Genomic DNA, 60,948 nt, shown 5'->3' with positions numbered 1-60,948 from the left:
ACTCATCCTCTCCCTCGCTCCCCCTTTCCCCTCACTCACCCTTTTCCCTCGCTCATCCTTTACCCATCACCCCCTTTCCCCTCACTCACCCTTTTCCCCTCAGTCATCCTCTCTCCCCTCTCCCCTCACTCATGTCTCTCCCGTCCCCGCCCCTCTCCCGTTTCCCCGTCCCCCTCAGGCCCAGCCCGCGGCCCGCTCCCGCCGCCGCCCGGGGCGGTCCCGCGCAGGCGCAGCGGCCCCATCGCCCGTTCCCGGAGCGGGGCGGGGGCGGCGCCTGCCGCCGTTCGCGGGCCGGGCTGAGCGGCCGCCGGAGACGGGCGGCACCGGCACCGGCACCGGCACCGACCGGCTGGGCTCCGGGCCTCGGCCCCGCCGCCGTCCGCCTGCCCGGGGCCTGTTTCCATCCAGCCAGGTACCGTCTCGCGGGGTGTGGGATGCCCGTCGCGCTCCGCTCTGCCGCGCTCGCTGCGGACCGGCCGCGCCCGTGCCCCCCGCGGGGGTCGCGTCCGCCGGTGCCGCACGGCCCCGGCACGGCCATAGAGCCCTGGCCATCAGAGCCCCGGCACGGCCATAGAGCCCCGGCACGGCCATAGAGCCCTGGCCATCACAGCCCCGGCACGGCCATCGAGCCCTGCACAGAGCCCCGGCACGGCCATCGAGCCCTGCACAGAGCCCCGGCACGGCCATAGAGCCCTGCACAGAGCCCCGGCACGGCCATAGAGCCCTGCACAGAGCCCCGGCCACAGAGCCCTGCACAGAGCCCCGGCCATAGAGCCCTGCACAGAGCCCCGGCACGGCCATAGAGCCCTGGCCATCACAGCCCCGGCCATCAGAGCCTCGGCCCCGCAGCTCTCGGTGCTGCCCACAGCCCCCCACAGCCCCCCACAGCCCCCCGGCCATCAGAGCCCCTTGGCCATCACAGCCCCAGCACGGCCATAGAGCCCTGCACAGAGCCTCAGCCCGCGGCTCTCGGTGCTGCCCAGAGCCCATCACAGCCCCTTGGCCATCAGAGCCCCGGCACGGCCATCACAGCCCCTCGGCCTCTCAGAGCCCTCTCGCAGCGCTCATGGCCATCTCAACCCCATCACGGCTTCCCCTCTAGCTCTCAGTGCCCCCCAAAACCCAACCCAGGCAGCCCCATGGCCGTCAGAGCCCCCCAGAGCCTCCCCTTGGTTCTCAGCGCCCCCCGTGAGCCTGCAGCCGCTGTAACCCTATAACCATCCGTGCCCGGAGACTCCCCCGAGCCCCTCACGGTGGCTTTCCGCAGGTTTTTTCCGGAGCGCTGAGGGCGCGGGCCGTGGCCCCACAGCCGGCGGAGGGCCCGTTCCCCTCGCTGAGACACCCGGATGTCTCCGCAAACTCAAATTATTGTCTGCCACCCGCTCACGGCCGCCGCCTCTTTGCCTCCTTCCCAGCGCGGGTTGTCTCTTCTTTCCCCTCTGCACAATGAAATGAACTTTTCGCGGGTTTGTGTCTCTTCTGCCGCGTATCTTTCCTGGGGTTTGGGGTTTGTTTTTTGGTAGGCTTTAGATTTAGTGGTTGTGGGGATAGGCTGAGTGCTTTGCAGCTGCTCTTCCCCCTTTCAAACAAACTGTGGTTTTATTTCCTCGCCTGAGGTTTTTTCCCAGCTCCTCATGTTTGGAAAGGAACCGATATTTTTTGGGCGAACCATCTCCTTAATTCTCATCCTTTTGAGCCAGTGTTTTGCTTGGCCAGTGGAATTCCTAGAACTCCTCGGTGGTGCATCCTCAGAGCTCCTGGACTTTGGGATATCTCTGGGAACACACTGTTCCCTTCCTGGGAGATCTCCTTGGAAATCCTGCCCTTACCCCACAGGCTCCTGTGGGTTTGAGGAGCGGGAACCCACGCGAGGAGCATTTTTGGAGCTGGCACATGGGTGGGAATGGGATTCCTTGGCAGCTCCACAGTGAATTTCCCCAGGGCCAAGCGCCTTCAGCAGAGAGCTGCCTGCAGGCGTGGATTTGGAGTCTGGAAAAGTGTGTTCTGTTCACTCACAGCTCTTCCTAAGGGCTGGTCGTGTGTTTTCTTAACTCAGGTGGAAGTTGAAAATCTACATCTTGCAGATAGAGGACCAAAATAATGGTAAAAAAGCCAAACAAGCAACAACAACAAAACAGGATGCGTTTTTAAAGAAATTTAGAGAAACCCCAACAAAACAGAATGCGTTTTTAAAGAAATTTACAGAAATCCCAATGAAATAGAATGTATATTTAAATAAATTTACAGAAATCCCAATGAAACAGAATGTATGTTTAAAGAAATTTACAGAAATCCCAATGAAATAGAATGTATATTTAAAGAAATGTACAGAAATCCCAATAAAACAGAATGCATTTTTAAAGAAATTAACCCAGCTATTGCTGTTACAAGTGCCTGAATAACAGAGAGATGCTGAGCTGCCTATGGGGGAGTCTCTGTTTTTAACCTTGCTTTGTGTGACACGAGTTTTTGTGGTTTCCTTTGCCCACTGGCACTCAGATGACGTTTTGAGGCAGAAAAGGGGAGGGGGAAGAACATCCACAGCCCCAAAATGTCAGGGTTTGATTGCAGTTGTAACAAGTGCATCAGGTTTTAAACTCTGAATTGGCCGTGTTGACTCACTCCCTCTTCTCTCAGTCTCCCTTCTGCAAAGCAGAGAGGATTTCTGACTTTTAACCCGATTTTCTGCTTCGTGGGCTGTTAATTGAGGGGTTTTCAGTCTTAGGGGTTTTCAGTGCAGAGTCAGTCTGGAAATGAATGTGCCCAGAGAAACTGAGAACTCACGTAAATCTAGCAGAGGGAAAAAGCAATGTTTGCTCCTGTTGTAAAACCAGTGTGAAACACACTTTATGGTTTTTTGACTTAGTGGAATATGTAATCCTAAACTGGGATTTTTTTTTTTTTTTTCTGTTTGGAGCCCTCTCTTTTCACTTGCTACAGGAAAATAGATTATTTAAGCTGATTTTCATGTAGCACGGTAACTGCACTTCCTGTTGTTACTTCGGTATAAGGTGATACAGAAATTTTTCCAAGTTCTTTCTGCTTCTCCAGGATAAACCTGGTGAGGAACAAAGGATGTTTTCACCATTTTCTTGACGCTGTTGTTGTCTGACGTGAGCACCTTGTTAACGACGTTTCCTGACTTCCCTCCATCGGTGCTTTTCTCAAGTATTTTGTTGGTAAACAGGTGGAAACCGAACTATTGTGGGGGATTAAATCAGCTTCCTTTTACTGAACTCATTGCTGGCAGTAACAGGTGCTGTTCAAAAAGCAGAATTTGTCGGCTTTGCAGTGTTCAACCCGAATTTCTGTCGTTCTTGGGTTAGGATGAAATTCAGGCCCCTTCCACCCCAGTGTGATTAGATAAAAGGCAGAATTTTTCACATCTAATTCCTGTTTGCCTGTGTGAAAAACGAGTTCCACTCTTTTTAAAAAATTTGTAAGTTTAATTTAAAAAAATTAAGAAAATGGACAAATTAGGAGACAGAATAAGCAAAGCCTCTTGGCCGAGGGGGTTTAGCACAAGGTCTGCTCATAGCCCCTCTCATCCTTTTAGGATTTCTGTCTTTAAGGAACACTGTGCTGAATATTCAATAGGTGTTCATCCAACATTCTTCTTTTCATCAGTTTTAAGCATTTCCAATCTAATCTAATAGATTATTAGATCTAATATTCTTATCGAATAGATTTATTTTGTGAGTGACTCCACTCAGTCTGGTTACACGGGTGTAAATTTTCTTCTGAGGTTCTCTGTTTTTTTTTTTTTTTTTTTCATTTGGATGAGAAAACAGAAAGTTAAAAATTAGGGTTTTTTTTAGGAAGATCACAAGGTTACCTCCCCTCCCATAACTTCTGGCTTGGTGGTTTAGACATTACAAAGGGGAGATTAAAAAAAAAACCACACCTCAGTCTTAACTCTGTGGTATAATCAGAAAATACGCATTCGTTACCCTTGTAATGAAATACAATACAGTGTAATTATACGTACAGTAGTCATATTGATATTTGTGAGAAGCTGACTGTCTAACACACGTTTTTAACAGTGCCCCGTGTCCCCTGGTGTGTCTGTGCCTTGCAGAGGCTGTCCCCGAGGATGGTGGTGCCCGGGAATTCGCCGCTGATCCAGCAGGAGCCCGCCCTGGAGCCGGCGCTGGGCAGAGCCGCCCCCGAGCCCTCGGCCATGGGCCCCGAGCCCCCCGAGGACGTGGGCCCCGAGGTGAGGAAGCTGCGGGAGCTGGTCAGGAGGCTGGAGCTGGACACGCAGCACGCCAGGAGCAGGAGCAGCAGGAGCCTGCTGGGGACCGACGTGCCGGGGGACATCCAGGAGCCCGGCCTCAAAGGGATGGAGATCACCAAGAGCATCAGCGCCGTGGCCGAGCAGCAGGAGCTGCGGCTGATGGCGGATCTGCGCAGCCAGCTGAGCAAAATGAGGCAGGAGGAGGGAGAGAAGGACTTGAGGAGAGGTGTGGATGCTCCGGTGCGGTACGGCTGTAACAGTGCCCCGCAGGAGGTGTCTCCCGACGGGGAGCAGGGCCGCGGCAATGAGCGGTGTCCTTCCCCCGTGGGTACAAGTGACAGCTCCGAGCTCCTGGGCAGCCTGCTCATGGCAGGGATCCGCGGACACAGTCCCGGTGAAAAGGGGGCGGACCTGGAGGGGCTGCCGAGCCACGCCGACCTGGATGAAGTCAAAGTGTTAGAACTGGAAAACTGCCCCGAGGAGGAGGATTGCTGGTAGGTATCCCCAGGCCTGGGGGACAGGGACGTGCTGTGCTGAGCTGAGCTATCCTTTTAAAGCTGTAAACTGATTTCTGTACAGGACTTGGGAGTTTTAGCAGCAAGGATGCTGTTCTCATTTGTGACAGTTCTTGTTTTTAAGTCCATTGTGCCAGACCATTATTTTTTAAAAAATAAGTTTACCTGTAAGTGCTGTTTTTCCCCTTTCCTTCCAGCCACTGCTGCTGCTTCCTTTCCCTCTATGTTTAGTTATATGTAGCACATGCAGATGAATGAATAATGGAGCTTTTAAACCTTGTATACAGCTGTCAAATACCATATTTAAATAAGAATTTTGTCAGTTAGAATCCCTAGACCATCTGGAATTTGTGGCTTTTGCTAGGAGCTGAGGAGACAAACCATCCCCAGCTCCTGAAGGCTGTTTCTTTCCAGTTAAGCACCTCTTTTGTTCAGAGACATGAACTGAACCAGATCAATGATGTAATCCTTAACTGACCCGACTCTCTGGGACTCTCCCCTCCACCACCAGCCTTGTTTAGGGCTTGTTTTATAAATCAGCAGATTAACAACCTTTTGGAAGGGCCAGGGAAATGTTAGGTTTGAGGCTGATCCCAGCTCCTGCAATAACTGGGACTTGAGATTTTACCTGGAGTCGTTAATTTGTAAGAGTTGGGAGGAAAAGCCTCAGGGCTCTGCAAATTGGGTTTCAAATTTGTGTGGCCAGATTAATCTGGCAGCAAGGACAGGGCTGCTGAACACAAACCAAACCTTCAGCTCCAAACATTCATTAGCTGTGAGAAGGGAAGGTAAAGTTTTTGTTAATGGAGTGGAGCTCAATGAGGTCATGGCATCAGCTCCAGCCTGAATTTGAGGTTATATTTAAAACACGATTTTTTTTTTCTTGGCAAGTGTACTTTTAAAACCCAAATACTGGTTCTAATTCGACCACTAGAGCTCTTCCATACACCCGAACAGCATTTTGAGCAGATTTCTTATAAATAAATGAGGGAATATATTTAACAAGTTGCATGTGGAAGACTGGCTCTATTATTTCCATGGTAATGGAAGCAGCCGAGTTTATATTTACATTTACAGAGCCTGTGGCAGGGGAGAGTCTTCAAATTCTGTTGAGTCTCAGAGGCTGAGGTTTACCCTGGCAGGGGATGCTGCCTAGTGAAATCAGGATTCTGTGCCCAGGAGGTTTGTTCTTTGACCTCTCCTTCAGCTGGTGACACCCTTTTCCCCAGGTGCCCTTCACTCTGCACCTTGTAGGATCCTTGTTGGTTTGTTTCCTCTGGTTTGTGGCCGGATTTGGTTGGAAGAGGGTAGCCTGTGACAAAGAGGCCCCTGAGGAGCTGGAGAAGGGTGCTGATCCAGAGCCCTTGTGCAAGTGCTGTTTCCATAAATTATCTCTGATTGTGCTGCATCACTTCCATCTGTTCCCTTCTCCTTTTGTCAAACAAACCTGCTGAAACAGGAAGCTGCTTTCAGTGGTGGCTTCTTGTTCTGAGGGCAGGGAATGAGCCCCGTGTACAATCAATAGTGCCTGTGCTTATTGCCAAACATCCCAAACTGTTTGTGCTTTCCCACAGCAGGAACCACAAAACTGCTTGGAGAGGAGAGAGGGTTTTCTTAGAGCAAACAAAAACCCCAACAAACGCCCCTTAATTCTCTGTGAGTTTAGGATCAGCTCTGGCAAGGGGGTTTTGCTGACAGGGGGGATTTGGTGCTGCCTGGATTGAGCAAACCCAGAGGGAATAGCTGAGTGTGTCGTGGATTTGCAATCCTTTTTAAAATGTTGTACATCCTTCCTGGAAGAAGGATGGAGCGGTGAGAGGGTTTCTCGCTGTTCTCTGCAGGTGGAGTCTCAACCCCTGCTCTGTTTTGAAATTATTCTCTATTTCCAGCTGGGGCTTGCAGGAGTTTCTGTGCAGCTGCCCTGCTTCAGCAGCTCTGAGGCTGTGTTTTGGAGCTGGGTGAAACCCGAGGCAGTGCCCACTCCCAGCTGCTGTAACTCTGCCCTGGGCTGCCTGGCCTCTGAGTGCTCCCTCAGCTCCCTTTCTCAAATAGCTGCTCAAAATTGTAAATACCCTGGAGGCCAGGCCCGTGGAGATGGGCTCTGGCACTGAGGAGCTCAGTGATGCTCCTGGGCTCCAGCACGAGGGCAGCTCCTGAGCTCTTTTGGGAAGGCTTTGATCCCAATTCCCTCTTACTCAGGGAGCAAACCACGTCTGCTGCTGATGGCATTACCCTGGGTTTGTTCCCCAGTGTTTGTCCTTCTGGGTTTTTCCACGGGGGGAGGAGAAGAAGGAATCCCTGGCACTCAGGTGAATCCCGGAGTTGCTCTCATTTCCAGAAGTCTGTCTCTGGACTGGAACTGGGTCGTGCTGTCTCCACCTCAGTGCTGTGCTGTCTCCTTGCCTGGCTCCGTGCTCAGCACAGCCACTGGGGTGTCCTTGGATTGGTGTCTGCAGGCAGCAGGAGCGTGGTTTGCTCTCAGCACAAACAGTGTAGGAGTTGTCTGCAAATGTGGTTTTTCAGCCTTAGCTCTGTGTCCACCTTCTATACTCACAGTTAAGACTTTTAATTCAGTGTACTGGAGGAAATCATTGCTGCTTTTGTACCATCAGGGGTAGGGAGAGAAATTCTGGATAGGTTCCACCAAGTGAGAGTACAATTCTGCACAAAATCCAGCAAAATCCTTGTGCCTCTGGCTTGGGGGAGAACTTTACTTACAGACTGTCTCTGTGTAATCCATTTTTACCCTTCACAGGCTGTACTGCAGTTCCCCTGTGATCTCCCCTTGTCACTGGCTGCTGCTGACAAGATCTGCATGACTTAGAAACAGCAAATTGCAAGCTTTTGTTTTCACAGTCGTTTTATGAGGTGTTTTTACCCCTGTTGTAGTAAATAATGCGCAGGTCACTTCTCCAAACCTGTCCTGGTTTGAGGAGAGTGTCACCTGTTTGTGCTGACTGCAGGGTGGCCACGGGCTGGGTGACACCTGCCCTGCTGGGACAGTCCCTGGGCACAGGAGCTGCTGCAGAACTGTCACTGTTAGGGACACAAAACAACGAGGAAGGCAGCAGGGGTTCAGCAGGAAAGCTCTGTTTTATTTTTTTTTTTTTACTTTATATATATACACTTTATTAAAAGGTAAAAGATTGGCTACACAGGTTGCCACCTCTTCGATTTCATAGGTGAATATTACTATTATAATATTATATATATATATAATAACTATTATAATATCTAAAATATATATTTTATATATATACTATTATAATATTATAAGTCCTAAAATACAAGACTCCTCCCAGAGGAGAAATATGTAAACAATGGAGATGATTTTAAATATTCACATGAAGCTGTGTGAGGATCTCGACTACAAAGATTCAAATAATCAGAAGCAAGAAAGCTTAGGGTGCCACAGAGCCCCAGAGCTGAGGCAGAGCCTGCCTGCTGCTGCACAGCTCAGCTGGGAGGGGGAATTGCTTCTGGTGGCAGAGCCTGCCACTGGCTGAGCCTTGGGAAGTGCTCCAGGCGTGGCTCCTGCTCCTTACACTTCAGATAGGGGCTGGGCAGGGAAATCCCTCCGTGGAGGTGGGGACCTGCTGCTGCAGGAGCTGGCATCACTGTGTGGGCTGTTGGCTGGGGCAGGAGATTCATTTAACGTGAGCTTTAGAGCTGCTCTGACTCGGGGACTGAGTTTTGGTGTTTTGTTCAGCGGGATTAGTCCCCAAATAGACATGAAAAAGTGTCTTTGCGGTGTCGTTTTTCCTTCTCTTTGCGAGTTCTTAGGAATAAAGCTCAGAGCTCTCCTTGGGCTGACAGCAGAATGGTTTTCTGTGGAGTGTTCTCCACAGGATTTTTCCCATTTTTTTTTTCCTTTTATGTTTCTGCCATTTCAGAACCTGGATAATATTGTTTCTACCCCAGTCTTGTCTGTGTTAGTATTTCTGTTCAGCAGGAGTGTTTAGATTTGAGATTAGCATAGAATAACCAGAGTACTAAATCTGAAAATCAGCTCTCTGAAGTCTGATATGGAAAGGAAAGGAAAATGAATGTATTACCTGTTTGAAATCCATGCTTTGGAGAGGAATTCAGCTGCCTTTTAGCACTTGAAGGAGGGGTATCTCATAAACCTGAATTGTTCTAAACACTTTCAGCTACTTGAGGCCTCCTTGCTCTGTTGTGTATCACTCAAAGGTCTGAAAATCAGTGCAGTGTTTGCCATTTTTGGAGCTGCTGCAGACCCTGGTGCCAAGTGCTGTGGAAGATGGATAATAACCCAGGCTGTGTCTTCAGGAATGGGCTTTGCTTTACGCTCAGTTTAATTTCCTAATGCACTGCTTCTAGAGCCTTCTGCAGCCTGAATTCTGCCCTTATGATTTATAGATCTCTGCTGCAAATACTCTGCTTGAGCAGGATGTAAAATTCTCAGGCCTGGACTCTTAGAACTGCTCTGATCTGTTAGTGAGTTGTGAGGATGCTTTTTCTCGGTGCATTGTGCAAGTTGAAGAAGTTGTGTTTCCTGCATTTTTGGGGTTTGGGGTTTTTTTAAAGCAGGGATTTCAAAACTCAACAGCAGTGGCCATTAACTCCTGTGAATCCTTCTGTGACATTGATTCCATCAGGGAAGTCGTGTCTCTGGAATGGTCCTTGGTTTTAGTGCCCTGGATTATGTCAGAAAAAAGTGCAGAGAGTATCACAGATTTTTTTATGAATGGCTGCAAGTTAATGGAAGAAAAATCCCTGTGGCACTGGGTCCTTAGCAGAGATGTTTGTCCCAAAATGTTCTGTTTTACAGGGTAAACACAAACATTAGCAGAGCAGAAACTAAAGATCCTTCATTATCGAAGGGTTTCCTCTCAGAAGCTGAAGAAAACCTCATTTGTATTTAATAATTCATTCAACAAACGCCCAATACATCAAACTGGGAATACTTGCCCAAATGTTTACTTTGTGCATTTTGTATGAGGCCTTGTAAGTATCTAAATAAGCGATTTTAATTTGCAGTTTGACAAAAGAAAACATTCAGAGGCGTTTAGAGAGAACACCCAAACTGCTGAGCTGCAGAACAAACTGCAGGGTAAGGCTTGTTCCTGAGCAGGGCTTTGTCCAGCTCTGCCTGACTCTGGGGTGGTTCCTGCTTTCCCAGTGCTGCTGGGATTCAGTCAATCTGGCAAAATCAAGCGGCCTCGGAGGCTCAAAGTACCAGAAAGAAAAATTCCCAGTGTTTTTAAACAAAGCCAAGAGTTTTTAGCTTTTTCACACCCCACTTTTTCTGAGGTAAAGCTGTTTTAGCTCCCTGGATGTGAGGCTGTGTGAAGTCAGCCTCTGCTGGGTGCCACTGCTCACTGGACTTTCCTGAGCCTAGGGAAAGGTGACTTCTGGCTCTTGATATGTCCAGAGAAATATCCACATTGACGTATTTGAGGAGCTGGTGTTTTCAGTTCAGTGCTGTGCCAGCATCCTTGGCAAAGTCAGGGTGCTGAGCCCTTCCCAAAGCTCCTGCAGAGGGAAAACGGGAACCCTGCTGCTGGGAAATCAAACCAGAATTCCATTTTTGTATTTTTTTTGTTGTAAGTTGCCTGTCAGTGCTCTGAAGGATTGAGCTGTGCTCACTTAATTGGGTTTGGGGAAATCGTGAGAGCTTCACTTGCCAATGGACTTATCAGCAGGAAAAAAATCAGAGTCCAGAGGATTCCACAGCTCTGCTCCATGTGGGAATGGCTCTGCCAAAAAACAAGGGCTGCCATCCTCAGCTGGGATAGCCCTGGCTGGAAACAGGGGGAGGAGTATGGAATTGTCTCCCTTCACCTGGAATATGTGCAGAGCAGCCTGACCTGCCCTGAGGAGGCTGTTGGCCTCTTTTTTGTGTGATGGTTTTACTGCTCCTTTTGTGGTCTGAGCTGTACAATAAATCCAGGGAGAGGGAGCACTTTGTTTCCTGGCTCTGATTGGATTTGAGTGCTTGTAATGCTCATTTATCCGTGCAGAAACGCAGCAGGATTTGCTGGGGGGGTCTGCCCTGAGAGGTGCCTTTGGAGAGTCAGGAATATTTGCCTTCATTCCTCGGCATTTATTTTGTCAATAACAAATTAGCCTTTGGATTTTATTTTTTTTTTATTTGCATGTGGATTTGTGTGGGGGAAGAGCTTCCGTGTGAGTTGTGACTAAAGAGGCCGAGTCTGTTCCCTGAAAAAAAAATGGTTCTGGCCAGAGGCAGGGCTGGGAAGTCAGGAGTGGTGTTCAGGAGGCAGAAAATAGGGAATGATGTCCTTCTCCAGGTAACAAATGGCATTCTGAGAGCTGCTGCACGCAGAGATGCTCCATCTCCCAGCCCCCAAGTCTGGGGAGTGTTACTTTCTGCATTCCACGTTATCCCAGCCTGGATCCAGGGCAGGAGGTCAGGCAGACCTGAACAATACTGGAAATATCCCAGCTGCTGATGTTCTTGCTACAACCAGGACACCTGGCAGCTGAGAGCCCCACAGTGCTTCTGTGCATTTTAAACCCGGGTTTTCAGGAATGAGTGGGATAACCACTGACATTCCTGCCGATTTTCATCAGTTTTGTTGTGGAAATCAGTAACTGTATGGGCTGGATCTGAGCTGGCTGGGACTGGGCGAGTAACTGGAGCAGAAAGGCTCCTTGCTGCAGGAGTGGCAGAAGTTGGGAGAGAGAGGAGGAGACGCTGAAGCACAAGGAGGGTTCTTTGTCACCTGGGAGCAGTTCCTGAGGTGAAGGAGCACCGGGACAGGGAGGTGCTGGCGGGAGAGCAGCAGTTGTGTGGGTGTGTGCACGGAGGAGCTCCCACTGGGGACTTGGTGGTGCAGAGGGAGCAGCTGAAGGCTGTGCCAGCAGCTCAGCAGAGCCTCGGGAGAGGGGGAGCCTGAGAGCCAAACCCAGTGCCCACAAATCACAAAATCCCAGAAGGATTTGGGCTGGGAGGGACCTTAAAGACCATCAGCTTCCAGGTCTAGGTTGAGGTCTCACTGCCTTCTGCACCAGGGTGTTCTCCAAGTGATGTGCAAGAATTAAAAGCAGTTTCACTTTGGGATGTACAAAGGACTTATTTTTCTTTCCCCTTACAAGTTTTGAATGTGTAGCTGATTAAAATACAAATGTGGGATGTGTAAATAAAATACCCGAGTTGCTTTTGTAGCAAAGGGTTCTTCCAGCTTTGGCCTTTCTTCAGAGGAATGTCCTGCTTTGGAAATCTGGTGAAGATGCTGCTTTACACCCAATCCCTTGTAAATAATCCAGGAGTTTAAGATGATTAAATCTGTCTATCCATAAGGCTAATCCTGAGTGTCCATGCAAAGCCGTGGAGGTGTCAGAGATGTGGCAGACACTTAGGCTGGAGGAGAATTTATCTGATATTACAGGGAGGATGAGGCACAGCCATGCTTCCTGCCCGTCTGGGAACGGGAAGGGTTTATCCCTGGACTCCAGGGATGCACCTTGGGGTGTCCCAGAGCTGCTGTGAGGACACAGCCATGCCTGCAGTGCTCAACAGGTGGAACAGCCAGAGGGGTTAAACAAAAACTCCTGGAGGGAGATGACCCTGCAGCTCGAGTCAGGAGCACCTCACACCCTCACTGCCTCTCACGGTGGGGTTTTTGGAAGAGGGGAGTGGAGGGAGAGACAGGTGAGTATTCCAAGAACTTCATTTCCAGCATTGGTGCAACAGCCCAGGCTGGCACCTTGCCTTGCAGAGCCCGTGGGTTTCTCTGTGAAGCCATTGAATTTTCCTGTTATGGCAGTAAATTTTTATTTCTTAGTCATAATATACAATTTAAACTTGACTTTTTCAGTTTGGGTAACTGCCGGGTTCCTGATAGCTATACTCTACCCAATGTCCCTTTGGTGGCTGTGTGCTCTGAGTTAACCAGCATTTCTTCCTGTCTCCTTTGAATCCTTGCAAAGGCTCTACGTGTCTCCAAGGAAATCCATGGATGAGAAAACAGCCTCTCCTCTGAAATGGTGCCGGCAGGTGCTGGACAACCCCAGCCCCGAGATCGAGGCTGCCTGCAGAACCCTCATCAACAGGCTGGACCAAGGTAGGGCAGCTGCAGCCTCTGCTGCTCTGGGGGCCCTTGCAGATCTCATTCTGAGCAGGAAAAACCGAGCTTAGTGTTGTCAGGCTCTTGAATTTTTAAGTTTTGTTAATATTTGAACATATTTAAATGTAAGGAATGTGTAGAGGTAAAAGCGCGCTGCTGGGGAAGTGGGGAGAGAACCATGGAGAACTGTTCTTGCTGCTTCTTTCTGGAGAAGAACTCTTGGTGCTGAGTGTTCCTAGTGGTGATTAATCCTCCTCTGGACATCCTGCTGGATCTTCCCAGCTGCTCTTACCTGGGTGAAAAAGTTATCTGCTGCTCAAAGCTTGCAACAATGAAATATTAAACGTGAAGAAATGGTGTCGCTTGGAAACCAGGCTTTTCCTCCACTTTATCATCCCCTAAAAGCAGTTCCTGGTGGCTCTGGGCTGTGTACTGGAACTTTGTGAAATGTGTGGCTTCTTTAAAGCCAAGCTTGTCAGGAGTTACTCTTGGAATTCTTCAGAAGGGACAAAAGCAGTCAAAGGGCACGAGCAGGGGACTGGGCACTGCTACCACCAAGAACCTCTGCTGCATCATTTAATCTTGTTTGATACCTCTGCGTCTTGTTCTTGATCTTGCTCTCCATTTCCAAAATAATTTGCTAACGTTTGTGGCATTTTTTTGTATTTTTCCTTCTAGCCAGTAGATGGAAAAACCTGTATTGCAGCCCCCTGGCATCTCCCAGCGCCCATAACCTGAATTCCGAGGCAGGCTCCTGTAGCAATGCACTAAACTCTCCTGGGCACCTCAAATCGACTAACAAAGCACTACTAACCTGTGGCAGCTCAGGTATGGCATGGCACCGCAGCACTGGGCTCTTTAAAATGCAAGGAGGGTCAGGGATTGGCACAGGGAAAAGTTCTCATGGTGTTTTTCCCCTTTTCGTTCCCACCCTTCCTCACCCAGGTTTCATTTGTGTGGGAGAAAACCTTCCTTGCATTCTAAATGTCCTGTAGTGATTTCTTGGTTTGGGTTTCTCTACTTCCTTCTCTCTCTGTATATATATATTTATAAATTGTACTAATTTTAAGTGGCTTAAAATAGAAAACAGCTGTTGGGGCAAAAAATATATTGCTCTTGAATAATGTTAAGGACTGTAGATGTGATCTTTATAAAGTTACTTGGATTCAGTTTTCTGTGGAGGGTTTCTCTTGGGAATATTGATTAATGCAGGGAACAGAAAGCTGCCAAATGCTCCAGGGTAAAGCCTTTAGTTACCTGAGCGAGCAGCTAAAACAAAGTACCAAAAGTTTTCCTTGAGCCTTGTGTGTGGAGGAAGATTCCCTGCCTCAGAGGCAGCTCTTGTCTCAGCCTGATAACGCAGCTCCTCCAAAATGCTTTGGCCTGCAGCCTCCCTGTGCCTGAGGAGCCAGGAACACTCTTCCAGGAGCTCCAGTGGTTGTCCTTGGGGCAGTTCCTCCTGTTCCCAGCACAAAGGCTTTGCCTCTTGGCTCCGTTATCAAAGGACTCTGCTTTTATTTGTTTGTTTGGTGTGGAAATTGCTAAACCCTACTTTGCATGTTTCAAAACACAAAGCATGTTTAACAGTCTCCGCCTCCCAACTTGATGTTCAATGAACTTTTTCCCCCTCTCAAAGAAGAAGAAGTGTTGCCTGTGGCTGTTTTCACAGGTGCAGGTTTGTTGGTGAGGTCTGATTCTCTGCTATAAATAGAAATTAACGCTTATCTCTGTTTTGCAAACAAAAGGATGCACATAGCACTGAGGATTTTGGCCAGCTGAGTTCTGCAGGGAAACATCTCTAAGGCAATTCCTTGCTTTTCTTAGGACGTTTGGGGGGCAATCCAGGTGTCTGAGCAGCTTTTAACCCAGAACAGCTCCTGGCTGAGTAAAACCAAAGCGTCTCTGGCTTCTGGAAGGTTCACTGCAGATGTGTGGGTGAAGGGCAGGGCCAGGACAGATGAGTTCACTTCATCTCAGGTGCCTCTTCCCTGTGCCTTGTGCCAGTGCTAACACGATTTTAAACTTTCCTGTCAACCTGATTGACTCAAATCTTACTTTATTTCCAAGAAACAACAGTTTGTCTACCCTTCAAACGGAAAAATGTTTAACAGTCACTTCCCTTGAAAGCCAAGCCAACCCCTTTGACAAAACCCAGATGTGGTTTCTGTTTGAAAACCATCATCAGCTCAACTTTACTGACGGAAGAAGGAGCAGTTTTTTCCCCTCTTCGGCTATTTTTAACTAGACCTGCAATTTCAAATGCAACAACCAAACTAAACAAAGTTGGGTTGGGAGTTCTGCCTTTTAGAAAGCTGGTCTCAAGGTCCAGCTGGATTTTTAATCAGTATTGAAGCTGCTGTTAATTACGGCAGGAAACCACATCCTACAGGTGCAAGCCCTGCTCAGGATGGATTTATTTCAGCTCTTACAGTCTCTTCCTGACACCAGGAGGAAAGAAAGGGGATTTTCTTGTGGGATATCTTGACTTGGAATGTGTATTTGTGCAGCATACACCCAGATGAACCTTTAAAGTACAGCCACACTTCTGTCACTGTATTATTTAAGCATCCTGAGGCTCACAGTTTTCCTGCCGTGTTCTGAGAAGATCTGAAGGCAGGGCACCTCCTGAACACTCAACAATAAACCATTTCCCAGCAAAACTGAGCAGCCCTTTCAAACTGTGATCAAACCCAGCCAGGCAGGAAAGAGCAGCACGTTCCCAACATTATTTCTTCAGCCAGCTTGGAAGAGAAGTAACTGCTGACGTGGAAGGCACAGGTGTGAAGTTCAGGTGTAAAATGAATTTCTTACATGGGCACTGACCAAGCTGCTTCCTGCCAGTCAGCCTCACATTCCTTGTTTGAAAAGCACCTGAAAACTGCAGGTTAAAAACCATTGGAATTTCTAAATTCTTGTTTCTCACAGCTGGATCTGAAATTCCTGGGATAGATGTGCTGGATGTGAAATTCCTGGGATAGATCCCTGCAGCTCCTGGTGGGTTTGTGAGTGTCTGACTGGGTTTGTGTCCTGTCCCCAGGGTACCTGAGCATGCACTCGGCCCTGAGCTCCCAGTCCTCGGTGGACAGCGAGCTGAGCACCTCGGATGACTCCATCTCCATGGGCTACAAACTGCAGGACCTCACTGATGTCCAGGTCATGGCACGGCTGCAGGAAGAGAGTAAGTTCTGGTTGTGTGTGTTTGCCTGTTTTGAGGTTGGGTTTATTCGGGAGGTTTATTTGGTTTGATTTTGTCGGGGTTTTTTAAGTCGCTTATATATTGTCAGGCAGGAAAACTTCAGTTAAGGCATAGGCTGGTGAGGAGCTGTAAATAACCCAGGTGCCACCCAGGCAGGTGCGTTTTTATGAGAGGCAGACTTCAAATCTTTGTTTCCACCTTTGAGACGATGTGTGCAGAATGAATGAAACTAAAGGATTTAAAATTAGACTCCCTTACCTGTAAATTAGACTGCTATACTTGCCTTACCTGCTGGAGCTCGATGGCAATGTCCACAGTCTCAGGTGGGATCTGGGAGCACGTCAGGTCCCCGAATGTTAATTGTGCTGTAAATAACCAGTGCCGGTGCTGCTCCAGCTGAAGGATTCCGGGGAGGAGCCGTGTTAACCTGACTCTCCTTCCAGTGCGAAACAACTCCCTCCCAAAGCATTGCTTTGGGGTTGGGGATGTGCAGGAATCGGCACTCCCCGTGTGTCCCCCGTGTCCCCAGGCCTGCGGCAGGACTGCGCCTCCAGCTCGGCCTCCGTGTCCCGGCGCAGCTCCAGCGCCTCGCTGCACTCTCTGCGCCGCGGCACCTACAGCGACCAGGAGTTCGACGCCTACAGCCTGGAGGACGAGGACGACTGCGACTGCTCGCTGTCCCTGCGCGGCGCCCACCGCTACTCGCCGTCCCCGCTGAGCTCCCCGCGCTGCCAGTCGCCGTCCTCGGGCGCAGAGCTGGGCAGGGCCGCGGCGTCCCGGCTGCGCGCCCCGCGCAGGGCGGTGCAGAGCCCCATGCAGGAGCGCCTCAAGTACGCCAACAGCGAGGGTGAGCCGGGGAAGGGCCGGCTGGCACACACTGATATCCATCCCCCTGCAGGGCTCGGGGCTGCGGAGAGGGCAGGAAGGGAGCCGGTGGGGCTGGGGGTGAGCCCAAGGGACACGGGCTGGGTCGGGAATAGGGTGGCCTCAGGACGAGGACAGGGGTTGTTTTCTGTGCTGGGTCTCAGGATGAGGACAGGGGTTGTTTTCTGTGCTGGGTCTCAGGATGAGGACAGGGGTTGTTTTCTGTGCTGGGTCTCAGGATGAGGACAGGGGTTGTTTTCTGTGCTGGGCCTCAGGATGAGGACAGGGGTTGTTTTCTGTGCTGGGTCTCAGGACGAGGACAGGGGTTGTTTTCTGTGCTGGGCCTCAGGATGAGGGCAGGGGTTGTTTTCTGTGCTGGGCCTCAGGACGAGGACAGGGGTTGTTTTCTGTGCTGGGTCTCAGGATGAGGGCAGGGGTTGTTTTCTGTGCTGGGCCTCAGGATGAGGACAGGGGTTGCTTTCTCTGCTGGGCACACCTCGAGTGCTGTGTCCGGTTTTGACACTGAGCTGTCGTATCCAGGTGTCAGCACAGGTCACAAGGAGCAGTACACAGTATTTGTGTGGGGTGTGAACAGGCAGGGACAGGGATGCCACTTGAAAACTGCTGGGCACCAGCACCTTCTTACCACAGCTGAGCAAGTTCAACACCACTTTAGAGTAAACGTTTTAAGCCAGTTTTGAGCCCCTCACTACAAACAGGACATTGAGGGGCTGGAGTGCGGCCAGAGAAGGGAATGGGGCTGATTGTGCTCCAGTTGATCAGGCTGGAGAAGAGCAGGCTCAGAGGACACCCTACTGGTCTCTGCAACTCCTGACAGGAGGGTGCAGCCAGGTGGGGGTTGGTCTCTTGTGCCATGTCCCAAGTGAAAGGACAAGAGGAAATGACTCAAGTTGCACCAGGTGAGGTCCAGGTTAGGTGTTAGGAACAACTGTTTCCCTACAGAAGTGGTCAGGCCTTGGAGTGAGTTGCCCAGGAGGTGGTGGAGTCACTGTCTCTGGATGTGGCACTTAGGGATGTGGCTCAGGGGTGACCATGGTGGTGCCGGGTTGATGGGATCATCTCGAAGGTCTCATCCAAGCTCCGTATCCTGTGATTCCAAAACCGCTGCTGCTCACTAGAACCTAAGACCTAGGTACAGACCGCTCTGCTTGGAAGCAGATGGGTTTTTCCAGAGAGCCCTAGAGCAGCAGCAGGGGGCTGAGGCCGTGTTTGCTTGCAGAGGAGCTGAGGCACAGCATGCCCAACCTGGCCCGCAGCAGCCTGCGCGCGCTCGAGGCCGTGCGCAGCAGCCGCAGCCTGGAGTCCGACCTGCAGGTGCCCAGCAGCCGCATCCCACGGACTCAGCAGCGGTCAGCAGGTCAGTGCCACGCCTTCCACACACCTCCAATCCCCCCGGTGTCTCCAGGCAGCCCTCAGAGGTGCCCTTGTGTCCCTGCAGGTCTGACTCCCAGCAAGCTCAGGTATTCCTCGGGGGCCGCGCAGTCCCCGCTCACGGCGCGCCAGCCCGGGAAGGCGGCCCCGGGAGGCAGCTCCCTGCTGCCCGGCAGGCAGCTGGGGAAACCCTGCAGCTACACGGCTCCCGGCCCTCCAGGCCGCAAGGCACAGCTCCACACGAGCTCTCCCGGCAGCAGTTGCACTTCCAGAAGCAGCGCCGTGGTGACTGTGGCCAAAGCCCTGAAAGCGCGGCCGGCTGTGGGAGGGGTGGCCGTGCCCAAGGGAAAGGCACCGCCGTCCAGGAGGTGAGTGGGGCTCCAGACCCCCTTGGCATTGCAACAGGGTGAAAGCAGAGCGGAGGGGTGTCCCAACACTTGAATCTTTTGTTCTTGTTACTGGTTTTGTAACAGCTGTTATGCTAAAATTCAGACTTGCACGGTTAAGGGAGGTTAAAGCAATTTGGGCTTGTCATTATGATAGAACTGAGATCAGACCAATAAGCAACCAGAGCTTGTTGATCTTTAATATCCCTTTGGAGCCTTACATTGAAATGTATCTTCTTACTTTAAAAAGATGAAAAGGGGAATTTTCAGTCTCCTTATATATATCAGTACTCTGCATACCTGATTACTTTTCATGTGTTCAGTTATGTTTGCCTGAAAAAACATTTCTCTCGGACTCAGTCATGGGCTGAAGTCACAAGAGTGTTAATTTTGCTTAAGCATCCAGTAATAACAGCCACTGAGTTTCCTTAAAGTGCCTCAGGTTGGTGTTGCTCAGGGTGTGACAGCAGCACCTCACCCGTGGCAGGGAGATGCTGGTAACCCAAACCTGTGTCCACTACAGGGCTTCTCCTGGAGCTGTCCCTGACGTGTTGTTTGTCCCCCCCAGGTTCCTGCAGGCAGCACAGACCCCCCAGGCCCCCGAGGACGACTCCTGGAAGGATGGGTGCTACTGACACTGCAGAACACCTCTGTGGAGCACATCCCAGCTGGCTGGGCATGACCTCACTGGGAAAGGCCCCGAGCCCCTGTCCCTGCCACCTGCTGTACATATCCCTCATTCCTGTGCTCTCCACACCTCCCTCTGCTCTGCCAGGGCTGGGACACGCAGCTCCCACCTTCACTGAAACCTCAGTCTTCCCAGAAGACTGGAAAAGCCTTATTTCATCCACACCCCTGCTGCAGCCCGGGGAAAGGTCTACCACCCTCCCCTCCCAGGGCTGTCTGGGGGTGTCCTCTCTGTGCCAGAAGCAGCTCTGAGCTGGTGCTGTGGCAGAGCTCGTGGAGAGTAGAACTAGTGACATAGGTGTTAGATTTGAGACTTTTTAAGTCCAACCTGATGTACTCTAATATTTGTCTGGAATTCAACTGGGTTTGATTTGGTTTTTGGTTTTTTTTTTTGTTTTTTTTTTTTTTTTTTACTTCTGTATAGAATGTATTTCTGCTACTTTTTATTGTTTGGTCTAGAGCTGCAGCAGGTTTTTATAACTGTAGAACACTCTGAGCTGTCGTATCCAGGTGTCAGCACAGGTCACAAGGAGCAGTACACAATATTTGTGTGGGGTGTGAACAGGCAGGGACAGGGATGCCACTTAAAAACTGCTGGGCACCAGCACCTTCTTACCTCAGCTGAGCAAGTTCAACACCACTTTAGAGTAAACTTTTTACAAATCACCTTCCCTCACAGCTTTGTCTTGAAGTGTTGGAGCTCTCAGCTGGTTCCCAACTGCCCTGACTTTTGTAGAAGTTTTCTACTGTCTCTTCAGGATTCTGTTCCAGTGTCCTTTTCTTCAGCAAGTGCTGGATGCTACAAATACAGTCTTAGTCCAGGAAAGATGCACTGATAGCAATGTTCTCCCTGCCATCAATGTGACTTTGATAGTGTAGTTTAATAAAACGTTATGGTGCTGAAACGGATCTGCTTTATTCCAAGGGTGAGTTTTGTGCCACCACCGAGGCTCCTCCTGACAGAAAAGAGCTCTGCAAGGAGAAACAGGGCTCCAGTAAAGGCTGGTAGGATGCAAGGAGTGAGCTTTACCTTTAGTTCCTCAGGGATCAGAAGGACGAGGCGGGTGTTAGTAAATCAGGAATTCAGAGCACTCATTTCTGAAACATGCTCCTGTGGCCTGAGCAGCACCAGGAGCAGCCAGGGGAAGGTCCTGCACTGCAGAGGTCACTTGTGGCCGGGGAAAGAGGAAGAGACAGTTGTGCCCACAGTGCTGTGAGGGGCCCAGGAGTGTTCCTCCCCGGCTCACACCGAGCCATCTCCCTTCAGCTCCCAATATTCTCCATCATCCCAAGCCCTGGCTCATACTGTTAAAATGCAGCTTTGCCTCAAACTAAGATAACAATCAGCAACTCCAACAGTTTCTCCCAAGTCCAAGAGGAAATCCAGCTCTGTGAGCCTGCTTCCAAAACCTCCCCCTCCATCAGCACAGAGCATTCCCACGGTAGGTTTTCCACAAAACTGCAGAACTCTGCTTTCTGTACAGGAATTTAATTGAAATCAAGGTAATGGGGTTTTTTACACTAATGCCTCAGTGCATCCTTGAGAAGGAAAGATTCTCTTTAAAAATTATTTGTACATAAGACAAGAAATCATCCAAATGAACATGGCAACAGCAGGATCCCTAGAACATGCACAGCTGGACCTGGGGCTGCAGGAGCAGGAGCTGCTGGGAGGGGGCTCCAAGCTTCACATTCACAGCAGAGGAGCAGGTGCCAGTGGCCACTGGCACTGTGTGGACATCAAGATCCAATCACCCTCGGTCAAACTTCAGCCCAGCAGAAGACAAATCCAAAGGAGCTGCTGTTTCTGGGAGAAGCCTGGGCCCTGCTGGGTCATCACACAGAGCCATGTCCCCACCCCACCAGTGTCACCAGGACACCGTGGCACCAGCCTCATGCTCCAGCTCAGGCACCAAAAGAACCCTCCCCTCCCTCGACTGCCCTGTGCCAAAAGCAGATTCCTTCCCCCCTGAAGGGTGTTCCCATGTTTTCCCTGGGAAAGGAGCCCATCAGCTCCAGGATGTGTCCCAGCCCTTGCCCAGCCTCAGCAGCTGCAGCTCCTCAGCCTGGCCTGGAGATGTGCAGCTGGCCAGAAACAGCGCCCCTGAGCCTGCATTTGGTTACCAGCCTTGGGTTTGGTTTGAAATCCTCCCAGAGGAGAACCTTCATCCTCTGGCAGAGCCTTCCTCCCTCAGACCTTGGAGAAAGTCACCAGCCACCAACTCCAACCCTCCTCTGCCCTCCGGTTCCAGTGCACACCTTCCAGGAGAAGCACAAGCAGCAGCAGCTCCTGACACCTTAGCAAGCCAGATTGGCCCCAAATTCACCACAGCCAGTGCCAGAATTGTATTCATTGCAGTCCACCCTCCGAAGAGGAGCAGGAGAAATCATCTGTGAGAAAGCAGATCCAGAACCGTGTGCACCCGTCCCCTTCGCTGTGTCCGTTCAGCCTCCAGCCCAGGGGGGGATGAGGAAGAAGTGAGGATGAAGAGGCAGCACACGCTGAGGTGACCCCACCCCCTGCTCCTGCCTGCAGGATCACTGCACAACAGGGACACGTCCCCAGCAGCAGCACCTCCACCTGAGAGGGCACAAAGCCCAGACCCCATTTGTTCCTACCAGGGTGACACCGTGACCCCCTGTGCTGCAGCACTGGGAGCCAACAGATGTGGCCAGATGTGCAGGAGAGGTGCTCTGGGAACCCAAACCCACCTGTCCCCATTAGTTTGGCTGAGCCCAGCCTGAAGCCCCTCTGTGACAGCTCCATCCCAGGTGGGACAGCTGCAGCCACTCGTGTCCCCAGCCAGGGGAGGCCACACGGACACGGGGCCAGCGTGCACAGAGCCCGCTGCAGGGGTGGCATTGGGACAGCAAAAGGAACACCAAAATCCTTTCAAGTAATTCACCCAGCCCACTCTGGAGGTCACAGCTGCAGGAGCAGCCACGGCTGGGTCTGTCTGGGTAAGGCAAAACGTCTCAAGTCCTGGAGGGAAGGGACACGGGAGGTGGCAGTGGTGACGGGCTGGAGTCACTCTGGAGGGTCCTTCACACTCTGCCTCATCTCCTGGGGAGCAGCTCCAGTTACTTCTGCACACAGCTGGGCCAGGCCAGGCCCCCACACACGGCCGACAGGATGATGTACAGGATCACCTGGGGAGGGAGAAGGGGAATGCCACAGGGAGTGAGGGATTCCCAGCGTGCACTGACTGCCACAGCACACACCTGGAAACCCCAGATGGTCAAAACCTTGAAGAACCTGTCCAACACTCTCCTGTCCCTCCACAGCCCTGCAGCTCAGCACTGTCCCCATGGAGGTGACAAAGCACTTCCCACCCTGACGCTGCAGTTGCTCCATCCACAGTCCTTACAGGGGAACTGTCACACCAAAAAAAGCCACTTCAGAGTCACAGAATGAGATCCCACCAAGACTGAGGGCTAAAAAGCCACCACAGCTGAAGCAGGACACCTCAGCTGCTCCTGGGCAAGCAGGAGCAGGTCCTGGACACAGTGCTCCCATCTCTCAGAGGGTCACAAAGATTGGGGAAGACCTCCATGGAGTCCATCAAATCCCCCCACATCCACTAAACCACGTCACAAAGTGCCACTCGTTTTCTGAGCACCTCCATGGTGAGCCCTGCACTGCCCTGGGCTCCATCTCTCTGTCAGGGAAAGAACTTTCCTCATCCAACCTGAACCCCCCCGATGTAACCTGAGCCCATTTCCCACTTGTCTGGGAGAAGGGATCAATCCCCACCTCATCACAACCTCCTTCCAGGTGCTTGTAGAGCCACAAGGTCCCAACCTCATCACAACCTCCCTCCAGGTGCTTGTAGAGCCACAAGGTCCCAACCTCATCACAACCTCATCACAATCTCCTTCCAGGTGCTTGTAGAGCCACAAGGTGCCCCCCTGGGCCACTCCCTGCAGTTCTGAGTGCCCAGGCACTTCACCCTCTCCTCACACAACCCAGCAGGAGTGTCTGGGCCTGGCTGTGCCCCCCTGGGCAGACACAGGTGCCAGGAGGGTTTGGTGTTTGCAGGGCTCAGCCTGGCACAGCAGCTCCAGGCCCCACACTTACAATAGACACGATGATGATGACGATGGTGAGCTTGAGGTTCTTCATACACATGGCTCGGGCAAGGTTCCTGCTGGTGGTTTTGAAAGTGACTGACTGCAAAAGAAACCAAGGAAAATCCCAGGATGGACTGGGCTGGAAGGGACCTAAAGCTCATCCCATTCCAGCAGTGCCATGGCAGGGACACCTTCCACTGTCCCAGGTTGTTCCAAGCCCCATCCCCACTGAAGGATATTCCATCCCTTCATTTCCCTGAGCTCTCCAAAAGCCAGCACTCCCTGGGACAGGTCCTCCATGAGCTCAGCCCAGCTGCTGAAGAATTCCAGTCCCCTTCCCTAAAGCTTGAGCTGAGCTTTCAGCCCTGCCACCATCTGAGGACAGGGAACCCCTGGGAGCTCCAGGACTGTTCCCTGCTGGATAAGCTCCAGCCAGCTCTGCTGCCCCTCCAAAGCAGGAGGGCTTGGGGACAGCTCAGGGATCCCCACAGGAGCTCCTGGCACTCTCCCAGCCTGAGGACTGGATGCCACAGGAGCTGGGCACCAAGCCAGGATGCTGCAGAGGAGGATGCTGAGCCAGGGCCAGGGATTCCCAAAGGAAAGACAAAAAGCTTCCAGAGTGCACAGCACTTTGCTAGATAACTGTGCTTTATAATTACATTAATTTGGGGTTTTTTTAGTTTTCACTTCCTCAGAAACACTCTAAGAAACTCCAGAGTCTTTAAAGATCATTTAGATACAACACAACTCAGCTTTTTTAATTTAAAATCAGCCACACTTTCCCTGCTGGTATCAGAACAACTCCACAGATGCACATTTTCCAGTTTATTTGCATCCAGCTGCCTTCAGCCCAGGCTGCCAGGGAAGAGTAAACTGTGATTTTCTCTCTCCTAACACTGCAGATAATGAGAGGGTTTTCCCCACCTCGGGCACTACAAAGGATGAGGACAGGGATGGAACGCCTGTGGCACAGGGAGCAGGGGGAAGCTGGATCTTTCCCAAACTGGGATGCAGCTGGGAAACAGCTTGAAGGAGGGGGAAGGACTCCCTGCAGGTCTGGATTCTTCTGTGTCCCTTTGAGTGTCTCCAGGTGCTGTCCCCACCTCCCTGCTCCCAGACAAGTAACACAGGACACAACTTCCCCACTTCCAGGAGTTCCTCAGACTCACCGAATCCACGAGATTCTCTGTTTTATCAATCAGCAGCTCCAGCTTCTCTCCTCTTTGTGCCACGAGGTCTGGAGAAAGACAAAAAAAATCCAGCTCTGAAGGTGAAATCCCAGGGCAAAAAGCTGCTCCCAAGCCACAAGCTCCTGGCTGCAGCTTCCAGCCTTCCTGGGCTAACCAGGGAACAGCCTCCCATCACAGACTGAATTCTGGACAATTCCACGGCTCACCCTCTGTTTGGAATGGTCAGATTTGGCAAGACCCAAGCCCAAAATCCCCCAGGTCAGAGGGCATTTCCCGGGGGCAGCAGTACCTATGTTCCGGACCATGATCCCTTTGAGCTCATCGATCTGGGCTTGTGTCTCTGCCACCTGGTCCGGGCCCTTGCTCTCCGAGTGGTATTTCTGCAACACACAACAGGGAACAGGAGCCTCAGAAACCAGGGCCCAGGGAAAACAGGAGCCTCGAGAAGCCAGCGGTTTGGGAATGCCCCAGCAGGGGTTGAAGGTGGCTGGTTTGAGTGGCCTTTGCTCTCCCCAAAGGGATGGAGCAGCCAGGAGCCAGCCCATGTCCCAGAGGATGTCCCCTGTCACCTCCTGGGCACAGCTGAGCCCTCAGTGACAACTCTGCTGCTGCCAGCCCCCGGCTGTGTTATCCTGAGCACCATCCCTCCATTCCCTTCACTAGTGACAGGGACTTCTCTCAGACTGTCCCCCTGTTTGGGGCTCCCAGGGATCCTTTGGTGGCTGCACAGCTCGGCCTGGGTGAGAGCAGCACAAACCAACAGCAGGTGAAAGGAGCCTGAGTGTTTGCAAAACCCAAGGCCCAGTCAGCATCAGGGAACTGGGCTCTGCCATTCCTGCACGGATTTTAACTCACTGTTCCCATCACGACAGCTCTGCTCCATAACCACCCACGTGGCTGCTTAAATCCTGATTTTCTGCTGGTTAAAGAGTTCAATTTCTAGAGTCTGACACTGCCACCCCACCCTGGGAAGTCACAACTCACAATGACAGCACCAAATCCAGCAGCTCCTCCACCTCCACCTTCTCCTCAGGGGCTTCCCAGGAGGTTTCAGACCTGCCACTGTCAGAGCTGGGCACTGGTTTCTCTGGAAGCACAGCCTCCCTCTCCAGGATTATCTGAGTGCTGCACTTGAGCTGGATCTGTGGCTCACACAGGAACCCCCTGGAGAACATCCCTGCTCCTGCAGCCCAGGAGTGTCAGCCCTCACAGCCCGAGGGATCAGGGCAGGGAAGGGCTCTGCCCCAGCTGACCCCAGCCATGAGGAAAAGCTCAGGCAGGCAGCTCCTCCTGGCCTAAGGGAGATGGAAAGGCTGAGGTTTTAGAGGAATATCGGCCCCATGGCTCTGAAGACAGCCTGGCTTTTCTGATAACGCAATTCCAGCTTATTCCAGCCCTGAAGAGCTTATAAAGTGATGAGCCAGCACTCTGGGTAGTTTCAGCCCCCACGTGTCAAAGCCTGGTGGAGAGGAAGAATCCTTCCCCAGTCACAGGAAATTAATCCCACTTGTTATGCACTGGCATTGTTATTCCTTGCTCTCCCCCTGCTGTGGAAGCCACGGAGCAGCTCCTGGAATGAGCTCCCATGGCTCTCCCTGCTCCAAACCACCTGCACAGCCCCAAATTCCAGTGCAAACTTCAGGCAGCGACAGCACAGGTGAAAATCCTCCCTCACCCTGCAGCCACCACACAACTGCCAGAGCTGGGACTGGTCTAGAATTCCCACCCTGGGGAGAGTTTTGCTGTCCCCTGCCCCTCCTCCTGCAGCTGTGACACCCCCAAACCTGGCCCTTTCCATGGGATAGGCAGGAAAAGGGCCAAGCCCTCCCTGGAGAACAGCTCAGCAGAGCCCTGAGAGCCTCCCACCCCACGGGCACAGCCCCACCACACGCTGGGTGATACCTCAAGTTTTAGTTTTCCTGTTTTTCAGACTCTGTACTGCCTTAGTGTGTGCCTCTGAATTTTATATAAAGTGTTAGCCAGTTCTCCTCACGGCTCAGTCAGACAAAACACTCCTTTTCCCCAGCCCCAGAACCAAGGACACTGCTGCAGCTTCAGGCCCAGGAAATACAAACAACAGTTTATAACAGTGACTGGAGGAGAGCGATTTGTGAGGACGGGACTTCGTTACCTGAAGCTGTAATTGGACAATTAACCCCAATGTGTAAATGGACCAAAACTTATAAAAGTGTGAAAACTCGTGACCATTGTGGGCAGAGCCCTGGCCAGGCTCTTGCACTGCCCAAGGTGGATCCTTGGAAGGAAATCCCTCCTTTATTCCTTTAACCCTGCCCAGCCTCCCTTCCAAAGGTCAGCCTCTTCAGCCGTGGTGGGGACAGCCCTAAAGCCACCACTCCCAGGACTCCAAGGGACACCTCAACCCCCCCAAACCCCATCCAGGAGGAGCCCTGGGGCTCACCAGCTGAGCAGCCAGCACGGAGGAGAACTCGCTGTTCATGGCGTAGGGCAGCGCGGTCTGCGCCCGCGAGCCGTACGTCGTCTGGAAACGCTTCTTGATCTCGTTCAGGAAGGTGAAGGCTCTGGAGCGCTCGAAGTCCTGGGAGCAGAGAGCAGGGAATGTCAGCAAGAGCAGCCTGGAGGGGCTGCAGCTCCCAGCCTGAGTGCCCTGGCTGCCTGTGGCACGGTGTTCGGGGTTAGGTTTGTCCCTCTTTCACTCTAAAGGATTTTTTCACCGTAAGTTAACAAGGAGATCAAATATTGGATACTGAAACAAAGAAGTGGCTGAAATCTGACTGGGGAGATTTTTTCTTTATCTGCCAGAGAAGGGTAACTGCCTTCTCTGATAAGAAACCAGCTGTTAAAAACCTGGTGGAGCAGTGCTGCTTATCAGATGGGGCAGGGTTGTTATCTCTGGTCATTCTTCCACTGCCCCCATGGGGACATCTCCTGGTAATGGGCCATTAAAGCTCACCAATGACATCACACATTACGTCATCAGTGTTCCTTATCTCCTGTTAATGGGCCATTAAAGCTCACCAATGACATCACACATGACATCATCCCATTCTAAGATGCTCTACCCAGGGAGGAGGAGCCAAACCATCTTCACCCAGATAAAAAGAAACCACAAGTGTCCCCAGACATCCAGTGTTCCCAGAGGACTCCCAAAGGAAGACTGGACCCATCTCTGGACCCTTTGGTTCCACAGGACCATCTCTGCTCCCAACAGGACCACATCTGCCACTCCAGGAGGGCTTTGGGCTGTTCCCACACCCTGACCAACAGGGAGTCAGGCTGTATTTCTGACTCTGTCAGAGTCTTTCTAGGATTTATTATTTGTGTGTTTGCTTGCTTATTCTTCTGTACTACAACATTTGTATTTTTAATATCCTCAGTAAAGAACTGCTACACCTATTCCCCAAATCTTTGCCTGACAGCCTTTTAATTGCAAATTTATAACAATTTGGAAAAGGGGAGGAGGGAGGCTTACATTCCAAGGGAAATTCCAATATTTCCTGGCAGATACCTGTCTATCTAAACCCAGGCACATGGTGGCACAGCCAGGGCTGTGCCAGCTCCACTCCTGCACTGAGGGGGAGGATCTTCTTCAGCACTCCCAGAATTCAGGAGCACTGGGCGAGTTCCACTGGCAACTGGAATGGTCTCTGCACCTCCAGCCCACTGCACTGAGACACTGGGCACGGCAAGAACCTCACCCCAAAAGTCACAACCCTGCAAGGTGCCTCCCATGGCAGGGGCTGGAATGGGATGATTCTGAAGGCCACTCCCAACCCAAACCATCCCACAACTCCCATTTGAGCTCCAGGCTGAGTTCCAAGCTGTAACGGAGGTCACAGTAGCTCCAGTGGGAGAAAAGGCACCTCGGAGCAGCCCTCACTAATTACTGCTATACGGAAACCAAAATCCCCAAATTCCCCAGGGCCTACCTGTGGCTGTGTCCCCAATACTCACATCATCTGTGATGCACAGGTAAATGATCCTGTCCTGGCAGATGTAATGGAACAGGTAACTGCAGGGAATGGAAAGGAGGAAACAGGACGTTAGTGGAAGCTGCCACGTTTCCAGGATTTCATTTTCCAGAAGCCACCGGTGCCTGTGGGGCCTTTGGGGGCTGGCAAGAGAAAATCCCAGTTATTCTGTGGAGCTGGCACAGACAAACATGTCCCAGATAAATGTCCAGGGAATTACAGGGGAATGAGGCTGGGGGCACAGGTCTCTGCCCTGAAGGTCTGTTCCCACAAAAAACGACAAAAATCCTTGCACATCCACAACTCTCCTGGAAGGAGTGAGGTGAAACTTGTCACCCTGCAGACTCCTCAGAGAGTCCCAGAAGGATCTCAACAGCAGAGAGAGAGAAACCCAAGAATTCCTGATGCCAGAGGGCTGCTTTTCCTTGGAGATCTACACAAAAGACACAGAAGTTCTTCTTAAAAACAAAAAGAACTCATGAAACAAATTTAAGGCGTTCAAAGTAACTCAAGTTTTCCCCATTTCACAACAGGATAAACTATCTTGGACAGAATCCAGGGAGTTTTTTAGCCTGCAGGCTGGGACCCTGGAGAGGCAGAGGATCCCTGAGAGGCTCCAGACAGGAGGAACAACTCCCAGTGCTCATCGAGCTTCACAGCTCTCACATTCTGCCCAGGTACCTCCAAAAATGCACCACAGACCTCCTCAAACTCAACTCTTCAGCTGGCTGAACAGCACTCGAGGCAGAATTATTTCATTTCACTTAAAGGAGCAACTTAGAATATTAAAATTTTAATTTATTAAAAAAAAAAAAAAGAAAAAAAAAAGTTGGAATGAGCTCCAACACCTCTAAATTTGTGATTTCCACAGTAGTTTTCATTTGTTCCCATTGACTCACCCACCTCCCAGGAGCAGAAGTTCCAAGCACCTACTCCTGTCCTACCAACACTGACCAAGGATTCAGAGAGCTGGAAAAATCCTGGGAAGAGCCCCCCCTTGTTCTGGGGCAGCTCAGAATGACTTCATGTGATCTGTGAGCACAGCTTGTCTCAAAGCCCCCAGGAAGGGTGACAGTTTTACCTAAAGCCACATTAAAGGTTCAGAAAATCCAGGGGAAGCTGCCAGAAGCCAAACTCCAAAGATTCCACAGCTGGGCTCCCTCCAGCTCACTTCTGAATTGTATAAAACCTGAATTGTTAAAAAATTGTTAATTTTGCATCAATTGCTTTGTGCTGCTGCCGGAGCTGAACTCAAATCCTGGTTATGCTGCTGAGTTCTGGGGGACAGGAGCAGCTACTGAGCCAGTGGCATGTTCCATCAGATGGGATTTTGGATGGAAAAAAACCTGCAGAATCACAGAAAATCCCCCAAACACAGCCAGTTTCTTCCTGTCCTCATCCCTCCCCACAAGACCCCCGGACCCAAGGAGAGGGGTTACTCACTTGCCATGGGAATAGGTCAGCTTGTTGTTCTCGGATGGGATTTTGGCCAGGATCTGCTCAGTCACCTCCAGGAAGTTCCCTCCACACCAGGCGTGTTTGGCCAGGATGGTGGTGCCCCTGGCCACGACAGCAAACAGGATGGCCATGGCTGCTCTCCTGCTTGGGGACAGAACAGGGCTGACATCAGCAGCTGGCACAGGGACCTGGACACGGCCAGGACACCACGACCACAAAGTTCTCTCAACCTTTTAGGTTCTGCTCATGACGACACAAAACCCTCCAGAAAATAAGGTTTTTTATCACCTCTGTGCCCTGTGAAGGTGACAAAGCTCAGGCTCCTGAGAGGCTGTGACTGCCTCTGGATCCCTGAAAGTGTCCAAGGCCACCTGGGATAGCAGAAGGTGTTGGGAGCTGGATCTGGATGAGCTTTAAGCTCCTTTCCAACCCGAACCATTGTGGGATTCCCTAAGTCTCCAGAGCTGGAAAAACATCCCTGCTGCCACAGAAAGGGACACTCACAATCAGCTCAAGTATCAGCACATTAATCTACGGCCAGAGCCAGATCTAACACATGGAGCACATGTCAGAGCCCAGCTGGGGCAGCTGCCCTGCTCATCCTGCACATCCATAAGCCTCTTTTCTGCTTAGGAAGGACTTAAGACGACTTTGGACCCTGCAAAACCCAAAAAATCTCATTTTTCATTTTGGACTTAGGCCCTACTCATTACCTGCTCTGTTCTGTTGTCTCGAGTGATCTGGCAAGACCACAGACCTATCTCAAATCCCTCAGGAGACCTCTCTGGGAACAGCCACGGAGCAGGAGTGGTGCCTGAGCTTGTGGATCCAGACTTGCCATCCCCCTGGCACTGCCTGGTGAGAATTAGGGATCTCTTCTGGATGAATGAGGCCATGGAGGAAGATCCAACCACCAGCCCAGCAGGGCTCACCTGAGCTCCACAGATCAGGGCTTGGCCAGCACCTATCAGGGCATCTCCAAACCTGCCACGGGTCTGAGCCCGGCATTGGAGGGGAAAAGGATAAAGTCATGGATTTATTCACAGCACAGACTGCTGGAAGGGACCTCAAGACCATCCCCATGGGGAGACACCTTCCACCACCCCAAGGTGCTCCAAGCCCCATCCAACCTGGCCTTGGGCACTGCCAGGGATCCAGGGGCAGCCACAGCTCCTCTGGCTGTTGGGGCTGCCCTTCCCTCTGCTGTGAGCAGCACTTTATGTGACTTATCCAAGGTTTAGTTTTCTTTCACCCTCATGAACTCGGTGGGTTTGGTTTCTGCCTCGGCTGCTCTTCACCTGGAGGAGCTGCCTCCTGCAGGAAGCTTCCAAGGAATTGCTTATTCCTTTATGTTTCAGCTGTGAGGAATCTCCCCTTTGGCTCATTTTCAGGCTGAAATGTTCCTGTCTTGAATAACACTGTGACTAAGCCCAGGGAATTCACTGCACCCTCTGGTCCCTCCAGAGGCTTTGGCCAGGGCTGCCCCAGGCCCGTGGAGCAACACCTGGGATCACAAACACCACTAAGCCTCTGGAGCAACCAGGGCAGTGTCCAGCACCAGGACACTGCTGTCACCTGCCCCTGCCGTCACCCAGGAGACCCAGGAAGGAGCAGCTGCACCAGAAAACATATCTGCCATAACCAGCTGAAACTCAGGGTACAGAGCCCACAGACACTGACACCTCAGTTCCCTGAGCAGAACAAATGCAGCTCCAAACTGAGCACTGTAAAGTGGTTTAGGCAATTCCTACAAATCTCTGTTGCTTTAATGTCGGATATTGGTGGAACTCACATCCCTGTGAGGTGACACTTCAGCAGTAGCAGTGAGGTGACACTCACTGGCACTGCAGGATCCCACAGTCCTCAATTCCCTGAGCTCGTGGCTCTCACCTCCCTGGATTCACAGCCCTCATCTCCCCAAATTCAGTCCTCAACTCCTCGAGTTCACAGTCCCGGCTCCCCAAATTCCTGCCCTCACAGTACTCAGGAGCTCTGCAGTGACACCAGCCCCAGCTTAGAGCAGAGTGAAGGGTTAAATGAAGTACAAGCGATTAACAAGGAGCATTTTTCTCCCTGAGCAGCCCCGTACCAGCCGTGTGTTACTCCTGCTAGTAACACAAATCTGTTAAACTGCTACAGAACGTCCTTCCTCAGCCCTTACAGGAGCCAGGAATGAAATCCCTTTAAACCAACCCCTCTGCAGAGCTTTTTTCTGTCTGAACTTACAATATGACACAGCTGGAAGCAGCCAAGATCAACCCTTCCGAAAAGACACTGCAAGATGCATGAGCTGCTGTATGAAGTCTCTCTGAAGGGTCCTAAAAACACAGAAGGGTTTGGGTTGAGAGGGACCTCAGAGCCCACCCAGTGCCACCTCCTGCCACGGGCAGGGACACCTGCCACAATCCCAGGGTGTTCCAAGCCCCATCCAGCCTGGGCTGGGACACTTCCAGGGATCCAGGGGCAGCCACAGCTGCTCTGGGCACCCTGTGCCAGGGAACAATTCCTGCCCAATACAAGGCACGGGAAAAAGGCACGGGAAAAACTCTCACGGAACATCAGAAACACAGGCTCAAGTCTCCAGCAGCATGTTTAAAACTCCTGTAAGGATGATTTACTGTTTTCCAGCAACTCTTCTGGCCCAGAAGATCCCCAGCTCAGTGCCAGTGAGCCACAGAAGGTCCCTGCCTGCACCTCCAGAAATCCTCTTACAGAAAGCAAAGGGCACCACGCTGCTGTTTAAGGGGAGGTGTTGCAACCCCGTGAGTTGCAAACTGGCACAAAAAAGAGATCGTTAGAGCAGGGTGAGCTCAGCAGAAACCAGCCCAGGCTTCCCTCTAACCTCTGCTGGGCAGCTGGAAAAATCTTTATTTCATTACAGAACATTCCACTGTGAAGCTGTGGGGATCTCCTGCTCATTTTGAGCCTGAGAATCATGACATTTGTGCTCCAGCTTATCCCAAGTTCAGCCTCCCTTCTGCACGGCAGTTTACTTCACTGCATCACTAGGGAAATAAATCACCAAGGAAATGGACCCACGTGGTTTTCCAGCCCCATCAGCTTTCCTGGAAGCAGCACTGCAGGGTTTGGAGGGGGGTGAGGACACACAACACAACGGTGATTGAGCAAGCAGCTCTCTAAAAACGGAACATGTGTAGCCCAAAGCATGGGATCAGGGAATTGTTTAGGGTGGAAAAGCCCTCCAAGACCTGCTGGGAAAGGTGAGACTGGAAAAGCCTGGCAAGAGACACTAAAAATCTAACCCCTGTGAGTGAACTGGGAATGAGAGCTGGTTTAAAATCTACCCCCTGTGAGTGAACTGGGAATGAGAGCTGGTTTAGAATCTACCCCCTGTGAGTGAACTGGGAATGAGAGCTGGTTTGAGCTGTACACGGCAGGGACACAGCACTGAGCTGGGTGAGAACAAACCAAGGGGCTCCAGGGAGTGGCCCCAAGGGTCCGGGAAAAGGGAGATAAGAGAAGCATCTTTAGAGTTTAGGATCCAGAATGATGTGGTCACAGAGCAGCTCTCACAGGCTGTGTGCAGAGCCTGGAGGGTTTGTATCTCGGGCTGCTTGGTCGCTGTAAATCAGAATATTCAGCCCAGGCTGGGGGCTGGGGGCTGTCCCTGTCACCCACGGCCCTGGCAATAAACCCACGTGTTTCTGTGTCCCAGGTTTGCAGAATTCCCCATCTCTGTCCTCCAGGGATGCTCCTACACACATCCACAGGGCTTTTAATTCCCTTCAGGGCTGGACAGCCCTTTCCAGGTCAGAATGTCCCCAGTGTCCCCCCAAACCTCCCTGGCACAGCTGTGTCCTGTCATCCTGTTGCTATTCCCTGGGAGCACCCCCTGCCAGCACTGTGATTAATTAATTAACTAATTAAGCCACGCAAGTGCGACATCCATGACGCCATCCACACCGGTAACACGCTGTTAATACACGGGTAACACCCCAAAAACACGCCAGTAACACACTAATAACAAAAACCCCAGTAACACACCAGGAACATCCCAATAACCCTAATAACGCTAATACCCCCTGCTAACAGGCCAGTGACATGCTAATAACACCCCAGTAACACGGCAATAACACTCCAGTAACATGGCAATAACAGGCCAATAACATACTAATAACACCCCAGTAACATCCCAGTAACACATCAATAAGGCACCAGTAACATACCAGTAACACGGCAATAAAACACCAGTAACACATCAATAACATCCCAGTAACATGGGAATAAAGCCCCAGTATAACACACCAATAAGGCACCAGTAGCACCCCAGTAACAGGGCAATAAAACACCAGTAACACCTCAGTAACACCCCAGTAACACGGGAATAAAGCCCCAGTATAACACATCAATAAGGCGCCAGTAACACGCCATAACACTCCAGTAACACGGCAATACCAGGCCAGTAACAGGTTAATAACACCCCAGTAACAGGGCAATAAAGCCCCAGTATAACACATCAATAAGGCACCAGTAGCACCCCAGTAACAGGGCAATAAAACACCAGTAACACCTCAGTAACACCCCTGTAACACGGGAATAAAGCTCCAGTATAACACATCAATAAGGCACGAGTAGCACCCCAGTAACATGGCAATAAAACACCAGTAACACCTCAGTAAAACCCCAGTAACACGGGAATAAAGCCCCAGTATAACACATCAATGAGGCGCCAGTAACACGCCATAACACTCCAGTAACACATCAATACCAGGCCAGTAACATACTAACAACACCCCAGTAACAGGGCAATAATACCCCATTCCACACACCAATAACACCCCGTAACACCTCAGTAACACCCCGTTACACCCCAATAACAGCCCGCTCACCCGCTGTGTCCCCGCTGCCGAGCGCGGCCTCCTCCGGCAGCGCCTGCCGGGCCTGGGGCTGTGCCCGGCCGGACCCCGGCACCGAACCCGCGGGACCGAACCCGCGGTACTGAACCCTCGGTCCCTGACCCCCGGTCCCGAACCCCCGGTACCGAACCCCCGGCCCAGCCCAGCCCAGCCCGGCCCGGCCCGGCCCGGCGCGGCTCACCGGCGCTCCCGGGCCCCGCTGCGGCCCCGCCCGGCCCGGCCCGGCCCCGACGTGTTTCCGGCCGCGGGGCCGCCGGGAGCCGGAACCGCCGGGAGCCGGAACCGCCGGGAGCCGGAACCGCCGGGAGCCGGAACCGCCGGGAGCCGGAACCGCCGGGAGCCGGAACCGCCGGGAGCCGGAACCGCCATGGCCGGGACCGGGACCGGGACAGGGACAGGGACAGGGAGCGCGCTGGAAACCGTGAGGGACACGGGAGCGGGGGTCGGGATCGGAGTCGGGATCAGGGTCGGGGACGGGATCGGGATCAGGATTGGGGTCGGGATAGACATCGGATCAGGTCGGGGACGGGATCGGCATCGGGGACGGGATCAGGGTCGGGGACGGGATCGGGATCGAGGACGGGATAGACATCGGGATAGGGATCGGAGACGGGATCGGGGTCGGGGTTGGGATCGGGGTCGGCATCGGGATTGGGATTGAGATCGGGATCGGGATCGGGGTCAGGGACGGGATCGGCATCGGGGACGGGATCAGGGTCGGGGACGGGATCGCGATCGGGATCAGGATCGGGATAGGGATCGGGGTCGGGATCGGGGTCAGGGACGGGATCGGCATTAGGATCGGCATCAGGGTCGGGGTCGGGGTCGGGATTGGGATGGGGTCGGGATCCGAGGGCTCTCCCTTCCAGGAGGCAGAGCCGGGCCCGGGCCGTGCTCCCGGGGAGAAGCCGTCTCACGCCGTGCCGAGGGAGGGTTGGATGTGTTATTAGGGGAAATTCCCGGTGGGATGGGGCTGTCCGGCCCCGGCACGGCTCCCGGGGCAGTGCCCGGCCCCGGCGGGATTTCGGAGCACTGTGAATGTGGGGATTTATTAAAGTCTCCCCCGGGAACGTGGGTGAAGGGTGGCCTCCCTCGGCAGTGCTGGGGAATGGTTGTGCTCGGTGCTCTTGGAGGCTTTTCCGACCTAAAAGATTCCGTGCTTCCACGATTCCGTCATTCCCAAGCCTGGCTTGGCCACAGGACACCCTCAGGTGTGGTGGGGTGGCACTGGCATCGGGACAAATCCTGTCCTGGTGCCTTCAAGGCTCCTGTCATCCTGCGGTGACCAACAGCAGGTGGAGGCCAGGACCAACCTGCTTTAAAACCAGGTGGAACTTTGTTGGTGTTTTGGTCCCACAGCAGCACAGAGGTGGCCCGTGGAGATGCAGAACCCTGCAGTGACTGTGGGAAGCTGAGCACGGGAGCTGAGCCCAGCCCTGGTGTCCCTGGCCTCAGGGGGGTCACAGCTCCTCTCCCCCGGTGACAGATCCAGGCGGACGGGACGGATGGGAACTGCGTCACCTTTGTGCTGCACGACGAGGATCACACCCTGGGCAACTCCCTGCGCTACATGGTCATGAAGAAGTGAGTGGAGAGGATCCCAAAGGCCCTCCGTGCGTGTCCTTCCTTGTGTCACACAGGGAGCCCTGCTCCCCGTTTTCCTTGGGCTGTGTCAGGACCCTGAGAGCACCAACAGCCCTTAAAGGGCTCCACCAGCCTCTCCTGGGCCTCCACCCACAGCCTGCCCTGCCCAGGAGCCCAAGTTTAGCTCAGCCCAGTCCCTCTTGAGCTGTTAGAGGAGTAACTGGGTCTTGGGCTCCATTTGGTGCCCAGAGAGGCTGTGGCTGCCCCATCCCTGGGGCTGTCCCAGGCCAGGCTGGATGGGGCTTGGGACACCCTGGGGCAGTGGAAGGTGTCCCTGCCCATGGATGAGCTTTAAGGTCCCTCTGATAAATCACTGTGACAACACAAAAGGAGCTGGGGGCCGAAGCTCCAGCACTCAGCTCAGCTGGAGGGAGAGGTCCTGCAACATTTTGGGAACTCCTCCAGCGCCCTGCACCACTCAGCCTCTTGCACCCAGCAGAGCAGCAGCAGGTTTGGTTACAGGGACAATTCCAAGCACCAGGATCCCGTGTTTGGATCTGCAGAGTTGGCACTGCTCTGGTTGTGGTGCCAGCACAGTGCCAGCCACGTCTCTGAGCTCCAGCTCAGCTCAGAGAGGTGACACAGGGACCTTCCCCTCAGCACATCCCTCCCCTGAGTCATTCTGGAAACATCCAGAGCCCCAGCAGACCTAGGGGGTGCCCTGAGCCTCTGACCTCCCTGGGATTTGCCATGGATTGGCCTGGGTTTCACTGCTCCCTCTCCTCTCTGCCCTCCTGCAGCCCTGACGTGGAGTTCTGTGGCTACTGCATCACACACCCCTCGGAAAGCAAGATCAACTTCAGGATCCAGACCAGAGGTGAGGCTGGGGCTGTCCCTGCGTGTCTGGGGCCCTGTTCCCGTGGAACAGCTTCCCACCAGGAGTCTGTTAAACAGAGAAAAGCCCTTTCTCCCTGCCCTCTGCCAGGCACTGCAGTGCTGAGCCTCACAGGCTGCTCCCAAATTCTGCTCCAGCTGCAGTGGGAAGCAGCATGCCTGGCTCCAGGCACTGGGCTGGCTGGGAGCAGCCCTGGCACCCTGTGTGGCTGGGGAGGGTGCACAGCCTGGGGAGGTGAGGACTGCCCTTGGAAAGCCACCTCCCGTGTCCCTACTCCATCTTTTCCCAAAGGGGGTCTTCCCGCCGTGGAGCCATTCCGGAAAGGGCTGAATGACCTGATGGGTGTTTGCCAACACGTGCTCAACACCTTCGAGGTGAGACATTCCTGGGGAGCTCAGGCTCAGTTCTGTCCTTTGGGGCATTCCTGGAGAGCTCAGGCTCAGTTCTGTCCTGGAGAGCTCAGGCTCAGTTCCTGTCCTTTGGTCTATTCCTTGAGAGCTCAGGGTCAGTTCTGTCCTGGGGAGCTCAGGGTCGGTTCTGTCCTTTGGGCCATTCCTGGGGAGCTCAGGGTCAGTTCTGTCCTGAGAAGCTCAGGGTCAGTTCTGTCCTGAGAAGCTCAGGGTTCAGTTCCTGTCCTTTGGGCCATTCCTGGGGAGCTCAGGGTCAGTTCTGTCCTGAGAAGCTCAGGGTCAGTTCTGTCCTGAGAAGCTCAGGGTCAGTTCTGTCCTGGGGAGCTCAGGGTCAGTTCTGTCCTGAGAAGCTCAGGGTCAGTTCTGTCCTTTGGGCCATTCCTGAGAAGCTCAGGGTCAGTTCTGTCCTGAGAAGCTCAGGGTCAGTTCTGTCCTTTGGGCCATTCCTGAGAAGCTCAGGGTCAGTTCTGTCCTGGGGAGCTCAGGGTCAGTTCTGCCCCGTGGGCCATGAGGGGCAGGCTGAGCCCTGTGTTGGAGACACCTTTGGCAGGAAAACGTGGGAGTTGTTTTGGGCAGGCTGTGCCTGATCCATGGCCTGGCTCCCTTTCCTGACTGTAAAGCTCTTCCAAAAGCACCCGGAGCTCTGCCAGAGCTTCCCAGCCTTTCCAGGCCCCGGGCAGGGGAGTCCCAGCACAGCAGGGTGGTGGCTCTGGGGACACTCTGGGGACACCCCAGGGGACACCTTGGTGGCATTTGTGCTTTGCTCTTGTTTCAGAGGAGCGTGAAGGAGTTCAGGGCACAGAAGGAGGAGGAGATGCAGTAGCCTTTGGCAATGGCATGGATGTCCATGGATGTCCATGGATGTGTAACTTCTGTGTGTTGAATTCCCTGTGTCCAAATGAGGTTTTTTTGTTGTTTGGGGTTTTTTTTTTATGACTTTGCTGCAAAATGTATTTTCTTTAATAATAAAGTTTTATTCATTTAGATGCTGCAGAGCTGATGCTGTGTCCTGCTCAGCACAGGGATGGAAGGTCATAGAATGTGGACACAGATTGCTCCACAGATTGGGAAATTTATGGACAATGGGCCGGTCTTGGTATTCCTCAGTCTCCTCAGTTTCTTTGAAACCCACTTGTCTTTATGATTTATTTGTAAAACCTTTACATTTCAGTGAAAGTTAAGCTAAAAAAATCCACCCCAACATCTGGAAAATGTTTTAATTACAGGTCTCTTCTCCCCTTTTCCTCTCTCCGTGTTTTTCCATGACAAGGTAGAAGGGGGAAAGAAGGAGAAAGAGAGAGAGGGAAAAGAGAGATGCGGGAAAACCAACAAAAAATCATCAAAAACCTGGTAAACACAACTTTTTCGTGTAGTTTTTTTCTGAAAGTTTTGGCAAGAATGTTGGAATGGAATCACATGGATTCACAGTCACATGGAATCACATGGATTGCAGTCACAGACTGGTTTGGGTTGGGAGGAACCTTCACTCCCTCCCACCTCTGCCAGGGGCAGGAAACTCCTTCCACTATCCCAGGGTGCTCCAAGCCCTGTCCAACCTGGCCTTGAAAATTGCTGGAAAACCACCTGGGGGATGAATTATTGCCAATAATAAATCTGAGAGAGCCCTTTCCCGTATTTTACTTGGTTCTAGTGGCTCTCCCAGCTGAGATTGGACCTTCTCCACTGCCCTTCCCACCTCCACGTGACCACAAGGACCTCTCTGTCCCTCACAGGGATTTATCCAAGCTTCGGTTGGCTCCTCCAGGCTGGGAATTGTCACTCTCCCTGTCCTCCTCACCCCACATCCATCTCAGAGCCACCACCCCAACCTTCCTTCCCTTCCCACACGCATGCCCCCGCCCCATGTTCCCTCCCTGAGGCAGAAGTCCCTTGGTTTTCCTGCGGGGAAGTGAAAAATCCTGTGATTTTGAGGATGTGAATCCCCTTCCCTCTGCTGCCGAGGCCACCGCTGGGGTCAGGGGCTGGGGCCTGGGGAGAGGCTCCAGCTTTTCCAGTTGGGATGGGACACAAAGGCCAAGGTGATTGAGGCCCAGCCAGGAGGAGCCTGGGAGAGGATGGGAGGGGTCCTGCTGTCCTTGTGCCTCGTCCTGGACGGTGGCAGGGGTTTAGGAAGAGCTGTACTTGTTGCTCAGGCGGGAGCTGCTGCGGTCCAGCCCCAGCTCCTGCCCCGTGGCTTTCCACTTCCCAACAGATCCCTTCTCATCCGTGGGGCTGATGCTCAGGGCTGGCCTCTGGCACCAGCAGCACAGGCAGGACTGGGGAGACACAAGGGGCACAGGTCACACGTGGGGTAGGGGAAAAGAGGAGGAAATATTCCCATATTTGTGCCTGCAGGTGACTCTGCGCCGTGCCAGGGAATGCTGAGCCTTGCTGTCCTGCAGCTCTGCTGGGAGCAGGTTTTCCAGGATAGGGCTGGTGAGGGTGGGAAATGAGGATACTGACATCTGGGGCGTTTTTTGTTATTGGGACAGAAAATACAGGTGATGCTTAGCTGGGCTCAACTCCCATCCCATCCCATCCCATCCCATCCCATCCCAACCCATCCCATCCCATCCCATCCCATCCCATCCCATCCCATCCCATCCCATCCCATCCCAACCCATCCCATCCCATCCCATCCCATCCCATCCCATCCCATCCCATCCCATCCCATCCCATCCCATCCTCTCCTTCCCTTTCTTTCTCACGGCTCCACTACTGAAAATTTCTCCTAACAGCTTGGCTTCAAAGTCTGAAGCAGCCCCAGCCCCTGGTCTGAGGGTTTGTGGGGATGTTCCCATTCCAGGACAGGGAATTTTTGGCTTGTCCTAAATCCTGCTCTGGCCAAAGCCTCCCCCCAGCAGGGCACTGAGCTCTGGTGAACTTGGGGAAGAGAAGGACCTAACGGGGAAAATTTGGGATGAGGAATAAGATCAGCCTGTGGCCCTGGGCTGCAGCCAGAAGCTCTGGAGGGATCATTCCTACCTGGAAGCAATTCTTGAATTTCCTGCTGACGAAGTACAGAGCCACGGGGTTGATGCAGGAGTTGAGGGAGGCCATGTTGATCCCGAAATAATCCATCACCAGGAGGAAACTGAGGTGGGAAGGGAGAGAAGAGATGTGTCAGAAGCTCATGGAGAACAGGGGGGGATTTCCAAACTAGAGATTCCAATTTTGGCCCGGGATCCTGCTTCTGTGGAAGAGCAGTGACTGACAGCTGAGCACAAACCCATCCTTCCCTAAGAAGAACCACTTTTCCCCGTGAGGAGCATTCCCTGAGGAAGCCAAGAACTGGAGCTCTGATTTCTCCTGGTGTTCCCAAAGCCCAGCAGCAGCCCCTGGCCTGGGCAGGATTCTGGCTGATGGGTGGAAGGGGAGGAAAACAGGCAGAAAGCGAGGAGCCCTCAGCCCTGCTGGGAATGCTCCTGTGCCCAAGAGACCTCAGCTTCACAGAGACACTCCAAAATCTAATTTAACCCTTCTGACATCCCCCCACCCTCTCTGTGCCCATCGGGAGGTGCCATCTGCACAAGGAATTACTGAAAGCAGGAGGCAGGAGGCAACTCCCCCAGTCTGGTCTGAGCCCCCCAGGGGCTGTGCTGGTCTCCCCGGGGCTGGGGTCACCCTCTGGGGCTCTACCTGAGCAGCTCACAGCGGTTGGGGTCCGTCTGGTCGTAGATGGTCTTCTTGAGGATGCGGCTGAGGTGCAGGGGCAGCCAGCAGAGAGCGAAGATCACCACCAGGCAGAAGACGGTCTTGGCCACCTCCCGGCGCTGCCAGACACCAGCAGGGGCAGGATGAGCACTGGGATGAGCAGCTCCCGACTTGGGGAGTCATGGAATGGTTTGGGTTGGGCAGGGACAGCTTCCACCAGCCCAGGTTGCTCCTGGAGCCCTGCATGAGTTCCAGGCTGCAGAAAGGGGCAGCTCCACGTGGGTCAGACCCCTCCCCACCATCGCTGCTGGTGGCTCCCATGGGACCGTGCTCCTTGGGGCCTCCTCCATTCACCCCTCACATGGTTATGGGGACAAGCAGCTGCAGCTCCTCAGGGGATCATCCCCAAAGCGTGGGAGAGGACAGTGAGCTCCTCCCTGCACGCCTTGTCTGGGATTTGGCACATCCAGCCTTTGGTCCAGGGTGGGGTGGGCTGGGATAACTGACCAGGAGAGCCCTGATGAAGCTGGGCTGTGGCCAGAAGGGTTTGGGGTGCACCAATATTCCAAGAGCTGCTGTGAGCCTTTGTCTGCTCCTCCTGTCCTTCCCAGGGGTGGGAGTGTCCCCCCTCCAACAGCACTCCTGGGGAATCCCAGGGCCCCTCCCTGGTCCTCTCACCCGTTTCATGTGGTCATTCAGAGCAATCCTCATCCCGTTCCTCTTGCTCAGCATCTCGCAGGACATGAGGGTGTAGAAGATGCCCGTGCACACCAAGGGCAGGCAGAAATAAAACCCAAAAAGCCACCAGTCCTTCACATCCCGGTAGAACTGCGGGGGAAAGGCAGAGAGAGCAGCTGGAAATGGGGAAAGGGCAGGAGGAGTAACTTGGGATGCACGTGTACCCTGCTGGAGCAGGATTAGGATTGGGGTTGGGATTGGGATGCCCGTGTACCCTCCTGAAGCAGTGTTGGTGTTGGGATTGGGATTGTGGTTAGGACTGGGATATGTATGTACCTTCCTGAAGCAGGATTTGGGTTGGGATTGGGTTTAGGATGAGAATTGGGGTTGTGATTGGGGTTGGGAGGCACACGTACCCTCATGAAGCGGGATTTGGATTATGATGAGGATTTGGGTTGGGATGCACATGTACCCTCATGAAGCGGGATTTGGATTGGGGTTGGGTTTAGGATGAGGACTGGGATTGGGATTGGGGTTGGGGCTGGGACACACACGTACCCTCATGAAGCGGGATTTGGGTTGGGGTTGGGTTTAGGATGAGGATTGGGATTGGGGTTGGGGTTGGGACACACACGTACCCTCATGAAGCGGGATTTCTGCTCCGAGGCCAGCATGCACACCCACAGGTGCTGCTCCCAGTAGCTCAGCTCCACCATGTCGAAGGCGATGGCCTCGGGCACTGCCAGCACGATGGCCACTGCCCAGATCAGCAGCACCTCCACGGCCTTCCACATGGGGATTCCAATGCCCTGGATCCGGCTCCAGGACGCCACTGCCCTGTACCTGCCCACGGGTGGGAATGGACAGGAGCACGTGGGAGTGAGAAAAGCAGCCAGGGAGGGGAGGAAATGTGCTGATTAGAATTATCCCAAAGGTCCTTTCCCTCACACCTTCCACCTCTGAACATTCCCAAGTGTGGGAATGGGATGCAGGGGCTCAGGGGATGGGATGGGATGGGATGGGATGGGATGGGATGGGATGGGATGGGATGGGATGGGATGGGATGGGGTGGGGTGGGATGGGATGGGATGGGATGGGATGGGATGGGATGGGATGGGATGGGATGGGATGGGATGGGATGGGATGGGATGGGATGGGATGGGATGGGATGGGATGGGATGGGATGGGACGGGAGCTGTCCTTGGCCACCCCTCCTCACCACCCCACCCACACCATGATCCTCCCCTCAGCCTTTCCCAGCAGCATTTCAACTCTGTCGCCAGAGAGTTCCTGCTGGATCCCAGCTCCACACGAGGGCAGCCTGTCCCCATCTGGCCCTGGCTGGGAACGAGCTCCTGGTCCTGGTGGCAGTGAAGGGACAGGGACAGGCTGGGCAGCGCAGGTGTGCCCGCTGTGTCTCACCTGTCGATGCTGAGGGCACAGAGGCTGAGCACCGTGATGCCCACCGAGGCTTTCTGGATGAAGGGCACCAGCTTGCAGACCTGCACTCCGAAGGGCCAGTCCTTGGCCAGGAGCTGGGGAGGACCCACAGGGTTACCAGGCTGCTTTGGGAATGTGCCTCCAGTGTCTCCTCTGGGAGCTCACCCATGAGGAGCCCACAGAGAGCAGGGAGAGCTTTCTGTGCTCCCGTCGCTGGGAATGTGCCGTGGGCACTTTCCCATGGTTGGCTGGTACTGGGAGACTTTGGTTTCCCTGACTGCACACAGAGATGAAGGATGGTCCAGACACCAGGTCCTGACTCCGGTCTGTGGAGGGTTTTGAATGGATTTGAGTCCTGAACTCCACACTAGGCTGCCTTGGATTGTTCTCAAAGGGAGAGTGAAAGTCGTGCTTTGACACAGCCAAACTCCAGCCTCAAAGCCACGTATCCCAAACCTCTTCCAGACTGTGACCCCTGTGCACACTCACTTTCCTGACCGAACCCACGCTCAGCTGGGACAAGCAGAGGTGGGGACAACGTGTCCTGAAGGCTGGAGAAACCCAGGCCACGGATTGCAGAGGAGGAGCACGAGGCTGAGTTCACAACCCCCCTGTGCCCTGACTCCTGGTGTCTACCCCAGAACCAACCACCATCCAGCCCTTTCCTTCGGCCTCAGCAGCAACACAAACCATGGAATCTCAGGAGAGCTCCAGAGGGACCTCACCCAGTTCCTGCCACGGACAGGAACACCTCCCACCATCCCAGGCTGCTCCAAGCCCCATCCAAACTGGCTTGGACTCCTCCAGAAGATCCAGAGGCAGTCCCGAGGTGGGGGCAGCCCCATCCCAGGCAGAGCCTACCTTGTAGACGTTGATGGGCAGGGCGATGAGGATGTAGAGCAGGTCCCCCAGGGCCAGGCTGGCGATGAGGACGTTGGGCCCGTTCCTCATGCACTTGTTCTTGTAGATGATGCGCAGCAGGGTGGAGTTGCCGATGATGCCCACCACGAAGATGCTGCAGGACACGATGGTGTTGATGTATTTGAAGACGTGGCGGATGTCTGCGGGCCTGGCGCACACGGGCAGCAGTGGTGGCTCCGAGGGGACACTGCCAGACACGTTGGACACCGGCAGGGCCCGAAGCAGCCCCGGCTGCAGCAGGCTGTAGGGCTGCTCCTGCCTCAGCGCCTCCAGGGGCACGGTGCTCTGCTGGAAGGCCCGGGGAGTCTGGCCGTGTGCCCCGGAGAACAGGCAGCCCAGGAGAATGGCCACAGTGGTGGGAGCTGGGATCAGTCCTGATGAGGAGTGGGGCACACCAGTCCTCATGGTGCCTGGGGGATGTCCTCGGGGAGCACAGAAAGGGACCACGGAGAGGAATTGTTCAGCAGAGGATGGAGAGATGGGGTGTGGGAGAGAAGTTGTCCAGCCTGGAGAGGAGGAGGCTGAGGTCAGACCTGGCTGGGGTCTGAAATCCCCTCCCCTGGGGCAGCTCTGATCTCTGCTTGCTGTGAGACCCCAGGGGATGGCTGGAGCTGTGCCAGAGGGGTTTAGGTTGGAGATCAGGGACAGGTTCTTCCCCAGAGGGTGCTGGCACTGCCCAGGCTGCCCAGGGAATGGGCACAGCCCCAGAGCTCCAGGAGCATTGGGACACCAGGGATGCGCAGGGTGGGACTGCTGGGGGTCTGGGCAGGGCCAGGAGCTGGGCTGGATGATCCCTGTGGATCCCCCCAACCTGTGATATTATATTTTATGATCCAATTCTATTTATGAGTTGCTGGTGAGCTCCATCATCAAACAGAAACGATGCCAGATCGGATCCCACCAGGTCAGTGTTGTTGACCCTGAGGCTGGGGTTTGTGCTGCTAAATTTAGACAGTTCAGCAGAACAAACTGGAAGGGGAACAAACTGTCCCTTGTGCCTCTGACGTGGCCCTGCAGTGGCTGGGGACACCTGCCTGTGCTCAGGGAGTGTGAGGCAGCTCCTGCACTCATTGCTGCTCCTGTGGCCAGTCCCAATTTCCTTCTGTGGCTATCCCACTCCTCACTTGGAATCCCAGAATGGTGATCATTGGAAAAGCACTCCAGGATCATCGAGTCCAAGCTCCATCTCCACATCATCTCCACCAGCCCAGAGCACTGCTGTTCCTTGGACACCTCCAGGGATGGGCACTCCAAACCTCCCTGGGCAGCCCTTTCCCAGGTGTGACCACCCTTTCCGTGAGGGAATTCCTGCTGCTGCCCACCCTGAGCCTGCCCTGGCCCAGCCTGAGGCCGTTCCCTCTCCTCCTGTCCCTGTCCCCTGGGATCACAGCCCCACCCCCTGGCTGTCCCCTCCTGGCAGGGACTTGTAGGGTTTAGTTTTGGGGTCATGTCATTCCTCAGCCTGACAGGTGCAGGTTTTGGTTTTGGGGCACCTGTCAGTGCCTGCACACCTGGGCAGTCCTGCAGTCCCACCTCAGGGCCCCCAGAGCCAGCAGAACTTTTCCAGTTCAATCCACGGGGAGACAGGAGCCTCCCCAACATCCCCAGGCGACCCCACGGGCTGCCCCTGCAGAGGGAGGGCTCAGCCCTGCTGGGAAAACACTGCGGGGCTTTTTCCAGCAGCGCCCTATCGACAGCTGACAGCTCACCCCGATTTCTGTGCAGCAGCACAGCCCCTCCTTCCTCATCCTCATCCTCATCCTCATCCTCATCCTCATCCTCACCACTGAACCTCTTCCTTCCCAAACCCCCGTGCCCAGCAGCTCAGGGGTGTAGAGCTCCCTGGGCTCTCTCCAGCGCTGGCTGCTGGCACAGGGAGAGCTCTCCAGGGCTGCAGCACCAATAAATATCCCCGCGGTGGTTTTGCTCTGGCAGCACTTCCAGGCTGGAAGAGCCAAGGGGCTGCTGCACAACCACAGCAGCAAGCTGAGGCTGGTGGTGGCACCATCCTGGGGAGTGTGGGTTTGAGGAAGGGGTTTCGGCGTGATCCAGGCTTGGAAATGAGCCCAGGGAAGGAAAGGGAGAGGGCAGAAAACTCCAGGCTGCTCCTCAGGCAGGGATAAACCTGGGGGCTCCTGGCTGGAGGGAATAAGGAACACTTTTGTCAAACTGTGAACCCTCCCAGCTCTGATGGGAGAAGGAATACCTGTGGCTGGACTGGGAACTGGAGCCTTTCTGAGAGGTTTCCCTGCTCCAGGGGCCAAGTGAGGCAGGGCTCAGGGAGCCTCACTGGGGTTAGAGGGGGACTGAAGCTCTGCTCTGCCTCCTCCACGCAGAGCTGGGAGCTGATCCCAAACCCGCTGCGCTCCGGGATCTGCTTCCCAGGGCCAGGCAAGGCTCTCCCAGGCTGCAGCAGGGCTCTCGCTGCCCATGGCAGGGGGAATCCTGGCCCAGCACTGCTCCCACCCCGGGCAGAGGGGACCAGGAGCCCCCCGGACTGAGCAGAGCTCCTGGGGCAGCTCCACAAAGGAGGTGCCTGGCCGGGCTGGGAAGGGGGAAGAAAGGAAAGGAGAGAATGGATCAATACCCCAAAGGGTCACAAACCTGGACACAAACCCCTGCTCTGACCTGTTCCAGGGGTTTCAGCCTCGCTGAACTCCCCGGCTCCATCGTCTTCCCCAGGGGCAGGGGGTGTCCCAGCCTCTCCTGCCCCGTGCCACAGGACTGCAGCTCTCAGCAGAGGGCAGAGCCAGCTCAGAGACCCTGCCCGAGCTCCCGAAGGGCTCACAGGGACAGCTTTGGGTGGCACGGCCACTCGCGGCTGGAGGACAGCAGTGGCACGGGCAGTGGAAGTGGTGCCCAGAGCCCCCCGGGCTGGGTTATGTGCCCAGCCTGAGCCCAGAGCTCGGCTAAGGAAAAGTGAAGAGGCATGAAAACCCTGGGGCTTGGCAGAGGAGCTCATGTGAGGGAGGATCACAGGATCCCCTCCACGGTGCAGCTGCGCTGGAGAAGAAAAACACTTCCTCCTCATCTCACCTTAAACTGAATCCAATCTTTTACCAAATCAAAAATTTGGGCAAAAATAAACTCTTTTCTCCTGTCCCTCTGCCCATTGCTCTTCCCATCTCGGAGTGCTCGGAAGTGTCCCCTCCTCAGCTGATGGAAGCTGAGGCACATCAAGAAGCTCGTTCAGATGGGAAACCAATAAATAGCTGCTTGAACCCCAGATCCAGAATTGCCTTCACCCATCCCAGTGGGAATTTTAACTGTGCCGAGCCCAAGTCACAGCCGAACCCCCTGGAATCCTGACATGGACATCAGGGAGAGATTCCCAGAGGGAAAATCAGACTGAAAACTGCCACCTCAATGCTACAGAGCCCGATTCTGCCTGAAAGGGGCTGGGTGTGGGATCGGAATCCCTCAGAGCCCAGGAGAGCCCAGCACATCCCAGGCAGCATCCTCACCTCCACCCTCTCCCTCCATCCTCCATCTCCTCCTCTCCCTCTCTCCCAGAGCAGCCCCACCTCATCCCCCAGACACTGAACACAGCTCTCCTGAGGATAAATACTGCAGCAAAATCCCTGTGGATGGAGGAGAGGAGGGACTGAGGTGACAACAGCACATCCCACTGCTCCCTGACCTGGAGCCAGCTGCTCCTGGAGCTTCCACCAGAGGAGTGCTGGATTTCTCCTCTCCTTTCCACACACTGGACCTTGTCCAGGCACCTCCAACACTCTCCCCAGAAGGAGCTGCAAAAATTCACCCTGACACAAGGAATCGCCTTGCCTGCAGATTAACACAGGGAACAGCAAAGCTTTCCATTTCCCCTTACCTTCCTGGTGACCCAGATGGAATTGGGGTGCTCCTGGGAGCTGTTTCTTCCCCTTCACGGCTCCTTCCCCTTCCCTGGGACCCCGGGCACGTCCTGGGAAGAGCTGCGGGGGTTTGGATGCTGGGGTTGGCTTTTGTGTGAGGACTGGTGCTGCGGGGAATGTCCTTGCTGGCGTGGGTGGTTTTATAGAAGATCCCAGGGCTGCCCCAGCACAGCCCCCGTGACCAATGGCTGAGGGTGGGATGGAGGAGGGAGAAGCTGGAGAAACACGGGACAGCTCTGGCGAGGAGTGACAATAATAAACAAATCGAGCTGAGGATGAGGGGGTGGCACCGTCTGCTCCGTGAGTGACAGGATCCTCAGCTCAAGGTTTCCTCAAAGCTGCTGATGAGAACTGGACCAGGCTGCCTTTTGTCTCAGTGGTGAAGGTTTTTAAAGAGGGCAGGAATGATGTGTGTATGCAGGAAAAGGGAGGTTTGGTGGGGAGGACGTGGAGGTAGAGCCAGGTGTAGTGGGAAGGACAGCAGGAAATCCAGGTGTGTGGGCTGGATGGATGGAGCAGCTCAGCCCTGGCCTTGCCTGGGGCACTCAGCTGCTGCCCCTTCTCGGCCAGTAACACCCAGACATGTTCCCACCTTGGAATCTGTGTTCCAGAATCGACTCTGGAGCTCAGTGGATCATTCCCACACCTTGGTGCATTCCTGGGACTCCGAGGCTGGACTTTTGGTCTGGCCCAGGCAGGAGCAAAGAATTCCCAGCTTGAGCCTTTGAAGGGCAGCAGGAGTGACCTGGCCCTGTCCCCTCTGCTCACAGTGTCAGCAGGCAGAGCAGGGAGCAGACCCCATGGATTTAACCCTGTGAGGGGCTTTCCCTGGGCTCTGTCCCCAGAGGAGAGGGGTTTGGGGCACGCAGAGCCCCTCTCCCTGAGCCCCGGGGCTCCTGCAGCCTGTCCCGGGCCAGTCACGTTCCTGCACGGGACAGGCCGTGAATGGCCCTCTCTGTTCCGCCAGAGGACGGCTCCAGCCCCTCGGAGACCCCCGGGAAAAGCCGACCTCGCCAAGGCACAGCCCCTGACACACTCTGGGGCCCAAGGCTGGGGTTTTAATCACTCCAGTGATGAGAATGAAACCCCAAAGGGACGCCAAGTCCCGTTTGGTGTCACGGCAGAAAAGCAGCTTCAGGGGGACCCCCGAGATGTGGGGAGAGGCAGAGCTCAGGGCACCCATCCCTCAGGGCTCTGCCAGCTGTGGGGACGTGCCAATGGCTCTGCAGTCCCAGCCACTGGAACACCGCTGCCAGATGTGGATTGGTGAAGGGAAAATCCCTGCTGCTTCCAGCCCCAACCGCGGGATTTACCCCGGATCTGTGTGCACCTGCCCCCAGAGGCTCAGCTGGACTCTCCTTCGGGGTGTGGAGCTTGGGAGGAATCCCACCGACAGGTGTGGTCACGGGGCAGGGAAACATCTGGAAGAATCATTGGAAGAATCACCCTCCCAACATCTGGGCGCTCACCCCGTGACAGAGGGAACGCAGCTGTTTGCCCTGGGATGTGCCCAGGAGGGGATGGAAGTGCCTCCCAGAGCCCCTATCGCTCTAATTAGGGCACTAATTAGGGCACTAATTGCTCTTCACAGCCCTGAGCCCCCAGGCAGGCCCCAGTTTCAGCTCAGCTGGGGAATCCCGGTGTCCAGGTGTTATCCCTAATGCAGGAAGGGGGCTGTGGGGGAAAAGGGAGACCTGGGGAGAGGGAATACTCCTGGAGACATCACAGGGCCTCTCCTCTGGGACCTGGACAGGAAAACTCAGGGACAGTCCCTCAGGAATTCAAACAGGTAAAACATCATGGGGAAGTGACTGCTGGGGACTTGCAGGGACAAACCCTTCAGGAAGATGGTTTTCCAGGGTTGTCAGCTGGAAAATCCTCCTGCTTTGGGGAGGCCTGGTGTCATCTGGCTGAAATGCTGGGTGTATTTTTGCTCAGGCATCCTCTGGGAAGGCTGGGATTCAGTCCTGGGGCACTGGGAATGCTGATGTGGAGCGCTCAGAATCTGCCTCCCAGCCCGACACCTCCCCTGGCATCGCTCAAAATAAATAAATAGAAGGCTCTGCCTGCATTTCTGGTCGTATTCCTCAAATCCTGCTGCCAGCATCCCCTTTGCCCTGCCTCTTCTGCCAGAGGGGTCTGGAGTGCTGGAGAACAGCTCTGGCATCTTTCCAGCGGTGCTTTTCTGCTGCAAATATTTCCATTCACATCAAGTTCTGACCTCTGAATTTCTCGTTCTCCTTTCTCCCTCCAGGCTGATTATTCCCTGCTTTTAACTCCTGGAGCAACTCAGCAGTGCTGCAGTGAAGAGTGAGGAGAGCCAGAGGTGGTGCCTTCATATTCTGCCCTCTATCCCATCCCTTCCCTTCCCTTCCCTTCCCTTCCCTTCCCTTCCCTTCCCTTCCCTTCCCTTCCCTTCCCTTCCCTTCCCAAACCTTCCTAAACCTTCCTAAACCTTCCCAAACCTTCCCAAACCTTCCCTTCCCAAACCTTCCCTTCCCAAACCTTCCCAAACCTTCCCAAACCTTCCCTCTCCTATCCTATATCCTATTCTATTCTATCCTCTCCTCTCCTCTCCTATCCTATCCTATTTTATCCTATCCTATATCCTATCCTATGTCCTATTCTATTCTATCCTATATCCTATTCTGTCCTATCCTATCCTATCCTATATCCTATATCCTATATCCTCTCCTATCTCCTATCCTCTCCCATATCCTATGGAGAGCCGAGTCTGAAGTCCCCGAGCTGCCCCTCAGCTGTGTCGGGATGTGGTTTGGGAACACAGGGAAGCGGTGGGATGCAAACCCCACCTGTCCCATATTCCTGGAGTGTATTCCCTGATACCCGTCCTGCAGCAGCCGCAGAGGAACTCCAGGGATTGAGCGCTGAGACCCCCGGGATCCCCGCAGCAAACCGGGAACGCTCCCCCGCGCCAGGAGCGGCACCGCAGGGCTGACCGGGGGTCCCCGGAGCCGGGTGAGGCCAGGAGCAGGGTCCTTGGGGCACTTTCCCTGCCCGAGGAGGGGATGCCTCGGGAAGCGCGCCCAGATCCCCGCTGTTCCCACAGCCCGCCCTGACCCCGCACTTGGAGTTCTTTTGCTCATAACTTTCTTATCAGGCGGGGGCCGAGCGAAGTCAAGTTCTTTGGAGTCGTTTGGAGCTGTCGGGAGGGGACGGGGTGTCTGCAGCCCCGGGCTGGCAGAGGGACACGGGCCAGCTGCCTGGAGGTGGCACCTTCTGTCCCCCTGTCACGGCCCGGGGCGTGGGGCTCCTGCCTGACCTCGGGTAAATTTGGGGCTTCTGAGGAGCCCTTGGCTGTCTTCAGACGGCCCCGATGGCAGGACATCAGAGGCTGGGGTCCCCTGGGAGCCCTCGGGAAGTCGCAGGAACCGAGGACGTCTCTGTGTCCCAAAGATGTCGAAAGCAGCGCGAGGAGGACGTTGATCCTGGCCTCGGTGGGAAGAGGGTTTAAAAATCACGGAATCATGGAGATGTTAAAGTGGAAAAGATCTTTTTGGCCATCGAGTCCAGCCGTCAACCAGCACCATGATCACTGCTGAACCTCGTCCCCAAGTGCCACCTCCATGTGGGGTTCTTGTAGACTTCCAGGGATGGGAATTCCACACTGTCCTGGGCACCTGTGCCAGGGCTGGAGGATCCTCTCTGGGAAGAACTTTTCCCCCAATTTCCAATCCAAACCCCCCCAGCACAGCTCGAGGCCGTTCCCTGTCACCTTGTCCCTTGTTCCCTGGGAGCACAGCCCCAGCCCCACCTGGCTGCTCCCTCCTCGGCTCCTCCAGGAGCCACACGAGTCCTAAGGCTTCTCCAGAGGCAGAGGGGAAGCAGCTCCCAGGTGTTTACGGCCACAAGGTCGGGATTACTGCTCTCAGGGTGGCTGGGGATGGCAGGTGACAGAGGATCCCCACAAAGCGCTGGTGGAACTGTCCCCCTTCACCCAGAGCTCTGCCACGGCTCCCAGGGAGATCCCTGCTCTCCTGGATGTGGAACTGTGGCTCCCTGGGATGCACAGGCTGCACCACAGCTGATCCATGGCCATGGGGGTGAGGCCCATGGGCACAGAAATGGGATTTCTGTGTTTTCACGTGTCACAAGGTGCGTTCCCCTGAGGTGAACCTCCCTCCCCTGGCAGCACCGATGCCGTTTGCTAATGGGCTTGATTAAAGGTGGGTTAGATGGAGTTATTACATTAATTTCTCTTCAGCACATCTTTGGCTGAATCCTAAATATTGTGGGCTTTAGACCTGAGCAAACTCCCCTGTGCTGTGCAATTGTTCTAACCTTCAATTAATCCTTTGCTTATACACTTCCATGTGTGTAAAAATATTGTTATAATTGATAGAAAACAGAAGTGGGTTTGAGCATTTTAATTTCTGAATGCTGTTTATTATCTTCATTTATTTTGGTAAATTTACTCCATTTAAGTACTTCAGCTCCAGAACTGTGAATATATTTCAAATTCAGGGCCAAACTTCCTAAAAAATTGGAATTGAAGTAAATCCAAGCACTGTCAGTACTGGAGTGGATCCAGACACTTCATGTGAAGCCAACAAGGATCCAGGGAGATCTCCAGACTTTTCCAGTGGCTGATGAGCTGGGGCAGATCCTCGGTGGCTTTGGCAGAACCACACCAGAGCTCCCACAGCCACGGGGCCTGGAAGCTCAGAGGGACATTCCCTGGATTATTTCCCAGTGTCTCCCACCTTCCATTCCCTGCTTCTGCTAAACAAGCTTCTGAGAAAAGCCTGGACAAATGGGTTATTGCTCCTGAAACGACTGCAGATAATTATAGAGAGATTAATGGCCTCTCCTAGAAGAGCCACCAACAGCTTCAAGTACCATTGACCTTTCCAGGAAACGGGACTGAGGAAAGACAGCAGGAGATGGTTGGATAAACAGTCTGGAATTCAGGGTCTTCAAAGTCCTGGGGAGGGCAGGACTGCTGAGATTCCCCATGTTCATCCCGTGGAGCCTGCTCACCAGAGACAGCTGGGAATGGGGAAGTGAAAAATGCCTCGTTGGCAGCAGAAAAAATGCTTTGGGAATTAGGGAAAGCAGGGGAAAACGCCGGGGGGATCAGCTCCCTGGCATCTGGGAGAGGACCCGTCCTTCCCGCGGTTTGGGCTTTGGTTATCCCTGGGGAAGGAGGGTGACAGCCAAAGGCACAGCCAGGAATTCCGGGATTTGCTCGCTCTGGGATTTGTCAGATCACTCCCATAACTTGGTGGCCAGCTCAGGGATGAGCCAGGAAAACCCGGAATTTAAATACAGCTGGTGGCAAAATCACAGCTGGGCACTGCTGGGTTCGAACCCCCCCTGAGCCTTCTGCAGGAAGAGAAACCCACGGATGCCATCCAGGGAAACTGAGGAATCCCTGGGAGTCGCCACTGCCTAAAGAGGAGCTGAGCCTTTTTAGGTGAGTTTTGCAGTGGCACCTCCAGCAGGGATCTGGAGGAGGCTTGGAATGAGACCAGCTGAGCTTTAGAGCTCTGCCCACTGGAGCCACCCCAGAGAGACAATAAAGTGAAGGCTGGGAATTGCTTTAGGAGCCCTGGAATCCTGCCAGGGGATGTCTCTAACTGATGGTGAGAACCCTGAAGATTGACCACCCCACCACAGCCTGGGACAGTTTCCTCTGAGTCAAACTCTGGCTGTTGAGATCAGCGTCCCCAAAAATGTTTAAGGAAGACAAAAATTTGTCCCATCTTTAATCCTTTGGCTGCTCCAAGGGAATCCTGGAAGGAGAGATGGGAAGAGCACGTGGTGCACGTGTGCAGAGCTGGCTTTAGCACGGAACCATCAGCTAAAAACCCGTCCAGGGACAGGATCCATCCCATCTCAGTGCCCCAGGGGCATCCTCCTGCCCTCAGCAGCTCCAGTCCAGGATTTAATGCCAGGAACCTCTAAGCTTCCCAAGCCTCCTGATGGGGAGGGGGGTTCCAACCAGAGTGGGCAAATCTCCCCTCAAAAATCAGTTGGAGAGTGTCCAAAGGAGGCTGAGGAGGTGGAGGCTGGAGGGGAAGCAGCAGCTGAGGTGACTTGAGGAGGCTGAGGTCAGACCTCATCGGGGTCTGGAGCCTCCTCCCCTGGGGCAGCTCCAATCTCTGCTCCCTGTGACAGGGACAGGAATTAGGGAATGGCCTGAGCTGTGCCAGGGCAGGGTCAGGATGGAGATCAGGGAAGGTTCCTCATCCAGAGGGTGCTGGCACTGCCCAGGCTGCCCAGGGAACGGCACAGCCCCAGAGCTCCAGCAGCACTGGGATGCCCAGGGTGGGATTGTTGGGGGTCTGGGCAGCGCCAGGAGCTGGATCCACGATCCCTGGGGTCCCTCCCAGCTCAGGATATTCCAGGATTCTCTGCAGGAGGGGACGTGCTGGGGGAGCAGTGTGGAGCTCTGGGTGGGTCAGGTGACAGGAGGGGACAGAGGGGGACAGAGGGGATCAGAGGGGGTCAGAGGGGCTCAGAGGGGCTCAGAGGGGGTCAGAGGGGGACAGAGGGGCTCAGAGGGGGTCAGAGGGGGACAGTGGGGATCAGAGGGGGTCAGAGGGGGACAGAGGGGGACAGAGGGGATCAGAGGGGGTCAGAGGGGCTCAGAGGGGGACAGAGGTGGACAGAGGGGCTCAGAGTGGGGTTTCATCCTGCTGGAGCGGAGCTGGAGTGATACCAATGGAGGGAAGGAACCAATGTGGAGAAGAGGAGTTGCCTTGTAGCTGAAGGATGGCCTGGGGACACAGCAGTCACGCGTGCCAGGGCTGACTGGGCCATGTGAGGAGCCTCAAAGGGGCTCTGTGAGGGGACACTGGGCCCTCTGTGAGGGCGGCACGTCCCCACACAGCCGCTGGGTCACAAGCACCGCGTGTGACTGGGCACTGCCACCCCACCACGGCCAATCCAGAGGGGTGAGGAGCTAAGGACAGGATTTGGGGAAGCCCCTCCCTGCCCAATTAATTAAGGAGAGGTAGACAAGGATGGATTTTTTTTTTTAATTTTCTTTTTTTTAGAGGGTTTCATTATAAAACCCCTCCCAATACCCCATTTTGTTAAGTGGTGGCTTCTGGGGAGCTTTGTGGGAGCTCCACACAGGAGCTCCTCTGCCATGGACAGATGAGGACAAGGATTTCCTCGTGGAAATCCCTCATTTGTCACCCACAGGTCTCCTCTGGGGTCAGGAAGGGAAAGCAGCACGTGGACAGGAGCCGATGTCCTCTGTCACCTGCTGAGCACATCACGGAATGGTTGAGGCTGGAAGACACCTGGAGGGTCATCCAGCTCCATCCCCACCATGGGATGCCATCCCCCAGACGGCACCTCTCCTCCGTGCTGAGGTGTCTGCCCAGCAGTGAAAGCACCTGAAAACACTCCTGGGACAGCCCTGGAGGAAGGAGCTCGCTGGCAGAGCTGGGATGTCCTGAGAGGCTCCCCACCCGTGACAGAAGGCCTCAGGAGCCCCACCCGAGAGCAGGGAAGTGGAAGGAGATGTCTCACTGCTGGGGGGCTGAGATGAGCCCCCAACACTCCTGCTTGGGGAGGAGAAAGCCAAAATGGAACAGCAATTCCAATAAACCCCATTCCCCGCGTCCAGAACTCGGATGGGGCAGGGACAGTGTGTAAAAGGAAAGCTGAGTCCTCGTGTTTATTTTCAGCTGGAAACCAAGAGGCTCCTGCCGGTGACTTCAAAGAAAAGTTTGTTTCTGTGTTCTGCTATTTACCAGAACACCCAGACCCCAGCTCTGGGGCCCGGAGTGTTGCAAGAACATGGAAAGGTTAATTGAAGGCGAAGGGAAAAGGAGAATCCTGGCTTTAACCTTCCTGGGCTGGCCTTGTTACGCTGACAGCACTGCCCAGGCAGATTTAATGACTCCTCATTTCCCTGCTACCTAATTAACCCCCGGCCCTGGAGCACTGGGAGGCTGAGAAAGGACATCCTGCCCAGGAACCCCTCAGCCAGGGTTAAAGGAGCCATCTCCAGCAATGCCAGGCTCAAATCCTGCCTGGATTGCAGAGAATCCCTGTGGCACAGAGAGGGGCAGTGCTGGGATGGCCCCACGGTGCCACACACCAGGAGTCTGTTTGTCCAGTGGTGGCTCCAGGGACAGAGCCAGGGGGACAGGGGGACAGGGAACACTGCAGCTGGTCGTGCCAAGGGTGCTCCCAGGCTGTGTGAGGGTCAGGAAGGTGGTTTGGGAGCACAGGGCTGGACCTGCACCCCCCTGGCACCTACCCCTGGATCATGGAATGGGTCAGGTTGGAAAGGACCACAGTGGATCCTCTGCTCAAGCAGGGCCAGTGTCTGGAACACTGCTCCAGATGCTCGGGATTGTCCTGCATGGAGCACGAATCTGTCCCAGTTCATTAGGAGAACAACGTTACGTGTTCTCTTGGCTGCACCAGCTCCTGCTTTTCCTCTAACCTCAAATACTGGTGCAGATGAAATCATGGACTGGGCCCTTGATTTCACCTGCAGAAGGCTGGAGAGGGACTTCCCCTGAGGGCATGGAGTGAGGGGACAAGGGGGAATGCCTCAAGCTGAATGAGGACAGGGCTGGGTGGGATCCTGGGAGGGGATTGTTCCTTGGGGGACCCTGGCACAGGGTGCCCAGAGCAGCTGTGGGTGCCCCTGGAGCCCTGGCAGTGCCCAAGGCCAGGCTGGATGGGGCTGGGAATGACCTGGGACAGTGGAATGTGTCCCTGCCCATGGCAGGAGGTGGCACTGGATGAGCTTTAAGATCTCTTCCAATCCAAACCGTGTTATGATTCCATGGCCCACGCTTCCAACAGAGCTCCTGGCAGCTGCCACTGCTTCGTGGTGCCTCTGAGACGGGACAGTTCTGTCACCTGTGAGAGCTGAGCCACCAGCATGAGACCAGCTGGTGCAGGTTTGGAGTTTATCCCAGGAATTGCAGTTTATTCCTCAGTGCCACTGCCTGGGACAAGCCTCTGAGCACCAAGTGTGGATAAGGAGCGCAGATGCCGTGGCCACAGTGTCCAGTGGAATGCTGAACACTTTGCTCCACTTCCAGGAGCAGCTGGGCACCCCTGGAGGAGCTGGGGCAGAGGATGGGCAGCGGAGAGAAAAGGAGCAGGAGCAGAAGCGTCTCCATGGGCCACGGCCGTGTGATGGGCCAGAAATGCAGAGGCCAGAGCTGGAGGAACATAAATCAGCCCTGGAGAGTGCAGTGCCCTGCGAGCCTTATCTGGGCTTTGATGTGTCACTGAACTGTGCAGGAGAAGGGCCCGTGTGGAATTCACTCTCCGGGGCGTTTAACTCGTGTCTGGGGCTGCTCACATCCTGCTGTGCATGGGGAGACACAGCCCACGGCCTGGCCACGCTGCTCCCAGGGCTCTGGGGGTCCTCACTGGGCCCACTCGGGCTCTGAGGGCAGCTGGGGACTCCTCCTGCCTTCCTCCTCTCCCCCTCCTTGGAAATTTGGGGATTGTTGCCGCTGGGCAAGGAGAAAATTATTCCTGGGCCTGACTGCTTGTGGTGGTGGTGACAGAGTGGAGGGGACAGTGACACTGCAGGATGTCCCACCAGCATCTGGGGTGGCCTTTGGTGAGGTGGGTGTAGGGTCCATCCCAAACTGCCAAACCATCACACACCCACAGGGCTTTGTACATCACTTGTGTCCATTCATTTCCTTTCTTTAGGCACTGAGGATTTTTAGAATGGTTTGGAATTGGAAGGCGCCTTAAAGCTCATCCCATTCCACCATCCCAGGCTGCTCCAAGCCCCATCCAGCCTGGCCTTGGACACTTCCAGGGATCCAGGGACGGCCACAGCTGCTCTGGGCAGTGCCAGGGGCTGCCCACCCTCCCAGGGTGAATTCCTGTGAAATTCCTTCACGGGTAAAGGAATTCCTTCCTTTCCTTATACTCCTGCCAAGGTGAGACACCCAACCCCAGCTCGTTCCCAGTGCCCTGCAGCCTGGCCCTGGTGGGGTGGGTCACATCCCTTCCTTCATTGCCAACGAAGTGCAGGACAGTTCCTTGGGCTCTCCAAACCAGGGCTGAAGAGACAGAAATGCTGCAGGCATTTCCAAATCCCGAATCCAGGGGCTCCAAAGGGAAAAGTCAATCCCAGCCCTGCCCCTTGCCGTGGGTACACGGAGGGATCCCCTGGAGGGATTTCAAAGCCGTGTGGCTGTGACACTCGGGGACACGGGGCAGTGGTGGCTTTGGCAGTGCTGGGGGAATGGTTGGACTCAGCGAGCTTAAAGGTCTTTTCCAACACAAAATATCCTGGGATTCCGCAGCCTGTGGCCAGGGGCTGGCCAGAAGATGGTGCTGGAAGGAAGGTGATGGAGCCCTCGCTGCGCTCCGCTCCCGCCGGCAGAGGAGAGCCCGGATCTTTCCTTCTCCCTCCAAGAGTCCCTGTCAAATGAACTGGGCGCGTTTAATGGTCCCAGTCCCAGCCCGCAGCGCCCACCGGGTTATTTATGGCATCCAGCGGGGTCCTGAGAGCTCAGCTGCAGTAACCCGAGAGCCGGGAGGCTCCGGCGGCCGCCGGGCAGCGCCTCCTCTAATGGAAGCACCACCCTGATGGATAATGGGTTCAAGGTGATTTATTTTTCCCCAGGATCCCTGTCAGAACATCCTGCCGCAGGCTGCGCCAGGCCAGGGTAACACAGCGGGTAACGCTGGGGAGTCCCCCCAGAACAGGTCAGGGGACACCTCACCCTGGGGAAGGGATTTTTGGGGTTTTAATGGTTTGTCCTCCTGGCAAAGGCTGTGAAACGCAGGGCTTGGTTCATCCTGCTGCAGTTTGGGGCATCGAGAGGGGGCAGTCATTTTTGTTTATGTCTCAACATACGTCTGATGGTGTGTGGGTCTGATGATCAACGGGGACGGAGCCAGGGGGGAGGTTTGGGAAGGTTTGGGAAGGGAAGGGAAGGTTTGGGAAGGGAAGGGAAGGTTTGGGAAGGGAAGGTTTGGGAAGGGAAGGTTTGGGAAGGTTTGGGAAGGGAAGGTTTGGGAAGGGAAGGTTTGGGAAGGGAAGGTTTGGGAAGGGAAGGTTTGGGAAGGTTTGGGAAGGGAAGGTTTGGGAAGGGAAGGTTTGGGAAGGTTTGGGAAGGTTTGGGAAGGTTTGGGAAGGTTTGGGAAGGTTTGGGAAGGTTTGGGAAGGGAAGGGAAGGGAAGGGAAGGGAAGGGAAGGGAAGGGAAGGGAAGGGAAGGGAAGGGAAGGGAAGGGAAGGGAAGGGAAGGGAAGGGAAGGGAAGGGAAGGGAAGGGGGTATCAGGTGAAGGAGGTGCAAAGGTCCATGAGAAGGTACAACCAAGAACACCCAGCACAAACTAAACTCACCACTGAGTGCAGAACAACAAAAATGTTATGTATTTATGGGGGGATATGGGGGATATGGGGGGATGTGGGGGATATGGGGATATGGGACAGGCAGTTTGGGAGGGCTGCACCTTCCGAGTGCCTCAGCCAGTGAGGGAAGGAGAAGGGGGAGTTCAGGATAAAAGGAGGTGCAGGCTCTGAAACCCCGAGAGAGAGAGAACACCCTGTGGGAAGTGTCCTGGCGGACTCTCTCTCCGTTCGGATAAAGCCGAAGGACTGCTCTGGCTCCCTTTGGGACACAACCCCCGGGTTTTCCTGACGGAAGGACACACAGCCTGCTGCTGTTTGGAGATGGCACCCAGCCCACCCTGGAGCCACAGGGACACAAAGGTGTTCACAGCACTCACCTTCTGTCTGCCAGGCTGACACACAGACTGACACAGACACACAGACAGACACACAGACAGACACACAGACAGACAGACAGGGCTCTTGTGGCAACTGTCCCTGCCTTCTGTTTCTTCCTCCGTGTCTCTTTTCTCCCTCTCTGCTCCTTTTTCCCTATTCCCCCTTCACCAGGAACGCCTGTCCTTTTTCCTCAGCGGACAGTTCGCAGATATATTGACAATATATTATAATATCGTCGCTTTTGCATTTTATTTTTGGCCGGGAGATGGATCAAAGAGAATCCTTCCCAAGTGCCCCGTTTTACAGCAGAAGGGGACAGGCACAACCCGACCTCCTGGGGATAAATCCCCACTGGAGCCGCGGGGCCTGTGGAGCCAAGGAGCATCTCCAGTGCCTCTGGAGCATCTCCAGTGCCTCTGCTGCCCTCAGCTGCTCCCTGGCTCCCCTGCCTGCGGTGTCTGGCAATCCCACGGGGATTCCCTTTTCCAGTGGAGGGGGAAAACCTGACCCTGCACCAAGGAAAAAGGAATTAAAGCCACCAGCCAGCCCAAGGCAGCCGGCGGGAGGAGGCTGTGTCTCCCCGCTCCTCAGGGCTCCTGCAGGACCACTGTCCATCCTGGAGGGTGGATGCTCACTCTGGACATCCTTTCAGCTGCAAACCATCTCCACTGGGATCCCCAGGCCTATTATAGGCTGATTAAATATTAAAACAATTCATTTTGTACTTAAACTGTTCCGAAGGCTCCTGCTGACGAGGACTTTGAAGTCTGCGGCTCGAGGCTTTGCTCTCGTTTCCTCCCTGCTCCATCCCCTCCTTCCACACCTTTCCCAGGCAGGGAGGGAGGGGAGGGGAGCCCTGGCTGGCTCAGGCTGTCCCAGGGGATGGGATCCTGCCTGAGGGTGTG

The 60,948-nt window shown here is 54.2% G+C and overlaps 3 protein-coding genes and 1 long non-coding RNA gene across 10 annotated transcripts; 1 reads left to right on the top strand and 3 right to left on the bottom strand.

Annotated features, from left to right (window-relative positions):
• Positions 1-4,080: 4,080 nt before the first annotated feature.
• Positions 4,081-38,759, top strand: LOC136370451 (SLAIN motif-containing protein-like). 3 transcript variants are annotated; one of them, XM_066333867.1, is made up of 10 exons: positions 4,081-4,731; positions 12,670-12,803; positions 13,485-13,634; positions 15,844-15,984; positions 16,532-16,849; positions 18,107-18,165; positions 36,364-36,461; positions 37,262-37,338; positions 37,648-37,730; positions 38,542-38,759. In XM_066333867.1, the coding sequence occupies exons 1-10, from the start codon at positions 4,094-4,096 to the stop codon at positions 38,587-38,589; spliced, it is 1,746 nt and encodes a 581-aa protein (XP_066189964.1). In that variant the 5' UTR covers positions 4,081-4,093; the 3' UTR covers positions 38,590-38,759. The 3 variants fall into 3 exon arrangements, with proteins under 3 accessions (XP_066189964.1, XP_066189963.1, XP_066189965.1); XM_066333866.1 differs by lacking the exons at positions 36,364-36,461; positions 37,262-37,338; positions 37,648-37,730; positions 38,542-38,759 and adding exons at positions 18,326-18,626; positions 19,213-20,237 and having other exon boundaries at positions 18,107-18,244; XM_066333868.1 differs by lacking the exons at positions 13,485-13,634; positions 36,364-36,461; positions 37,262-37,338; positions 37,648-37,730; positions 38,542-38,759 and adding exons at positions 18,326-18,626; positions 19,213-20,237 and having other exon boundaries at positions 18,107-18,244.
• On the bottom strand, positions 20,805-35,098 carry VAMP7 (vesicle associated membrane protein 7). Of its 4 annotated transcripts, none has more exons than XM_066333873.1 (8): positions 35,059-35,098; positions 29,986-30,144; positions 28,526-28,583; positions 27,012-27,149; positions 24,882-24,972; positions 24,572-24,639; positions 23,410-23,502; positions 20,805-22,481 (listed from the first exon to the last, which is right to left on the bottom strand). In XM_066333873.1, exons 2-8 carry the CDS (start codon positions 30,129-30,131, stop codon positions 22,413-22,415), a joined length of 663 nt encoding a protein of 220 aa, XP_066189970.1. In that variant the 5' UTR covers positions 30,132-30,144; positions 35,059-35,098; the 3' UTR covers positions 20,805-22,412. The 4 variants fall into 4 exon arrangements, with proteins under 4 accessions (XP_066189970.1, XP_066189969.1, XP_066189968.1 ...); XM_066333872.1 differs by having other exon boundaries at positions 29,986-30,141; positions 35,059-35,097; XM_066333871.1 differs by lacking the exon at positions 35,059-35,098 and adding an exon at positions 32,843-33,147 and having other exon boundaries at positions 29,986-30,141.
• Positions 34,158-34,654, bottom strand: LOC136370400 (uncharacterized). Of its 2 annotated transcripts, XR_010745170.1 has the most exons (3): positions 34,576-34,654; positions 34,366-34,531; positions 34,158-34,319 (listed from the first exon to the last, which is right to left on the bottom strand). It is a non-coding gene; the product is annotated as an uncharacterized lncRNA (long non-coding RNA). The 2 variants fall into 2 exon arrangements; XR_010745169.1 differs by lacking the exon at positions 34,576-34,654 and having other exon boundaries at positions 34,477-34,539.
• LOC136370452 (endothelin receptor type B-like) lies at positions 38,718-44,903 on the bottom strand. Its single transcript, XM_066333869.1, has 7 exons — positions 44,400-44,903; positions 43,521-43,633; positions 42,737-42,941; positions 42,099-42,248; positions 41,411-41,539; positions 40,752-40,865; positions 38,718-40,042 (listed from the first exon to the last, which is right to left on the bottom strand). Exons 1-7 carry the CDS (start codon positions 44,862-44,864, stop codon positions 39,893-39,895), a joined length of 1,326 nt encoding a protein of 441 aa, XP_066189966.1. The 5' UTR covers positions 44,865-44,903; the 3' UTR covers positions 38,718-39,892.
• Positions 44,904-60,948: the final 16,045 nt, after the last annotated feature.

The sequence above is a fragment of the Sylvia atricapilla genome, chromosome 21, assembly GCF_009819655.1.
Source record: "Sylvia atricapilla isolate bSylAtr1 chromosome 21, bSylAtr1.pri, whole genome shotgun sequence".
In the NCBI taxonomy this organism is placed as follows: Eukaryota; Metazoa; Chordata; class Aves; order Passeriformes; family Sylviidae; genus Sylvia; species Sylvia atricapilla.
This window is presented reverse-complemented; position numbering and strand designations above follow the sequence as displayed.

Bases quoted from the DNA above. Each gene is read 5' to 3' on its own strand.
- LOC136370451 (XM_066333866.1), top strand. From the start codon at position 4,094: ATGGTGGTGCCCGGGAATTCGCCGCTGATCCAGCAGGAGCCCGCCCTG. The intron at 4,732-12,669 runs GTAGGTATCCCC...ATCCTTGCAAAG, and splicing joins CCCGAGGAGGAGGATTGCTG to GCTCTACGTGTCTCCAAGGA. The intron at 16,850-18,106 runs GTGAGCCGGGGA...GTTTGCTTGCAG, and splicing joins CAAGTACGCCAACAGCGAGG to AGGAGCTGAGGCACAGCATG.
- VAMP7 (XM_066333871.1), bottom strand. From the start codon at position 32,937: ATGATTCTCAGGCTCAAAATGAGCAGGAGATCCCCACAGCTTCACAGT. The intron at 27,150-28,525 runs GTGAGTATTGGG...CTCTGCTCCCAG, and splicing joins ACCTGTGCATCACAGATGAT to GACTTCGAGCGCTCCAGAGC. The intron at 23,503-24,571 runs GTGAGTCTGAGG...TTTCTTTTGCAG, and splicing joins CAGAGAATCTCGTGGATTCG to TCAGTCACTTTCAAAACCAC.
- LOC136370452 (XM_066333869.1), bottom strand. From the start codon at position 44,864: ATGAGGACTGGTGTGCCCCACTCCTCATCAGGACTGATCCCAGCTCCC. The intron at 43,634-44,399 runs GTAGGCTCTGCC...GGTCCTCCCCAG, and splicing joins TGCCCATCAACGTCTACAAG to CTCCTGGCCAAGGACTGGCC. The intron at 42,249-42,736 runs GTACGTGTGTGT...TTTCCCCCGCAG, and splicing joins AGAAATCCCGCTTCATGAGG to TTCTACCGGGATGTGAAGGA.